Raw genomic sequence first — 60,948 nt, forward strand, 5'->3', positions numbered from 1 at the left:
CTGACCTTTACCTGCACCAGCGGGCAGTCAGCCTCCGTGCATCATTTAGCGACCTCCGACTGCCATAGCGACGAAAATGCAGATGCTGGTTTAAACCAAAGATAGACACAAAATGCCGGAGTAACTCAGCGGGACAGGCAGCGTCTCTGGGGACAACAGACAATAGACAATAGGTGCAGGAGTAGGCCATGTGGCCCTTCGAGCCAGCACCGCCATTCAATGTGATCATGGCTGATCATCCCCAATTCAGTATTTAAGAAGGAACTGCAGATGCTGGAAAATCGAAGGTAGACAAAAATGCTGGAGAAACTCAGCGGGTGCAGCAGCATCTATGGAGCGAAGGAAATAGGCAACGTTTCGGGACGAAACGTCGCCTATTTCCTTCGCTCCATAGATGCTGCTGCACCCGCTGAGTTTCTCCAGCATTTTTGTCTATCCCCAATCAGTACCCCGTTCCTGCCTTCTCCCCGTATCCCCTGACTCCGCTATCTTTAAGAGCCCTATCTAGCTCTCTCTTGAACGCATCCAGAGAACCGGCCTCCACCGCCCTCTGAGGCAGCGAATTCCACAGACTCGCCACTCTCTGTGTGAGAAAAAGTGTTTGCTCGTCTCCGTTCCAAATGGCTTACCCCTTATTCTTAAACTGTGTGTGGCCCCTGGTTCTGGACTCCCCACCCCCAACATCGGGAACAGGAGAGAAGGAGTGAATGAATGAATAAGTTCATTGGCCAAGTGTGTTCACATACAAGGAATTTGCCTTGGTGCTCCGCCCGCAAGTCACAACAAGACATACAGCAACAATTAAGAATGACGCATAAAACGTTAAATATTAACAATAAACACTAAACATTAATGGGTGACGTTTCGGGCCGAGAGCTTCAGAAGAAGGTTCTGAAGAAAATCCATCTGCCCGTTTAGTATAGTTTAGAGATAATAATAATAATAATGGATGGGATTTATATAGCGCCTTTCTAATACTCAAGGCGCATTACATCGCATTATTCATTCACTCCTCAGTCACACTCGGTGGTGGTAAGCTACTTCTGTAGCCACAGCTGCCCTGGGGCAGACTGACGGAAGCGTGGCTGCCAATCTGCGCCTACGGCCCCTCCGACCACCACCAATCACTCACACACATTCACACACATTCACACACAGGCAAAGGTGGGTGAAGTGTCTTGCCCAAGGACACAACGACAGTATGCACTCCAAGCGGGATTCGATACAGCGTGGAAACAGGCCCTTCGGCCCAGAGAGTCCATGCTGACCGTCGATCACCCCTTCACACGACTTCAATATGATCTACATTTTCTCATCCACACCCGACACACTGGCTGGCAATTTACAGAGTTCCCATTAACCTACAAACCCGCAAGTCTTTGAGATGTGGGAGCATGAGTGCGGGGGTCGGGGGTTATGGGGAGGTCAAGTCAAGTCACTTTTATTTCAATAGCACATTTAAAAAACAACTCTCGTTGGCCAAAGTGCTTTACATTGGTGGAGGTACTAATGTTATACAACAGTGGTTGATAGATTAAGTACATACATAAATACATACATGTAGCCCTCCCTCAGAGGACATCAAGAAAGGCTTGAGAGTAAAGATGAGTTTTAAGTCTCGACGGAGGAGTCGATGGAGGGGGCAGTTCTGGTGGGAAGGGGGATGCTGTTCCACAGTCTAGGAGCTGCAACCGCAAAGGTGTGGTCGCCCCTGAGCTTATGCCCAGACCGCGGGATATTCAGTAACCCCGAGAAGGCAGGGGAATGGGGTTGAGAGGGAGAGATATGATTGAATGGCGGAGTCGACTTGATGGGCCAAATGGCCCCTCTTCTGCTCCTGCCACTTGTGAACATATGCGAAACCGGAGCGCCCGGAGGAAACCCGCGCGGTCACAGGGAAGAACGTGCAAACTCCACACAGGCAGGATCGAACCTGGCGTCCTCTGGCGTTGTGAGGCAGCGGTTCTACCCGCTGCTCCGCCGCCCCCCCCCCCCCCCCCCGGCTTAATCTGTGAATGAAGGTGACTATGAGCGGCGGCAACTCTCTCGTACGTTCCCGTTACAGGTCGTCCGGTCGCGGGCATGAGTGTAACCGTGGCAACGCTCCTGGTAATGCTCTACCTCCATGGACAACTCGGGATTCCCGTGGAGGGGGTCCGGGGTGACAGCGGGAGAATCCGTGGCCCACTCTCTGCCGGTAAGGTGGTGTTAGGAGATCATAATTTGTATTCCACAGGGAAGGTTTACAAGGATGTTTGCTCCGTCACAGTCGCTAAACACTTTAACCCCCCCCCCTCCCATTCCCCTCCCCCCCCACCCCTTCCCATTCCCCCTCCCCCCCCCTCCCATTCCCACACTGACCTTTCTGTCCTGGGCCTCCTCCGTTGTCAGAGGGAGGCCCAGCACAAACTGGAGGAACAGCAGCTCATATTTCGCCTGGGCAGCTCGCACCCCAACAGTGTGAACATTAACTTCTCTAACTTCAAGTAACCCATGTATTAGTGTCGCCAACTCTCTCACTCCCAAATAAGGGACAAAAGGTCCAAGTAAGGGACAAATTCCCGGCAGCAATTCGTTGACCAACTCTGCCGTGGCTGGGTGAATGATGAGTTGGCCCCGGGTGCTGGACTGCACACAAAGCCCAGCCGGCGGGGCCAGTTGTGAGGAGTTTTGGCCCGGGCCGCGCGATGTTGCGCACAAAATCCGGCGCCCCGTCCAACTCATGAACCGATGATCGGCCGTGAGAAGGAGGGGTGGTGGTGGTGTCGGCGGTAAGCGAAGGTCGGACAGCTGGCCGGGCTGCCGACCGATCAACAGGACCACGGGCGAGGCTCTGCTGCTGCACTCCATGGGCTGCACTACGTCGGGACGGGTGAGACGGGGCCGGATGCGGCACTCCGACCCGAGCAGTAGCGGTCAAATACGGGACAAGGGCGGTCCCGTACGGGACGAACCAATTTAGCCCAATATACGGGATGTCCCGGCTAATAACCAACTCTACTCTCTCTGTTCCTCCCCCAACCTAGTCGTCATACTAGTTTCACTATCGGCTTGTTGAGTTTCTCTGTGTTTATAACTCATTATCACATACCCCACAACCAACAATGAACCATTGTGGGCTCCACATTCCCTTGATCAGCAGCTTGATGCACCTTTCATACATTTGTTCTGCAGTACCGTTCTATATCTCTCACTTCCCTTTCCCCCCCGACTCTCGCTCTGGAGAAGAGTCTCGACCCGAGACTTCACCTACTCCTTCTCTCCAGGGATGCTGCCTGACCCGCCTGTCTTCGGTGTAAACCCGCATCTGCAGTTCCTTCACAGACCATTTAAGCCCTCTTCTACATCTGCAGTCCCTCTCGTATCTCTTGTCCAGTTGAGACTAATGCTGTGTCGTGTCTTTCATTTCACCTACAAGCCTGTACGTCTTTGGAGTGCGGGTGGAAACCGAAGATCTCGGTGAAATCCCACGCAGGTCACGGGGAGAACGTGCAAACTCCGCACAGACAGCGCCCATGGTTGGCATTCGCTGTGAGGCAGCAACTCTACTGCTGGGCCGCCATGACTACTCTATTTGATAGACATTGGACAATAGGGGCAGGAGTAGGCCATTCAGCCCTTCGAGCCAGCACCGCCATTCAATGTGATCATGGCTGATCATCCCCAATCAGTGCCCCGTTCCTGCCTTCTCCCCATATCCCCTGACTCCGCTATTTTTAAGAGCCCTATCTAGCTCTCTCTTGACATATTTATCTATTTACAGGTGGCATCTACAAAGACTTGAACTCGGAGGTGTTTGTCAAGGAACCTGGGTCTCCCTGTCCAGGCTTGCACGGGAGCTTCCAACCGATGCAGGGAACGGGTCCCAAGAGACCTCTTCCCAGTCGCTTCCGAAGGCTGCTGGAGCCGGGCGTGGAGTTGTGCCGAACGAGGATCGGAGCAAGGAGGCTCCCGGTAGCGCTGGGGAAGAGAGAGGAGGATGCCACCTTGTTCAACTGGAATTCCTTTGGATTGAGATACGGCAAGAGGGTGTCGGAGAGCAAGAAGCCGTGAGAGTCTCCCACGCCAGAAATTAATTTACTCTGCAGAGCTGTAAACTTTCCCATCTGAGATTTAATTTAATTTTATCCGTCCCGCATCAGAACGCATGCTGATCATTTCCTCTGTATCTTGTCCAGTTTAACTCAATCTAAAATATTAAACAGATCTTGGCTTCCGAGTGTTGTACAGGCTCCTACTTCATCTTCTCCTTCTTCTTCTGAGGAAGGACATTCTTGCCATAGAGGGAGTACAGAGAAGGTTCACCAGACTGATTCCTGGGATGGCAGGACTTTCTTATGAAGAAAGACTGGATAGACTCGGCTTGTACTCGCTAGAATTTAGAAGATTGAGGGGGGGATCTTATAGAAACTTACAAAATTCTTAAGGGGTTGGACAGGCTAGATGCAGGAAGATTGTTCCCAATGTTGGGAAAGTCCAAAACAAGGGGTCGCAGTTTAAGGATAAGGGGGAAGTCTTTTAGGACCGAGATGAGAAAAACATTTTTCACACAGAGAGTGGTGAATCTGTGGAATTCTCTGCCACAGAAGGTAGTTGAGGCCAGTTCATTGGCTATATTTAAGAGGGAGTTAGATGTGGCCCTTGTGGCTAAAGGGATCAGGGGGTATGGAGAGAAGGCAGGTACGGGATACTGAGTTGGATGATCAGCCATGATCATATTGAATGGCGGTGCAGGCTTGAAGGGCCGAATGGCCTACTCCTGCACCTATTTTCTATGTTTCTATGTTTCTTCTTCTTCTTGCGAATGAAACATAAATAAACCAAAGGAATAGTTAGATCTCAAGCCGGGTGTTGAGCAGCCAGGTCGTTGTCTCTGTTGTCGTCAATGTCTGCCAGGCCCTGACACAGCTCGATTTGGTGGGTGGTAGAGCGGGCACCCAGAGATGACATGGTTGGCTGTCTGTTGTTCTGCTCCACATTCACAGGCTGGGCTCTGGCGGAGGGAGCCCTCCATCTCCACACGCTGGCGTTGAAACGCCCAACTCCAGTACCAAGTCTGTTGAGCTTCACCCCCCATCCAAGCTCCTCTGGGGAGGTCAGACCCTGGACAGCTTTTATCTGGTGAAGAGATGGAGCTGTGTAATGGAGATGAGGTTGCCTTCCACTCCTGCATCCAGTCTGCCTTCTCATTTTGTGCTAATCCCAGAAAACACAGCGGTAGAGTTGCTACCTCACAGCGCCAGAGACCCTGGTTCGATCCCGACTACGGGCGCTGCTTGTACGGAGTTTGTACGTTCTCCCCGTGACCTGCGTGGGTTTTCTCCGGGTGCTCCGGTTTCCTCCCACACTCCAAAGACGTGCGAGCATGTAGGATAATTGGCTAGGTATATGTGTAAATTGTCCCTAGTGTGTGTAGGATGACGTTAGTGTTCGGGGATCGCTGGGCGGAGCAGACTCGCTGGGCCGTAAGATATGTTTCCACGCCGAATCACTAAACTAAACTAGACTGGGGATCGGATGGCTAAGGTAACAAGCAGCCTTCCTCTGTGCCATCTTCCGTGCTTTAGAGATACAGCGTGGAAACAGTCCCTCGTGCCCACCGTATCCGCGCCGACCAGCGATCACCCGTACACCAGTTCTATCCTGACCGTAAGGGGAACAATTTTCAGAAGCCGATTAACCTACAAACCTGCACGTCTTTGGAGTGTGGGAGGAAACCGGAGCACCCGGAGAAAACCCACGCAGGTCAGGGGTAGAACGTACAAGACAAGCACCCGTCGTCAGGATCGAACCCGGGTCTCTGGCGCTGTGAGGCAGCAGCTCTACCCGCTGCGCCACCGAGCCGCACAATTATTCCAGCACCTTGTGTGGGTTGGTAAATAAAACATATTGTCCAAGATTTAATAGCAGCTTTCCAAAGCGTTCGTTAATGTTAATCAGGGCAACTAGTGGCACTTAGCTGATAGTCTCCTGAGATCCCATACATAGAACTGAATCAATGAGTGAGAGAGAGATTGATTTAAATTATAGTCTGATGAATGGATCTAATTTGTAATGATATACACTGTACCACTCAACATAGCAAAACAGCAGTGTAGGTGAAGTGAAGGCAGCAAAACACTTGTGTAAACCGAGTTATCTCACAGTGCCCTCCATAATGTTTGGGACAAAGACCCATCATTTATTTATTTGCCTCTGTGCTCCACAATTTGAGATTTGTAATAGAAAAAAAATCACATGTGGTTAAAGTGCACATTGTCAGATTTTATTAAAGGCCATTTTTATACATTTTGGTTTCACCATGTAGAAATTACAGCTGATTCCTGGGATGGCAGGACTTTCATATGAAGAAAGACTGGATAGACTCGGCTTGTACTCGCTGGAATTCAGAAGATTGAGGGGGGATCTTACAGAAACTTACAAAACTCTTAAGGGGTTGGACAGGCTAGATGCAGGAAGATTATTCCCGATGTTGGGGAAGTCCAGAACAAGGGGTCGCAGTTTAAGGATAAGGGGGTAGTCTTTTAGGACCGAGATGAGAAGATCATTTTTTACACAGAGAGTGGTGAATCTGTGGAATTCTCTGCCACAGAAGGTAGTTGAGGCCAGTTCATTGGCTATATTTAAGAGGGAGTTAGATGTGGCCCTTGTGGCTAATGGGATCAGGGGGTATGGAGAGAAGGCAGGGATGGGATACTGAGTTGGATGATCAGCCATGATCATATCGAATGGCGGTGCAGGCTCGAAGGGCTGAATGGCCTACTCCTGCACCTATTTTCTATGTTTCTATGATTATACATAGTCCCCCCCATTTCAGGGCACCATAATACTGGGACACATGGCTTCACAGGTGTTTGTAATTGCTCAGGTGTGCATAATTGCCTCCTTAATGCAGGTATAAGAGAGCTCTCAGCACCGAGTCTTTCCTCCAGTTTTTCCATCATTTTGGAAACTTTTATTGCTGTTTATCAACACGAGGACCAAAGTTGTGCCAATGAAAGTCAAAAAAGCCATTATGAGACTGAGAAACAAGAATACAACTGTTAGAGACATCAGCCAAACCTTAGGCTTACCAAAATCAACTGTTTGGAACATCATTAGGAAGAAAGAGAGCACTGGTGAGCTTACTAATCGCAAAGGGACTGGCAGGCCAAGGAAGATCTCCACAGCTGATGACTGAGGAATTCTCTCTATAATAGAGTAAAATCCCCAAACACCTGTCCGACAAATCAGAAACACTCTTCAGGAGTCAGATGTGGATTTGTCAATGACCACTGTCTGCAGAAGACTCCATGAACAGAAATACAGAGGCTACACTGCAAGATGCAAACCACTGGTTAGCTGCAAAAATAGGATGGTCAGGTTACAGTTTGCCAAGATAGGAACTATTTTGTTTCCATTGGTGACTTTGTATCAGAACCAACCAACGTGTGGAGTCCCGCAAGGTTCGATCTTAGGGCCCTCTTTATTCATCATCTACATGCTCCCACTAGGGCAAATCATGCGAAATAATAATATTGACCACCACTGCTATGCCGATGACACTCAAATCTATGTAGCGCTATCACCAAATGACTATCGCCCCATAGATCTGCTGTGCCAGTGCATTGAGCAAGTCAAAGACTGGATGTGCCAAAATTTTCTCCAACTAAATAAGGACAAAACAGAGATAATTGTTTTTGGTGCTAAAAAAGAAAGGCTTAAAGTAACCCAACACCTTCACTCTCTGTCCCTGAAAACTTCAAACAAAGCCAGAAATCTTGGGGTCATTATGGATTCAGATTTAAATTTCGACAGTCACATCAAATCAGTAACAAAATCGGCCTACTATCACCTCAAAAACATAGCAAGATTAAGAGGACTCATGTCAGCTTAAGACTTAGAAAAACTTGTACATGCCTTTATTACTAGTAGGCTAGATTATTGTAACGGTCTCCTTGCAGGTCTTCCAAAAAAAACTGTCAGGCAGCTACAGCTTGTTCAGAACGCTGTTGCTAGAGTTCTAACAAAGACCAAAACATTTGAACACATTACACCAATTCTTAAATCCTTACATTGGCTCCCTGTATGTCAGAGAATTAATTTTAAAATCCTGCTGCTCACCTATAAATCACTACATGGTTTAGGACCAAAGTATATCACTGACATGCTTCCACTATATAAGCCTTCTAGACCGCTAAGATCTTCTGAAACCAATCTGTTAGTGATTCCCAGAGTAAATACAAAACATGGGAAAGCAGGATTTAGTTACTATGCAACAAATAGCTGGAATAAACTTCCTGAAGATTTAAGACTTGCCTCAACTTTGACCACTTTTAAAACAAGACTGAAAACTTTTATGTTTACTTTAGCCTTCAGCTAAATCTTAACTACATTGCACTTTTAACTTTTGCACTTTTTATAATGCATTTTTAATTTTGCTTTTCTTTTCTTTTAGTTCTATTTTATTTCATTTTATTATTTCATTTTATTGTATGACATGTTTTTATGTGAAGCACTTTGAGTCTGCCTCGTGTATGAAATGTGCTATATAAATAAAGTTGCCTTGCCTTGCCTTGCCTTGCCTTGCCTTGCCTTGCCTTGCCTTGCCTTGCCTTGCCTTGCCTTGCCTTGCCTTGCCTTGCCTTGCCTTGCCTTGCCTTGCCTTGCCTTGCCTTGCCTTGCCTTGCCTTGCCTTGCCTTGCCTTGCCTTGCCTTGCCTTGCCAAGCCAAGCCAAGCCAAGCCAAGCCAAGCCAAGCCAAGCCAAGCCAAGCCAAGCCAAGCCAAGCCAAGCCAAGCCAAGCCAAGCCAAGCCAAGCCAAGCCAAGCCAAGCCAAGCCAAGCCAAGCCAAGCCAAGCCAAGCCAAGCCAAGCCAAGCCAAGCCAAGCCAAGCCAAGCCAAGCCAAGCCAAGCCAAGCCAAGCCAAGCCAAGCCAAGCCAAGCCAAGCCAAGCCAAGCCAAGCCAAGCCAAGCCAAGCCAAGCCAAGCCAAGCCAAGCCAAGCCAAGCCAAGCCAAGCCAAGCCAAGCCAAGCCAAGCCAAGCCAAGCCAAGCCAAGCCAAGCCAAGCCAAGCCAAGCCAAGCCAAGCCAAGCCAAGCCAAGCCAAGCCAAGCCAAGCCAAGCCAAGCCAAGCCAAGCCAAGCCAAGCCAAGCCAAGCCGTACTTCAAAGAGCAACCACTGTTCTGGAAAAAGGTCTTGTGGACAGATGGGATGAAGATTAACTTGTATCAGAGTGATGGCAAGAGCAAAGTATGGAGGAGAAAAGGAACTGCCCAAGATCCAAAGCATACCACCTCATCTGTGAAACACGGTGGTGGGGGTGTAATGTCCTGGGCATGTATGGCTGCTGAAGGTACTGGCTCACTTATCTTCATTGATGATACAACTGCTGATGGTAGTAGCATAATGAATTCTGAAATGTATAGACACATCCCATCTGCTCAAGTTCAAACAAATGCCTCAAAACGCATTGGCCGGCAGTTCATTCTACAGCAAGACAATGATCCCAAACATGCTGCTAAAGCAACAAAGGAGTTTTTCAAAGCTACAAAATGGCCAATTCTTGAGTGGCCAAGTCAATCACCCGATCTGAACCCAATTGTGCATGCCGTTTATATGCTGAAGAGAAAACTGAAGGGGACTAGCCCCCAAAACAAGCATAAGCTAAAGATGGCTGCAATACAGGCCTGGCAGAGCATCACCAGAGAAGACACCCACTCCCCGTGACCTGGGTGGGTTTTTCCCAAGATCTTTGGTTTCCTCCCACACTCCAAAGACGTACAGGTTTGTAGGTTAATTGTAATGGGTATAAGTGTTAAATTGTCCCTAGTGTGTGTGTGGGATAGTGTTAACGTGCGGGGATCGCTGGGCGGTGTGGACCCGATGGGCCGAAGGGCCTGTTTCCGAGCTGTATCTCTGAACTAAACTAATCTAAACCAGGTAACGAGGTTCTCATCTCAGCCGGAAGAATCAAAGGAAATTTCCTTGTGTAAAATGCAGGGAAAATTCGAGTGGGGGTGAAGTCACACTGACTATGGTTGGCAGAAGATTTCATACTTGAATAATTTCAATACAGTAGCTGGCAGAATAATTTGGTGAAGAGCAATTAATCTGCCCACTTGCTGACAGGAAATTGTGCTTTATTAATCTGCTGTCATCCCATTGTGATTGAAAGACTCTTGTAACAGCTACACACATGCGAGAAATGTTATTTTAATCAGATACTTTGGGCATAGAAGTAGAATAAAAACAGGATTTTTTTCTGTAAGTGGACTCCGGTTGAATTCAAAGCTTGTGAGTGTCAGGGGAGTGATATTGTTGCTACTGAGGGTATTAGACAAGGAATGTCTATCCTTTGAGAGTGCAGCGTAGGTTTACAAGGTTAATTCCCGGGATAGTGGGACTGATATATGCTGAGAGAATGGAGCAGCTGGGCTTTAGACGGATGAGAGGGTATCTCATTGAAACATATAAGATTGTTAAGGGTTTGGACACACTAGAGGCAGGAAACATGTTCCCGATGTTGGGGGAGTCCAGAACCAGGGGCCACACAGTTTAAGAATAAGGAGTAAGCCATTTAGAACGGAGACGAGGAAACACTTTTTCTCACAGAAAGTGGTGAGTCTGTGGAATTCTCTGCCTCAGAGGGCGGTGGAGGCGGGTTCTCTGGATGCTTTCAAGAGAGAGCTCGATAGGGCTCTTAAAAATAGCGGAGTCAGGGGATATGGGGAGAAGGCAGGAACGGGGTACTGATTGGGGATGATCAGCCATGATCACATTGAATGGCGGTGCTGGCTCGAAGGGCCGAATGGCCTACTCCTGCACCTATTGTCTATTGTCTAATAATGAATAGTGAGTTTCGAAGCATTTTTGAGAGGTACTGCAATTCCTGCGGTTCCTCCTCTGAATAATTAATTGTTCATTCATCTACTGCCCTGCAATTCCCTGCAATTATTACCAGAGGCGCTTCATATTTAATTGAAGTCCAACTGAGCTCTTTGTGGTGACTTGATAATGGGCTGTGGAAACAGAGAATGACTCCACCTGAGATGCATCTAGCTGTTCCTGAAGTCCTGAATCAAAGCTTGCAGGTTTGTGAGTTAGCAACGCGCATGCTGTAAGGGGTGTAAGCTGCTGCCTCACAGCGCCAGGGAGCCGGGTTCGATCCTGACCTTCGGGTGCTGTCTGTGTGGAGTTCGCACGTTCTCCCTGTGGCCCTTTTTTTTCCACCACGCTTTCCTCACACACTTCAAAGACGCGCAGGTTTGTAGGTTAATTGGCCAGCTTGCCTGGCCTAGGTGCCACATTTACGGGGGGACTTCCAAGGGGGTTGGGGGGATTTTTTCTGGCTTAAAGGAGGTGCCGGCACACCAGCTGGTTAATATCAGTGGAGGACCTGCACTAGTTTGGCAGGTTGGGTCCTAAATGGGCCAAGTTAGTCGTGTCTCTTTATTCACTCTCAGGATCACTTGAAGTGGGATCAACGTTCTAAATACATCTTGTGGGAAACTAAACCACAGCATCCAAATAAGATAGTTATTACAGTAATCTGATATAACTTATTGGCAGAAGGAATATGGAGTAAAAAAATTCCCAAACCCTTGTACCCATTTTTAAGAAATGTTATAAGATAATGGTATTTTTGAAGATCATAAAAATCTCTTGCCAAGTACACTGGTCCCGACCTGAAACGCCACCCATTCCTTCTCTCCAGAGATGCTGTCTGACCCGCTGAGTTACTCCATCTTTGTGTGTCTATCTTTGGTTTAAACCAGCATCTGCAGTTCCTTCCTACACATAATTGCTTACGGTATTGGTCTAATGTAAAGAGAGAGACCCTTCTCTCAGTCAGTCCCAGCTCAGCACTAAGTCTTTCAATCACTGCAATCATTGAATGAATAACTTGAACTGAGAGCTCTGTATTCTGCTCCCATTATATCCCTTTCTCTACTTTGATGAGGGCTTTAAATCAAAAATCAGTGAGGCAAAATTTCTAGCCCATTGAGTCTTGTATGAAAGAAAAAATTTGCTTCAGTTTAACGTCTCATCTGTAAAATACAAAACTGATTCAGAGAAACTTCCATATTAAAAATGCTTTATAAAGGGCCACCTAGTTTAGTTTAGTTTTGAGACAGGCCCTTCGGCCCGCCGGGTCCGTGCCGACCAGCGATCACCCCGTATACTAGCACACTATCCTACACACACTTGGGATCATTTACAATTCTTACCAAAGCTGATTAACCATCAAACCTGCACGTCTTTGGAGTGTGGGAGGAAACCGGAGCACTCTGGTCACGGGGAGAACGTACAGACAGCGCCCGTGGTCAGGATCGAACCTGGGTCTCTGGAGCTGTAAAGCAGCAACTCTGCCGCTGCGCCACCGTGCCGGGCTGTGTATACATGTGTATTGTTAATTACTGTTTTATTATTAATGTTTAATGTTTTATGTGTCATTCCGAACTGTCACTATGTCATGTTGTCACTTGTGGGCGGAGCACCAAGGCAAATTCCTTGTATGTGAATACTTGGCCGATAGACTTATTCATTCATTCATTCATTGGGAAAAAAGGACACAAAGTGCTGGAGTAACTCAGCGGGTCAGGCAGTGTCCCTAGAGAGCCAGAGATGATCCACTCTCCCTGACCTGCCGAGTTACTCCAGCACCGTGCGTAGTTGGGCGGCGCGGTGGCGCAGCGGTAGAGTTGCTGCCTTACAGCGCCAGAGACCCGGGGTTCGATCCTGTCTACAGGTGCTGCCTGTGCGGAGTTTGTACGTTCTCCCCGTGGGTTTTCTCCGGGAGCTCCGGTTTCCTCCCGCACTACAAAGACGTGCAGGTTCGTAGGTGAATTGGCTTCTGTAAATTGTCCCTATGTGTAGGATAGAACGAATGTGCCGGTGATCGCTGGTCAGCGCAAACTCTGTGGGCTGAAGGGCCTGTTTCTACGCTATACCTCTAAACTAAAACACTTTGTGCCCTTTTGTGTAAACCAGCATCTGCAGTTCCTTGTTTCTACATTTATATAGCATCTATCTCATCCTCACTGGCATTGACCTTAAATAAAGTTGTATCCAAATATATGTTGTCAAGCTGGAAAGGGTACAGAGAAGATTTACAAAGATGTTGCCGGGACTCGAGGGTCTGAGCTACAGGGAGAGGTTGAGTAGGCTGGGACTCTATTCCTTGGAGCGCAGGAGGATGAGGGGGTGATCTTAGAGAGGTGTATAAAATCATGAGAGGAATAGATCGGGTAGATGCACAGAGCCTCTTGCCCAACGTAGGGGAATCGAGGACCAGAGGACATAGGTTTAAGGTGAAGGGGAAAAGATTTAATAGGAATCTGAGGGGTAACTTTTGAACACAAAGAGTGGTGGGTGTATGGAACGAGCTGCCAGAGGAGGTAGTTGAGGCTGGGACTATCGCAACGTTTAAGAAACAGTTAGACAGGTACATGGATAGGACGGGTTTGGAGGGATATGGACCAAGCACAGGCAGGTGGGACTAGTGTAGCTGGGACATGTTGGCCAGTGTGGGCAAGTTGGGCCGAAGGGCCTGTTTCCACACTGTATCACTCTAGGTGATACAGTGTCATTTCTACAAGTGCTTTTTCATTTATTTAAAATATATATACATTTTTACAACACATTTTAAAAATGATTTAATATTTAGAAACATTGCCACAGCTCTTTGGGTAATTGAGCAGCTGAGGCGATTTGTTTGAAGTGTCAATCATAATTTGTAGTGTTATTTATATATTTATTTGTATTTATTAGATTTACTTCTCTGTTAAGTGTAATCTTTCAATGATACTTCATTGCCGCATGTATCTACTGCAGGTACAGAGAAATTCCTTCCCTGCATTGAGTTTAGATTATAAACATAGAAACATAGAAAATAGGTGCAGGAGTAGGCCATTCGGCCCTTCGAGCCTGCACCACCATTCAATATGATCATGGTTGATCATCCAACTCAGTATCCTATACCTGCCTTCTCTCCATACCCCCTGATCCCTTTAGCCACAAGGGCCACATCTAACTCCCTCTTAAATATAGCCAATGACCTGGCCTCAACTACCTTCTGTGGCAGAGAATTCCAGAGATTCACCACTCTCTGTGTGAAAAATGTTTTTCTCATCTCGGTCCTAAAATATTTCCCCCTTATCCTTAAACTGTGACCCCTTGTTCTGGACTTCCCCAACATCGGGAACAATCTTCCTGCATCTAGCCTGTCCAACCCCTTAAGAATTTTGTAAGTTTCTATAAGATCCCCCCTCAGAATCAACAGAATAAACAGAATCAAGTCAAGTCAAGAGAGTTTATTGTCATGTGTCCCAGATAGGACAATGAAATTCTTGCTTTGCTTCAGCACAACAGAACATAGTAGACATGAATACAGAACAGATCAGTGTGTCCATATACCATTATATAAATATATACACACGTCAATAAATAAGCAGATAAAGTGCAAATAAACAGATAATGGTTTATTAATGTTCAGAGATTTGTTTCAGTTAAGTTTAATAACCTGATGGCTGTGGGGAAGTAGCTATTCCTGAACCTCCTGTACAGGAGTACAGGCTCAGGCTCCTGTACCTTCTACCTGAAGGTAGCGGGGAGATGAGTGTGTGGCCAGGATGGTGTGGGTCCTTGATGATACTGCCAGCCTTTTTGAGGCAGCGACTGCGATAGATCCCCTCGATGGTAGGGAGGCCAGAGCTGATGATGGACTGGGCGGTGTTTACTACTTTTTGTTGTCTTTTCCGCTCCAGGGCGCTCAAGTTGCCGAACCAAGCCATGACGCAACCGGTCAGCATGCTCTCTACTGTGCACCTGTAGAAGTTAGAGTGAGTCCTCCTTGACATACCGACTCTCCGTAATCTCCTCAGGAAGTAGAGGCGCTGATGTGCTTTCTTAATAATAGCATCCATATTCTCGGACCACGGAATTACAAGAGTGTAGGAGGAGTAGGTTACACTGAGCGGCACGGTGGCGCAGCGGTAGAGTTGCTGCCTCACAGCGCCAGAGACCCGAGCTCGATCCTGACCATTGATGCTGCCTGTACGGTATTTGTACGTTTTCTCCCTGTGACCTGCGTGGGTTTTCTCCGGGTGCTCTGGTTTCCTCCCGCACTCCAAAGACATGCAGGTTTGTCGTTTAATTGGCTTGGATCAAATTGTAAATTGGCCCAAGTGCGGGTGTAGGGTAGTGTTAATGTGCGGGGGATCTCTGGTCAGTGCTGGCTGGGCGGGCCGAAGGGCCTGTTTCCGCGCTATATCTCCAAAGTAACGTCCAAAACATTTGTTGCCTTTTAAGGAAGCCAATCGTTCCATCTTGTTCGGTGTCTGCAAACTGCCAACATGTTCCTTGAGTGTCTGTTCACATGCATCCTCGCTCCTGTGTTACGTTGGTCTGGCAACGTGGGAAAATAAATGTTCCCGAGGGTCGACCACGGATGTGCTGGCGCCGATTGTAAATCAATCAACCCTGCCTCGCTGAGACCACTGCCAAGATCTTCTCTCTGGCCTCTGTGCCATGCATGGGTGAAAGAAAACAGACTCTGAGATGCAACTGTTAATTCCGGATCTAATACTCTCTCCCTAGTCTGCTTCCAGTAAACCACTGAGTCAAACACTGTATACAGCACCGCGGGGCCAGCCTCCGACATTTAAAAGACACTTGGACAGGTACATGGATAGGACATGTTTAGAAGGAAATGGGCCAAATGCAGGCAGAACAGAAGGATAAACAGCGGACCCCCCCCCCCCCCACCCCGTCCCAACAAAATTATCATCCCTTTATACCCTAATACAGTGGCGGGAAACTAACAGCTCGAAGGTACAATAGACAATAGGTGCAGGAGTAGGCCATTCGGCCCTTCGAGCCAGCACCGCCATCCAATGTGATCATGGCTGATCATCCACAATCAGTACCCCGTTCCTGCCTTCTCCCCAAATCCCCTGACTCCGCTATCTTTAAGAGCCCTATCGAGCTCTCTTGAAAGTATCCAGAGAACCAGCCTCCACCGCCCTCTGAGGCAGAGAATTCCACAGACTCACAACTCTCTGTGTGAAAAAGTGTTTCTTCATCTCCGTTCTAAATGGATTACCCCTTATTCTTAAACTGTGACCCTGGTTCTGGACTCCCCCAACATTGGGAACATGTTTCCTGCCTCTAGCGTGTCCAAACCCTTAATAATCTTATATGTTTCAATAAGAACCCCCTCATCCTTCTAAACTCCAGAGTATACAAGCCCATCCGCTCCAATCTATCAGCATATGATGGTCCCGCCATCCCGGGATACTCTGTCCCTAGTCTGCTTCCGTAAGCCACTGAACAGAACAGCAGGAAAGACAATCGACCCCCCCACCCCAATGAAACGATCACCCCTTTTATACCCTATACAGTGGGGGGAAACTAACGGGGCGAAAGTACAGGGGGAGGCGACCCCTTTAGCCCAATCACGGCACCTATTCAGCAGAACAAAGTAGAAACAGACGGAGGAAGGCAACCTCTCCGGACCAATCACGGGCGCCGGCTGGGAGATAGAGAAACAAAGTAGAAACATAAAACTCCCCTAAACCAATCGCAGACACGGAACAAGCGTCAGTGTATTGAAACGTAACAAAAACCTCTTTATGAGGCCCAGAGTTAGTGGCCACAGGTGGGTCACTTGGGCAGAAGCTTCCTGGAGCTTCTCTGCAGGTCCTGAGTTAGTGGTAACATGTGGGTCACTTGGGCAGAAGCTTCCTGGAACTTCTCCACAGGTCCAGAGTTAGTGGCAACATGTGGGTCACTTGGGCAGAAGCTTCCTGGAGCTTCTCCGCAGGTCCAGACTTAGTGGCCACAGGTGGGTCACATGGGCAGAAGCTTCCTGGAGCTTCTCCACAGGTCCAGACTTAGTGGCACCATGTGGGTCACATGGGTCTCCAGCGCCTTGCAACGTATTGTCAGCATCAGTGAAGCCCAGTCTCTCACGGACACCCGCCATTTCCCAAGGTACCCAGATCCCTCCATATTCACGTTACTGGGAAGGCAGAAGCTGAGGGGATTAACCCAGTGCGGTGGTGCAGCGGGTAGTGTTGCTGCCTCTCAGCATTACAGAGGACATCGAGTTGAGGCGCGAGGGAACCTGAGGGGCAACTTTTTTCCACACAAAAGGCAGGTGGGTATTTGCGTTCAGTTCTGGGCACCATGTCATAGGATTTACAAGGATGTCGCCAGGACTCGAGAAGACTGAGCTACAGGGAGAATGTTGAGCAGGCTGGGACTATTCGGAGCGCAGGAGGATGAGGGGAAGGATCTTCTAGAGGTGTACAGAATCATGAGAGGAATAGATCAGGTAGACACTCAGTGTCTCTTGCCCAGAGTAGGGGAATCGAGAGCCAGAGGACATGGGTTTAAGGTGAGGAGGGGGAAAGATTTAATAGTAACCCCAGGAGTCATTTTTTTTTACACACAAAGGGTGGTGGGTGAATGGAACGAGCTGCCGGAGGAGGCCGTTGAGGCCGGGACTATCGCAACATTTAAAAGACATTTGGACAGGTACATGGATAGGACATGTTTAGAAGGAAATGGACCAAATGCAGGCAGGTGGGACTAGTGTGCTTGGGGCATCTACCGTACTTTGGAAATTCATAGGAATTCTGTGGAATTCATTGCCACAGACGGCTGTGGAGGCCAAGGCAAAGGCTATATTTAAGGCGGAGATTGACAGATTACGGGTGTAAGGGGTTATGGGGAGAAGGCAGGAGAATGGGGTTGAGATGCGGAGATAGATCGGCCATGATTGAATGGCATCGTAGACTCGATGAGTTGAATGGCCTAATTCTGCTCCAATCACTAAATAACTTAATGGAGCGGCTTTTCACCTTGCACTCTGACCTGTAAACTTCTCTTGAGCCTCATCAGCTAATTTGAAAGAAACAGGCATTACCAATTTTTAAAAAATAATAACTTTAAATAACAGGGTTACAAAGATGCAAATCGTTTAGTTCAGTTTAGAGATACAGCGCGAAAACAGGCCCTTCAGCCCACCGCGTCCGTGCCGACCCGCGACCCCCACACACAAACTATCCCACACACACTTGTGCCAATTGACATTTATACCAAGCCAGTTAACCTACAAACCTGTACGTCTTTGGAGTGTGGGAGGAAACCGAAGATCTCGGGGGTGGGGAAAAAAGCCACGCGGGTGACGGGGAGAAGGTACAGCCAAGCCCCCATAGTCAGGATCAAACCCGGGTCTCAGGCGATGGGCCGAAAGGCCTTATTCTACTCCTAGAACTTATGAACTGATGGTCGGTGTGGGTAAGGGCCATTTTCCATGCTGTACAACTCAATAATTCTATTGCTGGGCATTTTAAAAATTCCATACTGCTCCCTGGATCCTTCTTGCGAATGCAGGGAGCTGTGCTGAATGTTTAATGGATAAAGTGATTCTATGGCCTTGGGCCAAGATGTTTAATGTGCAAAAAACCTTGTTCCTCACTGCATCTTCTGGTGACTGCTCACACAGCCTTTAAATCATTGAAGTTAGACACAAAACGCTGGAGTAACTCAGCGGGACGGGCAGCGTCTCTGGAGAGAAGGAATGGGTGACGTTTCGGGTCGAGACCCTTCTTCAGACTTCCGCCAGTCTGCCTTCCACGGCCTCCGACCTTGTCGTTTTACCTTCTCCCCAGAATCCACAAACACAACTTCGCTGGCATGTCGTGTTCGCCTTTAAATAATTCACTGACAAGCCAACTCCTCACGCACGAGGTGGTTACTGGACTCGTCCCCTGCCTGTAAATCATCCTCTCTACCCTCCAGGACAAAAGACGCCCGCAATATTAGAAGTGAGATTTAATCTATCAGAGAGTGGTGGACATTGCCCAGTCCATCGCGGGCTCTCACCTCCCCACCATCGAAGGGATCTACTGGAGTCTCTGCCTCACAAAGACAGCCAGCAACGTCACAGACCCACCCACAACACCCTGGCCACGCTCACATTTCAAAGTAAGCATGCAGGTACAGCAGGCAGTGAAGAAAGCGAATGGCATGTTGGCCTTCATATCAAGAGGAGTTCCGTACAGGAGCAAAAAGGTCGTTCTGCAGTTGTACAGGGCCCTAGTGAGACCACACCTGGAGTATTGTGTGCAGTTTTGGTCCCCTAATTTGAGGAAGGACATCCTTGCTATTGAGGGAGTGCAGCGTAGGTTTACAAGGTTAATTCCCGGGATGGCGGGACTGTCGTATGCTGAGAGAATGGAGCGGCTGGGCTTGTACACTCTGGAGTTTAGAAGGATGAGAGGTATCTTATTGAAATATATAAGATTATTAAGGTACACAAAAATGCTGGAGAAACTCAGCGAGTGCAGCAGCATCTATGGAGCGAAGGAAATAGGCGACGTTTCGGGCCGAAACCCTTCTTCAGACCCTCTCATCCTTCTAAACTCCAGAGTGTACAAGCCCAGCCGCTCCATTCTCTCAGCATACGACAGTCCCGCCATCCCGGGAATTAACCTTGTAAACCTACGCTGCACTCCCTCAATAGCAAGGATGTCCTTCCTCAAATTAGGGGACCAAAACTGCACACAATAATCCAGGTGTGGTCTCACTAGGGCTCTGTACAACTGCAGAACGACCTTTTTGCTCCTGTACGGAACTCCTCTTGATATGAAGGCCAACATGCCATTCGCTTTCTTCACTGCCTGCTGTACCTGCATGCTTACTTTGAAATGTGAGCGTGGCCAGGGTGTTGTGGGTGGGTCTGTGACGTTGCTGGCTGCCTTTGTTAGGCAGCGACACCAGTAGATCCCTTCGATGGTGGGGAGGTGAGAGAACGCGATGGACTGGGCAATGTCCACCACTCTCTGATAGATTAATTCTCACTTCTAATATTGCGGGCGTCTTTTGTCCTGGACAGTAGGGAGGATGATTTACAGGCAGGGGACGAGTCCAGTAACCACCTCGTGCGTGAGGAGTTGGCTTGTCAGTGAATTATTTAAAGGCGAAGATGGCATGCCAGCGAAGTTGTGTTTGTGGATTCTGGGGAGAAGGTAAAACCGGCCCGCACAGGGGCTGGGAAACAAGGCCGTGGAAGGCAGACTGGCGGAAGTCTGAAGAAGGGTCTCGACCCGAAACGTCACCCATTCCTTCTCTCCAGAGACGCTGCCCGTCCCGCTGAGTTACTCCAGCGTTTTGTGTCTAACTTCAATTATTTAAAGGCTGTGTGAGCAGTCACCAGAAGATGCAGTGAGGAATTATTAAGGGTTTGGACTCGCTAGAGGCAGGAAACATGTTCCCGATATTGGGGGAGTCCAGAACCAGGGGCCACAGTTTAGGAATAAGGGGTAAGCCACTTTGAACGGAGACGAGGAAACACTGTTTCTCACAGAGAGTGGCGAGTTCTCACACTTTTTCTCACAGAGAGTGGAATTCTCTGCCTCAGAGGGCGGTGGAGGCAAGTTCTCTGGATGCTTTCAAAAGGGAGCTGGATAGGGCTCTTAAAAATAGCGGAGTCAGGGGATATGGGGAGAAGGCAGGAACGGGGTACTGATTGTGGATGATCAGCCATGATCACATTGAATGGCGGTGCTGGCTCGAAGGGCCGAATGGCCTACTCCTGCACCTATTGTCTATTGTCTATTGTCTATTGCCACCCCTGCCATCGGGAAGAAGGTGCAGGAGCCTGAAAACTGTAAAGTCCAGTTTTAAGAACAGCTTCTTCCCCACAGCCATCAGGTTGGAGGTCGGAGGTCGGAGGTCGGAGGTCGGAGGTTGTAGCGAGTTCCAGGAGACCACTACGGTCGCCAACTTCCTCACTCCCAAATAAGGGACAAAATGTCAAAATATGGGATAAATTCCCGAGGGCAATTCCTTGACCCACTCGGCCGTGGCTGGATGAATGATGAGTTGGCCCCGGGTGCTGGACTGCACACAAAGCCCAGCCGGCGGGGCCAGTTGTGAGGAGTTTTGGCCCGGGCCAAATGTCCGCCACCCCATTCAACTCATGAACCGATGATCGGCCGTCAGAAGGAGGGGTGGTGGGGGGTGTTGGCGGTAAGCGAAGGTCCGAAGGTCGAACAGCTGGCCGGGCTGCCGACCGACGGGGCCACGGGCGAGGCGTTGCTGCTGCTGCTGCACTCCATGGGCTGCACTACGTCGGGACGGGTGAGGCGGGGCCGGACACGGCGCTCCGACCCGACAGTCCCCTCGACCCGAGTAGTAGCGGTCAAATACGGGACAAGGGCGGTCCCGTACGGGAAGAAGCAATTTAGCCCAATATACGGGATGTCCCGGCTAATACGGGACAGTTGGCAAACCCTACTCACCACCCTCTGTTAGTAAAAAAAAACAAAAAACTAGCCCCGCACTTTTTAAAACGTTTCCCCTCTCACCTCGGTCGTGGGCGCCTGGAACGCACTGCCGGGGGTGTGGTGAGGGCAGATGCAATAGGTGCGTTTAAAAGGGTTTTAGATAGGCATCTGGAAGTGCAGGGAATGGGGGGGTATTGGTCATGTACAGGCAGAGGAGATCAGTTCAGCGAGGCATCATGTTCAGCATAGACATTGTGGGCAGAAGGGCCTGTCCTGTCCTGTCCTGCACTGATCTGTTCTGTTCTCTTCTGTTCTATTGCAAAGAAAGACATTCATCATCGACATGTTTCATGTTTCATCACAATCTTTATGGTGGAGATAATGGATAGAGTGGATGTGGAGAGGACGTTTCCACTAGTGAGAGAGTCTAGGACCAGAGGGCACAGCCTCAGAATAAAAGGACGTTCCTTTAGAAAGATGAGGAGGAATTTCTGTAGTCACAGGGTGGTGAATCTGTGGAATTCATTGCCAAAGAAGGCCGTGGAGGCCAAGTCAAAAGGTATTTTTAAGGCAGAGATAGATAGATTCTTGATTAGTGCGGGTGTCAGGGGTTATGGGGAGACGGCAGGTGAATGGGGTTGAGAGGGAAAGATAGATCAGCCATGACTGAATGGCGGAGTAGACCTGATGGGCCGAATGGCCTAAAGGGGCTGTCCCACTTGGGCGACCTCTAGCGCGAGTTCTGACGAGTTTGCCCTCGACTCATACTCGCATCATGGTCGACACAAGGTCGTAGGAGGTCTTCGTAACTCTCCTCCGTGCTCGAGAGTGGTCTCCGCGTACTCGAGGCCTCAGCTAGGTCGCGGCGTTTTTTTCAATATGTTAAAAAATGCCCGCGAGTAAAAAAAGGTCGCCATGGAAAAAATCGATACTTTTTTTTACTCGTAGGCTTAGTTGTAGTAGGTCGGCATGTTAGTGGTAGGTAATCGAGGGTAGTCGAAGGTAGTCTGAGATAGTCTTCATCAGAGTCGAAAGAGATCGAAGGAGGTCGTCTTCACTCCACTATTCGGTGTCCAATTTTCCCAAAGCTAGTTGTCACTAGTTGAAGCTGGTCTTCAACATAGTCGAAGGAGGTCTTCAACATGACATTTTTTCAAACTCTCCTAAGTTCTTCTAAACTCGCCAATTAGGTCGCCCAAGTGGGGCAGCCCCTTAATTCTGCTCTTAGAACTTATGAACTTATACAAGGAACGGCAGATGCTGGTTTACAACAACAAAAAAAGACAAAGTGCTGGAGTAATGCAGCAGATTAATCCTCACATTAATCTTTGTGGTGATCTGTATCTTTTCAATGTTATTGTAGTAAATCAATGCGGTACGTTAGTGAAGTACTCTGTTGATGGTTATTTTGAGACGATTTAAGTCTCTTTCCCGTATTCCCTTAATTCCCCTCTTTCGGGCTTCTGGCCAACGGATGGCAAGACTTTCTTTGGCAGGGTAATGAGCCTGGAGTAAAACTGTGGGGGAAAGTCTGTTTGTGTCCAGCAGTTTTGTTTTCTTATTTACATTGAGGAAGTTGAGGAGACGAGCTGTGAATCTGATGCAAAGGAGAGCCCCACCTCCCTCTGCTGGTGCTTGAAAGAACTGCAGCACCACCTTCAACTCATGGAGGCTCAAGATAGTGTACAGGGTCTCGACCTGAAATGTCACCCATTCCTTCTCTCCAGAGATGCTGCCTGTCCCGCTGAGTTACTCCAGCTTTTTGTGTCTATATTCGGTTTAAACCAGCATCTGCAGTTCCTTCTTCCATTGTGTATGTTTTTTCGTTTCGTTTACATAGAAACATAGAAAATAGGTTCAGGAGTAGGCCATTCGGCCCTTCGAGCCTGCACCGCCATTCAATATGATCATGGCTGATCATCCAACTCAGTATCCTGTACCTGCCTTCTCTCCATACCCCCTGATCCCTTTAGCCACAAGGGCTACATCTAACTCCCTCTTAAATATAGCCAATGAACTGGCTCGCAAAGTTTAATTTTGGATTAGCATTTAGATTAGCTTTTCGTTTAGCTTAGTTTAGTTCAGAGGTACAGCGTGGAAACAGGCCCTTCGGCCCACCGAGTCCGCTCCGACCAGCGATCCCCGCAAGTTCTAGACACACTAGGGCCAATTTACAATTTTACTGAAGCATTTAACCTACAAACCTGTACGTCTTTGGAGTGTGGGAGTAAACCGGAGAAAGCCCACGCAGGTCACGGGGAGAACGTGCAAACTCCGTACAGACAGCACCCGTAGTTGGAATCGAACTCGGGTCTCTGGCGCTGTGAGGCAGCAGTTCTACCGCCGCACCACCGTGCCGCACATGCTGCTGTTTCACTTTAGTTGTACTTCGGTTTTGGGTTTAAGTAGTTTCGTATTAATTCAGTGGTACTGTGTGGAAACAGGCCTTTCAGCCCATCGAGTCCATTCTGGCCATCGACCACGCATACACTAGTTCTACATTATACCACTTCTAACATCCTTCCCAGTGCGAGTAATTTACAGAAGGCAATTAACTTACAACCCCTCATGTCTTTGAAGCGTGGGAGGAAACCGGAGCACCTGGAGAAAACCCTCGCGGTCACATGGAGAAGGTGCAAACTCCGCACAGTCAGCATCGGTAGTCAGGATCGAACCCGGGTCTCTGGCCCTGTAAGGCAGCCTTACAGGGCCAGAAACCCGGGTTCGATCCTAACTACCGGTGCTGTCTGTGCGGAGTTTGCACGTTCTCCCCGTGGGAATTTCCCCCCGGTACTCCAATCAAGAGCTGAATGTAAATTTGTCTGAAGAAGGGTCTCGACCCTTCGGAATAGAATCATCTATTCCGTTTCTCCAGAGATGTTGCCTGGTCTGCTGAGTTACTCCAGCATTTTGTGTCTATCTTTGGCGAAAGCCAGCATCTGGTGAATGTAACATTGTCCCGAGTGTGCGTGGGACAGTGTTGGTGTGCGGGGGTGTCGTTGGTCGGTACGGACCTGGTGGGCCGAAGGGCCTGTTTCCCTGTTGTATTTCTCAACTAAACCACACTACGCATCCGTCCCCTGTAGTCCATTTGCAGAAGAGCTTGAAGGGGCAGGACAATGATCGGCAGGGATGAGAGGGAGCCAATGGCAAGATGGATCGTGAAGTAGCGAGCGTTGGCAAGGGACCATATAAAAATCAGTGGAGCAACATACTTCACCCTGAGGACAGTTTCTAACGTGAGGGAACAAGGAGAGAGAAGCCTGCAACATGAACCTAGTCATGAAGTGGCTGATGCTACTCTGTGGCATCTGCATCTCACCAACGATCACATTGAAAAGGTAGGAGGCTGCACAGAAGCCCACTGTGTGGGAAGGAACTGCAGATGCTGGTTTACACCAAAGACAGGCACAAAATGCCGGAGTAACTCAGCGGGACAGGCAGCATCTCCTGAGAAGAGGAATAGGTGATGTTTCGGCTCGAGACCCTTCCTCAGACCAGTGGTTCTTCAGTCTGTTGAATTCTCTACCTCAGAGGGCAGTGGAGGCAGGTTATCTGGATGCTTTCAAGAGAGAGCTAGATAGGGCTCTTAAAGATAGCGGAGTCAGGGGATATGGGGAGAAGGCAGGAACGGGGTACTGATTGGGGATGATCAGCCATGATCACATTGAATGGCGGTGCTGGCTCGAAGGGCCGAATGGCCTACTCCTGCACCTATTGTCTAATGTCTATAGTAGTCCGAAGAAGGGTCTCGACCCGAAACGTCACCTGTTCCTGTAGGGAAGGAACTGCAGATGCAGGTTTACTCCGAAGATAAGAAGCAAAGTGCTGGAGTAACTCAGCGGCTCAGGCAGCATCTCCGGAGAGAAAGAGGAAAGGCGAGGTTTCAGATCGAGACCTTTCTTCAGACCGGGAGAAGAGTCTCGACCCACACCGTCAGAGATGCTGCCTGACCCGCTGAGCTACTGAAGCCTACACACTTGGGAATGCTAACTGGTTGGTGACATGAAGTGAGACAAATATAGACAGCGATTACTATTATACCAACAATCGGAGACAGACATAAAATGCTGGAGTAACTCAGCGGCTCAGTCAGCATCTCTGGAGAAAAGGAATAGGTGACGTTTTGTGTCGGGACCTTTCTTCAGACGGAGAGATCGAGAAGTGCAGAACAGGGGGCCGATGACAGATTAAATCAGCATTTTGTGTCTATCTTCGGTATAAACTAACATCTGCGGTTAATTCCCACATATCTTTAATCCAACTTCATTGAACTTTATATAGGTATAGATAGCGATGGAGTCATTGATAAATGTATCACCCTCAACACTATTCCCTTTATCCTGTATCTCTACACTGTGGAAGGCTTGACTGTAAGCACGTATAGTCTCTTCACTGGCCGGATATCATGGTACATGTGACAAACTTAAATTCAACTAAATTAATTATTTAGGTATTCTTCTAATTATTATGAATGTACTTAACATAAAGCAACGCAGTGGTGCAGCGGGTAGAGCTGCTGCCTCACAGCGCCGGGTTCGATCCTGACCTCGGGCGCTGTCCATGTGGAGTTTGCACGTTCCCCCCCCCCCCGCGACCACGTGGGTTTCCTCCGGGTGCTCCGGTTTCCTCCCACACTCCAAAGACGTGCAGGTTTGTAGGTTAATTGGCTTGGTATAAATGTAGAAACTTGTCCCTGGTGCGTGTCGGATAGTGTTAAGGTGCGGGGATCGCAGGTCGGCGCGGACTCGGTGGGCCGAAGGGCCTGTTTCTGCGTTGTATCTCTAAACTAAACTAAGCTTTGCAGCCAAATCATACTATACGTGAGTATAATAAAACATAAACAAGTACGAGTAGATAAAAGAGAACATTACCAGAGTGCAGAGTGAAGTGTCAGCGTGATAGTGTTCCAGTTGCAGATAAAGTGCAGATTTTTTTTTTTAAAGCGCAAGGCCCACAATGAGGTAGGTTGGAAGATCGGGTCTGCACTGTAGCTTATGAGAGGACTGTTCTGTAATCTGATAAGAGTGGGGATGAAGCTGTTCCTGAATCTGGTGGGTCCTGCTTTCAAGCCTTGTTATCTGTTGCTCGATGAGAGAAGAGGGAATGACCCGGGTGAATTTGGTCCTAGATTATGTTGGCTGAGACGGCATGAAGTGTAGATGAGAAATATATTTCATTGTCACAATGAGTTTAGTCTAATTGTACCAACTCACTTTAGAGGTACAGAAAGAGAATGGGGTTAGGAGGGAGAGATAGACCAGCCATGATTGAATGGCGGCGTAGACTTGATGGGCCGAATGGCCTAATTCCGCTCCTACCACTTCCGAACTTATGAGAAGTTAACAGGTTTGTCGGTCAATTGACAGTAGGAGGCCACAGTGGTGCAGCGGTAGAGCTCCTGCCTTGCTAGCGCTTGCAGCACCGGAGACCCGGGTTCGATCCTGACTGCGGGTGCTGTCTGTACGTAGTTTGTACGTTCTCCCCGTGACCTGCGTGGGTTTTCACCGAAACCTTTGGTTTCCTCCCACACTCCAAAGATGTACAGGTAAGTAGGTAAATTGTGTAGGTAAATTGGCTTTGTAATGGTAATAAAAAAGTTGTCCCTAGTGTGTGTAGGATAGTGTTAATATTCGGTCGGCACAGACCCGATGGGCCGAACGGCCTGTTTCAGCGTTGTATCTCTAAACTAAACTAAACTTTGGTAAAATTATACATTGACCCTGGTGTGGTAAGACAGTAGACAATGGGTGCAGGAATAGGCCATTCAGCCCTTCGGGCCAGTACCGCCATTCACTGTGATCATGGCTGATCATCCCCAATCAGTACCCCGTTCCTGCCTTCTCCCCATATCCCCTGACTCCGCTAACTTTAAGAGCTCTATCTGACTATCTCTTGAAAGTATCCAGAGAATCGGCCTCCACTGCCTTCTGCGGCAGAGAATTCCACAGATTCACAACTCTCTGGGTGGAAAAGTGTTTCCTCGTCTCCGTTCTAAATTGCTTACCCCTTATTCTTAAACTGTGGCCCCTGGTTCTGGACTCCCACAACATCGGGAACATGCTTTACTGCCTCTAGCGTATCCAAACACTTATATGTTTCAATAAGATACCCTCTCATCCTCCTAAATTCCAGAGTGTACAAGCCCAGCCGTTCCATTCTAGTGCTAGTGTACGGGGTGATCTGTGGTCGGCACGGACTCGGTGGGCCAAAGGGCCTGTTTCCGTGCTGTATCTCTTGGGTCCAAGGTCTGCCAGGATGTCTGAAGAAGGGTTTCTGCCCGAAACGTTGCCTATTTCCTTCGCTCCATAGATGCTGCTGCGCCCGCTGAGATTCTCCAGCATTTTTGTCTACCTTTGATTTTCCAGCATCTGCAGTTCCTTCTTAAACAGCCTGCCAGGATCACTCAGTTCCCCACTCCCACCAATCTGTGGCTGAGAGGAATCATCAGAGCGTAAGAGCTACTTTCACCCCTTCGGGTGCGTGGGAGAATTTGAAGTGGTTTTCCCCGATGCTGGCTATTTCTGGATGCCACTCTGTTACTGGGAGGAGTGAGTGCTATTTCTGACCGGGTCTATGTCACTCACTTCACCATCTGGATGACTACTTGGTCACATCCCACTTTCTCAGCCACCAGAGCGCTCGTAACACGAGTCCATCCAACGTGCACTTTATTGCATGGCTGCCAAGTTTCACTGTGCTATAATCCCACCCCCCAGCCACCCTATCACAGTCATAGAGTGATACAGCGTGGAAACAGGCCCTTCGGACCAACTCGCCCACACTGGCCAACATGTCCCAACTTCTCTAGTCCCACCTGCCTGCCTTTGGCCCACATACCTGCAAACCTGTCCTATCCATGTACTTGTCTAAAAAGGAACTGCAAATGCTGGAAAATCGAAGGTAGACAAAAGTGCTTTAGTAACTCAGTGGGTGCAGCAGCATCTATGGAGCGAAGGAAATGGGCAACGTTTCGGGCCGAAACCCTTCTTCAGACTGATGTTGCAGGTGTTATGAGAATACGGGGTGCTGAATGTGGATGATCAGCCATGATCACATTGAATGGCGGTGCTGGCTCGAAAAGCCGAATGGCCTACTCCTGCACCTATTGTCTGTTGCAACTCTCAGTTTGAAGGAGGGTCTCGACCCTAAACGTCACCCATTCCTTCTCTCCATAGATACTGTCCGTCCCGCTGAGTCACTCCAGCATTTTGAGTCTGTCTTCGGCTTAACGCTCTCTCTTGGCCACCGCTTGCCCCTCGTTATTCATTCGTAGATTTTGCTATCTTGTTTTTGTTATCAGGCTTCATCTCCATAAAATGCCATCCATTCGCCAAACCCTGCACCAGATGGGACTGAATCCGACCGCTGTCTTTGGGGAGTCTAACAAGATGAATATACACAACGGCACATCTCCGACAATGCTGACCAACTACCTGGACGTAAGTATAGCCGCCTTAAACCCTGCCCCAGCGGGCATCTTCCTCTTCATCGGTGAACATGGGTGTTACTGGCAAGGCTGACCGTCGATGCCCATCCCCCAGTGCCCATGAGATGAGGCGGTTGTCACGGTGGCGCAGCGGTAGAGTCGCTGCCTTACAACGCCAGAGACCCGGGTTCGATCCTGACCACGGGTGCTGTCTGTACGGAGTTTGTACGTTCTCCCCCGTGACCTGCGTGGGTTTTCTCCGGGAGCTCCGGCTTCCTCCCACACTCCAAAGACGTACGGATACGGGTACGCAACAAAAGCTTTTCACTGTACCTCAGTACACATGGCGATAAACTAAACTGAACTGGGGTGTTTGTAGGTTAAATGGCTTAGTATAATTGTTAATTGTCCCTACTGTGTGTGTGTGTGTGTGTGTGGGATAGCGTTGGTGTGCGGGGATCGCTGGGCAGCACGGACTCAGTGGGCCGAAGGGCCTGTTTCAAGTCAAGTCAAGTTTATTCGTCACATACACATACGAGATGCGCAGTGAAATGAAAAGTGGCAATGCTTGCGAATTGTGCAAAAAAAAAACCCAAACTACTAACAGAATGGAACAGAATCACATATTCACATGTCACAGATTTGTGGGTGGGAAGAAAAAGGAAGAGAAAAAAAAGAAAAACAGCAATTTTAAAAAGACATCACACAACAGTAACATGGTTTCAGTAAAGTTAGTCCCTGGAGAGATAGGAGGTTACAGTCCTAATGGCCTCTGGGAAGAAACTCCTTCTCATCCTCTCCGTTCTCACAGCATGGCAACGGGTGCGTTTGTCCACGTTTTATCTCTAAACTAAAGATGGTTGCGGCGAGTAAACACCTTGGATTGTCTTCCTCGATGGTGAAGAGTTCATCGCAAATGGATCTAATGTTAAAACACAAAGTGTTTGTGCTCTAATGCCAAGATCAGCGCTCAGCCAAGTAAACCCAATGCCCAATGTCAAAGTAATAATAATGGATGGGATTTATATAGCGCCTTTCTAATACTCAAGGCGCTTTACATCGCATTATTCATTCACTCCTCAGTCACACTCGGTGGTGGTAAGCTACTTCTGTAGCCACAGCTGCCCTGGGGCAGACTGACGGAAGCGTGGCTGCCAATCTGCGCCTACGGCCCCTCCGACCACCACCAATCACTCACACACATTCACACACAGGCAAAGGTGGGTGAAGTGTCTTGCCCAAGGACACAACGACAGTATGCACTCCAAGCGGGATTCGAACCGGCTACCTTTCCGGTCGCCAGCCGAACACTTAGCCCATTGTGCCATCTGTCGTCCCTCAATTAGTATCTAAACTAAACATGGTGAGTCCAGGTAGTGTCCTGGTGAATCTATACTGCACCCTTCCCAACTTAATGACATCCATCTTTTAGCTGGGATACCAGAGCTGGAGAAGAAGTGTCCGGGACAGGTTTGGAGGGACATGGACCAAAAACAGGTAGGCGGGGCTAGTGTAGATGGGATATAATAATAATAATAATAATAATAATATTTATTGTCATTGCATATCAGTGCAACGAGATTTGGTATGCAGCTTCCAACCGATGTCAAAAAAATAAATAAATAAACCGTGCGATGTGACCATCTGAGGGAGACAGTCCAGGGGGGGGTGGGGGGCACTCAACAGGGCCGGTTCAGAGCCGCTATAGCCCTGGGAATGAAGCTGTTTCTGAGTCTGGAGGTTCGGGCGTAGAAGGCCTTGTAACGTCTGCCGGAGGGAAGTAGTTCGAACAGTCCGTTACAAGGGTGTGAGGAGTCTTTATGGATGCAGATGCTGACGGCCTTCCTGAGGCACCGTGTGTGGTAGATGCCCTCCAAGGCTGTCCCAATAATCCTCTGCGCTCTGTGGACGACGCGCTGAAGAGCTCTCCTCTCCGCCTCCGTGTAGCTGGGATACCACACAGAGATGCCATACGTTAATATGCTCTCTGTGGTGCAGCGGTAGAAGGTTGTCAGCAGCTGTTGGGGCAGACCAGTCTTGTTTAACGTCCTCAGGAAGAACAGTCGTTGCTGTGCCTTCTTGACCAGCGCAGCGGTGTTGGTGGACCATGTGAGGTCTTCTGAAATGTGAGTGCCCAGAAACTTAAAGCTGGAAACTCTCTCCACACTTTCCCCGTAAATGGAGATTGGGGCGTATTCTCCATTATGGGACCTCCTGAAGTCAATAATCAGCTCCTTGGTCTTGGAGGTGTTTAGTGACAAGTTGTTACGTGTGCACCAGTCCGCCAGGTTCTGCACCTCCGCTGTTGGTCGGCATGGGCAAGTTGGGCCGAAGGGCCTGTTTCCACGCTGTATGACTCTCTTCCTGTCGTGAGGGCGATCAGAACTACACACAGTGCTCCAAATGTGGCCTGACCAACGATAAAATGTTGCTTGTAAATTGATTCCTACTTTGCCAATGTTTCTCATTGGCTGTGATATTTAGTTTCTGTTTGGTTTATTGTCTCGTGTACCGAGGTACAGTGAAAAGATTTTGTTGCGTGCTATCCAACCAGCGGAAAGACAATACGTGATTACAATCGAGCCGTCCACAGTGTACAGATACACGATAAGGGAATAACGTTTAGTCCAATGTAAAGCCAGCAAAGTCCGATCGAGAATAGTCTGAGGGTCACCAATAAGGTAGATAGTCACGGTGGCGCAGCGGTAGAGTTGCTGCCTCACAGCGTATGCAGCGCCGGGTTCGATCCCGACTACGGGTGTTATCTGTACGGATTTTGTACGGTCTCCCCATGACCTGCGTGGGTTTTCTCCGAGATCTTCGATTTCCTCCCACACTCCAAAGACGTACTGGTTTGTAGGTTAATTGGCTTGGTAAATGTAAAAATTGTCCCTAGTGGGTGTTGGATAGTGTTGGTGTGCACGGATTGCTGGTCGGCGCGGACCCGGTGGGCCGAAGGGCCTGTATCTCTAAACTAAACTAAAAAAAGTAGTTCAGGACCGCTCTCTGGTTGTGGTGGGATGGTTCGTTGTCTGATAACAGCAGGGAGGAAACTGCCCCTGAATCTGGAGGTGTGCGTTTTCACACTTCTGTAACTATTGCCTGATGGGAGAGGGGAGAAGAGGGAGTGGCCTGGGTGCGAGTCATCCTTGATTGTGCTGCTGGCCTTGCCGAGGCAGCGTGAGATGTGGATGGAGTCAATGGAATGGAGGTCGTTTTGTGTGACGGTCTGGGCTGCGATTTCTTGTGGTCTTGGCCTGAGCTGTTCCCAGACCAAGCAGTGATGCATCCTGCTGGATGCTGTATATAAATGCAAGGCTTAGTCTGTTCTTGTGTCTCTTGCCTTTCAGACCCAATACTTTGGGGAGATCAGCATTGGGACCCCACCACAGACCTTCAAAGTAATCTTTGACACGGGATCTGCCAATCTCTGGATACCCTCTGCCAGATGCTCATCCAGCTATGCCGTCTGTGGTAAGTGCAACGTTAAGGGCAGTGATGTTGGCCATCACTGTGGTTCAATGGGAAGGTCCCAACGGAATCGAGGGATATGGTGAGAAAGCAGGAACAGGGTACTAATTTTGGATGATCAGCCATGATCACATTGAATGGCGGTGCAGGCTCGAAGTGGCAGAATGGCCTACTCCTGCACTTATTTTCTATGTTTCTATGCAAGTCACCAGAGTCATCCCGTTTTCACAGCAAGTCTGGAGAGATGAGTCTGGCGTGTCCAAACCCTTAATAATCTTGTATGTTTCAATAAGACCCCCTATCATAGAATCATAGAAACATAGAAAATAGGTGCAGGAGTAGGCCATTCGGCCCTTCGAGCCTGCACCGCCATTCAATATGATCATGGCTGATCATCCAACTCAGTATCCTGTACCTGCCTTTTCTCCATACCCCCTGATCCCTTTAGCCACAAGGGCCACATCTAACTCCCTCTTAAATATAGCCAATTAACTGGCCTCAACTACCTTCTGCGGGAGAGAATACCACAGATTCACCACTCTCTGTGTGAAAAAATTTTCCTCATCTCGGTCCTAAAAGATTTCCCCTTTATCCTTAAACTGTGACCCCTTGTTCTGGACTTCCCCAACATCGGGAATAATCTTCCTGCATCTAGCCTGTCCAACCCCTTAAGAATTTTGTACATTTCTATAAGATCCCCCCTCAATCTTCTAAATTCTAGCGAGTACAAGCCGAGTCTATCCAGTCTTTCTTCATATGAAAGTCCTGACATCCCAGGAATCAGTCTGGTGAACCTTCTCTGTACTCCCTCTATGGCAAGAATGTCTTTCCTCAGATTAGGAGACCAAAACTGTACGCAATACTCCAGGTGTGGTCTCACCAAGACCCTGTACAACTGCAGTAGAACCTCCCTGCTCCTATACTCAAATCCTTTTGCTATGAATCCTATACTCAAATCCTTTCTAAATTCCAGTGTATATCAGTGTGAGAAGATGGCTAGGTGACCCTTACTGACTTGAAATGTCGCCCATCCATGTTCTCCGGGGATGCTGCCTGACTCGCTGAGTTACTCCAGCACTCTGTGTCTCAATCCAATTGTTTTGTTCGGTTCAGCACCATTCAGCCAATGGATGGCGCTACCCACCAGTCGTAGGATTAGATCGACCACAAATGTTTCCAAGTTTCCTTGCTTCTTCTGTGCAGAAGTATTAGTTTAGTTTAGAGATACAGCGTGGAAACGGGGCCATCGGTCCACCCATGCCGACCAGCGATCACCCGTACACTAGTTTTATCCTTCACACTAGGGTCAATTTACCAAAGCCAATTGACCTACAAACCTGTATGTCTTTGGAGTGTGGGAGGAAACCGAAGATCTTGGAGAAAACCCAACGCAGGTCACAGGGAGAACATGCAAACTCCGTACAGACAGCACCCGTAGTCGGGATCGAACCCGGGTCACTGGCGCTGTAAGGCAGCAACTCTACCGCTGCGCCACCGTTCCACCCAGCTGGAGTACAGTCCTGACCTCCCATCTACCTCGTCAATGCCCTTTGAACTATCCTCAATCGGACTTCAGTGTTGTATCGTGCACTGAATGCTGTGCCCGTGATCAGTTACCTGTGTACTGTGGATGGCTTGATTGTATGTGCAGTCTTTTCACTGACTCAATAGCACACAAACACAAGCTTTTCACTGCACCTTGGTACACATGATATCATAACCTCCACTAAAGAAGGGCCCCCGACCCGAAATGTCGCCCTTCCATGTTCTCCAGATATGCTGCTTGACCTGCTGAGTTTAGTTTGGTTTAGGTTAGAGACACAGCACGAAAACAGGCCCTTCAGCCCATCGAATCCATGCCGACCAACAATCCCCGCACCCTAACACTATCCCGCACACACCAGGGACAATTTGTAATTTCACCGAAGCCAATTAGCTGACAAACCTGTACGTCTGTGGAGTGTGGGAGGAAACCGGAGATCCCGGACAAAACCCACGCAGGTCAAGGGGGGGGGGGGGTGGGGACGTACAAACTCCGTACAGACAGCACCCGTACTCGGGATCGAACCAGAGTATCTGGCGCTGTAAGGCAGCAACTCTACCGCTGCGCCACCGTGCCAACGTTACTCCAGCACTTTCTGTCCTTTTTTTACTTGAAAGCACTTTGTGTTATTTTTGTTTCTGTAGAATCCCATGACAGATATGACTCCTCCATTTCAACAACCTATGAAGCCAATGGAAAAGGATTTGCTATTCATTACGGAGCTGGCAGTGTGAGGGGCGTTCTCAGTCAAGATATAGTGATGGTGAGAAGCAAGCAGCCGATCATACACATCTTTCAGTGTAAAGGAAAAAGCTTATAGATGCCTTTTATTTAAGATTGTTTTGTTTAGTTTAGAGATACAGCGCGGCCCTTCGACGATCCGAGTCTGCGCCGACCAGCGATCCCCGCGCACTAACACTATCCTAAACGCACTTGGGACAATTTAATTCTTAACCAATTTAACGAGCCAATTAACTTACAAACCTGCACGTCTTTGGAGTGTGGGAGGAAACTGATGATGTGGGAGAAAACCCACGCACGTCACGGGGAGAACGTGCAAACTCCGTAAAGACAGCACCCGTAGTCAGGATCGAACCTGGGTCTCCGGCGCTGTGAGGCAGCAACTCTACCGCTGCGCCACCGTGCCGCCAATAGTTTCAGCAAGATCACCCCTTGTTCTTCTATATCTAAGTTTTTAAGGCAGAGAATGATAGATTGTTGATTAGTACAGGTGTCTGGGGTTATGGGGAGAAGGCAGGAGAATGGGGTTAGGAGGGAGAGATAGATCAGCCGTGATTGAATGGGCGAGTAGATTACGTCTAATTGGAATGTCCTAATTCTGCTCCTATCACTTATGAACGTCTGAGGAAGGGTCTCGACCCGAAACATCACCAATTCCTTCTCTCCGGAGATGCTGCCCGTCCCGTTGAATTACTCCAGATTTTTGTGTCGATCCTTCGGTTTAAACCAGCACTTGCAGTTCCTTCCTATTTAACGAGATGGGCAGGTCGAGTTAAATAATTGTTATTGGCAAACAAACGGTGATTAAACTCAGTGCACGCGTGCCTGGCTATCTAACACTAGAATAGCTCCTGTTTCTTGGTTTCTTGGTCCTCCAAAATGTTCCAACTGTAATTTCAACTGGAGGTGGTTGCTGGGAGGATCGCTGACGACTGGCTGGAAAGCGCGCAAAACAAACCCCCGCGGTCACGTGATCGAGCCAACCGATGACGAGGGTTCGAACTTCTCCAAACCACCACTGGGTGCCGTTTCTACACCGACACTAATGAACACATGGCTTCTTGTTCGGCAGGTGGCCGATCTTCCGGTTATCCAGGTCTTTGCTGAAGCCACCTCGTTACCTACCAACCCGTTCATCTTCGCCAAGTTCGATGGGGTGCTCGGGATGGGGTTCCAGAGCATTTCTATCGACAACATCAAACCCGTGTTTGAACAGATCCTGGACCAACATGTCCTCAGTGAAGATGTCTTCTCAGTCTACTACAACAGGTAAGTCATAAGATACGGAACAGTGAAAACCCTGGATCGGGCGGATCTGGAGAGGATGTTTCCACTGGTGGGAGAGTCTGGGACCGGAGTTACATGGCCTTAGCTTAGATGAAGAGGAATTTATTTAGTCAGAGGGTGGTGAATCTGTGGAACTCTTTGCCACAGACGGCAGAGACTGGCACATTCTTGCCAAGTACCAATCGAGAATCTCAGCGGGTGAGGCAGCATCTATGGGGCAAAGGTGACGTTTCGGGTCGAGACCCTTCTTCAGAGACCCTTCTTCTGACTGATGAATTCCCCCACCTCCACATCATTCTGAAGAAGGGTCTCGACCTGGAACGTCACCTATTCCTTCGCTCCATAGATGCTGCCTCACCCACTGAGATTCTCCAGCATTTTGGTTCACCTTCCAGCATCAGCAGTTCTTTATTAAACGTCTTAACCAATCAAGAATCTATCTATCTCTGCCTGGAAAAATGTCCATTGACTTGGCCTCAACAAGTGGCAATGAATTCCACAGGTGGAGGTTCACCACCAAAGAAATTCCACCTCGTCTCCTTCCTAAAGGAACATCCTTTAATTCTGAGGCCTTAACCTTGTGTTCTTGATTCCCGTAGGGATTCGCACCAGACACCGGGTGGTGAACTCATCCTAGGCGGCACCGACCCGTCTTACTACACCGGAGAATTCCACTACCAGAAACTGGTCAAGAAAGGCTTCTGGCAAATCGGCATGAAGGGGTGAGCGTGGTTCTGTTGTTCTGTAGAGATTCCCTAATCATTCCAGAGTTTGTTCATTCATTCATTCATTCATTCATTGGTTTAGTTAAGATACACTCATCTTTTCTGTAAATGCATATCTAACTCAAGCCTATCTTTGAGTGACTGCACTCACACCTTTAGTATAAATTAGACACAAAATGCTGGAGTAACTCAGCGGGACAGGCAGCATCTATGGAGAGAAGGAATGGGTGACGTTTCGGGTCCAGACCCTTCTTCAGTTTAGTTTAGTTCAGGGATGTGGTGCGGAAACAGGCCCTTCGGCCCACGGACAAGCGATCCCCGCCAGCTAACTCTAGTCCTAAGCCCTGGGGTCAATTTACAATCTTTACCGAAGCCAATTAAGTTTAGTTTAGTTCAGAGATATGGCGCGGAAACAGGCCCTTGGGCCCACCGAGTCCGCACCGACCAGCGGTCCCCGCACACTAACGCTATCCTACATAGAAACATAGAAACATAGAAAATAGGTGCAGGAGTAGGCCATTCGGCTCTTCAAGCCTGCACTGCCATTCAATATGATCATGGCTGATCATCCAACTCAGTATCCTGTACCTGCCTTCTCTCCATACCCCCTGATCCCTTTAGCCACAAGGGCCACATCTAACTCCCTCTTAAATATAGCCAATGAACTGGCCTCAACGACCTCAACTACACGCACTAGGGAAAATTTACAATCACACCCGGCCAATTAACCTGCAAACCTTCACGTCGTTGGAGTGTGGGAGGAAACCGGAGCACCCGGAGAAAACCCACGCAGGTCACGGGGAGAACGTGCAAACTCTGCATGGACAGCACCCGTAGTCAGGATTGAACCTGGGTCTCTGGCACTGTGAGGCAGCAACTCTACTGCCCGCAGCCAGGCTTTGTTTACCAATCGAAAGATCAGTTCTCTCAAAGGAAAGATGGTTTATGTTTAACTGTTCTATTCAACCAACCGTATCGGTTAATTGACATCGATCGTGTGCTTCAGAAGGCTTTATGTTTATTTTAATAATTATAAACATACTGTACTTATCCAGAACAGGAATAACAAAATGGTAAGGTCACACGGGGTTGGTCTTCATAGGTTTTGGTTCTAGCTTCATAGAATTAGGCCATTCGGCCCATCAAGTCTACTCTGCCATTCAATCATGGCTGATCTATCTTTCCCTCTCAATCCCATTCTCCTACCTTCTCCCCATAACCCCTGATGCCCGCACTAATCAAGAATCTGTCAATCTCCACCTTAAACATATTCATTGACTTGGCCTCCACAGCCGTCTGTGGCAATGAGTTCCACAGATTCACCACCCTCAAATGTGCCTCATTTGTTTTGCCTGATGTACATAATCAGTGACCTTGATGTTTTTCTACTGATTCATAGAAACATAGAAACATAGAAAATAGGTGCAGGAGTAGGCCATTCGGCCCTTCGAGCCTGCACCGCCATTCAATATGATCGTGGCTGATCATCCAACTCAGTATCCTGTACCTGCCTTCTCTCCATAACCCCTGATCCCTTTAGCCACAAGGGCCACATCTAACCCTCTTAAATATAGCCAATTCAAATTAGGTCATAAGGTCATTAGTGATAGGAGTAGAAATAGGCCATTCGGCCCATCAAGTCTACTCTGCCATTCAATCATGGCTGATCTATCTCTCCCTCCTAACCCCATTCTCCTGCCTTCTCCCCATAACCTCTGACGCCGTACTAATCAAGAATCTATCTATCTCTGCCTTAAAAATATTCATTGACTTGGCCTCCACAGCCGTCTGTGGCGATGAGTTCCACAGATTCACCACCCTCTGACAGTAATCATTAACTGGTGGGCACTGGTTGTAATAAATCGTCCGTGTAGGTAGGAACTGCAGACACTGGTTTAAACCGAAGACAGCCCGCAAAAAGCCGGGAGTAACTCGGGCTGGGTTGGGCAGCCTAGCCTCCCTGGAGAACAGGAATCGGCGACGTTTCGGGTCGGGGACCCAAGGTCAGACTGAGGGTCAGGGGAAAGGAGAACGAGAGACGTATTCTGTGCTTGGGTCAAATGGATGGAAGATATGGCAAAAAGCGACGACGATCGACAAAATGTGGAGCCCACAATGGTCCATTGTTGGCTGTGGGACCGGTGATAACGAGCGTACAGACAGTGGAACTCCACAAATAAATCACCTCTTACTTCGAACACCAATGAGGCGTGGCCTTTGTATCTTGTTCCTCCAGCACCAAACAATCAAAGTCTCAAATAATTTGCATTTATATATCTACATAATCTAGTAAAACCCTTGACGTTGCCACCAATGCAATCCATTGAATTGATGATAACTTCCAGTGGACAATTGGCTGCTGTTCTCAGGGTCCGCTGGTAATTTATTTAAGCAATTTTACTATTCATGAGGAAAAAACATTGGAAAGTGTGAAGATGAGCTTGCTTCAATGATCCTTCTTGTCGTCAGTTAAACAAGCGGTTTGTTTTGGAGTCCAAGCCGCAATCTGAAGAGGTCAGAAGAAGAGTCCCGGCCCATATTGTCACCTGTCGCCTGTCCATGTCCTCCAGAGATGCTGCCTGATCCGCTGAGTTACTCCAGCACTTTGTGTCTATCGTTGATGCCTATGAGGGATGGTGTCGGTGTGGGACAAAGGTTGGAGATCCTCTGCCAAAACCTTTAGAAACATAGAAAATAGGTGCAGGAGTACCTTCGAGCCAGCACCGCCATTCAATATAATCATGGCTGATCATCCAAAATTAGTACCCTGTTCCTGCTTTCTCCGCATATCTCTTCATTCCGTTAGCCCTAAGAGTTAAATCCAACTCTCTCTTGAAAACATCCAGTGAATTGGCCTCCACTGCCTTCTGTGGCGGAGAATTCCACAGATTCACAACTCTCTGGGTGAAAGGTTATGTCTTATGTTAGAGTCGTGTTGAACCTTTGCTGCACCAATCAACATATCTATTGCATGCATGAGATGTCCTTTTAGTTTAGTTTAGAGATACACCGCGGAAACAGGCCCTTCGGCCCACCGAGTCCGCACCGACCCGATAGATCCCCACACATTAACACTACCCTACACTCTCTAGGGATGATTTACACATAGCAAGTCAATTAACCTACAAACCTGTACGTCTTTGGAGTGTGGGAGGAAACCGAAGATCTCGGAGAAAACCCACGCAGGTCACGGGGAGAACGTGCAAACTCCGCACAGACAGCGCACGTAGTCGGGATCGAACCCGGGTCTTTGGCGCTGTGAGGCAGCAACTCTACCGCTGCGCCACTGTGCTGCCCTAAATCTTGTGGGGTAACGAGTCAAGAGCAAGGGAATGTATCTAGCTTAGATGGGGCCATCTTAAATTCAAGATTCAACAGAGTTTATCGTCATGTGTCCCAGATAGGACAATGAAATTCTTGCTTTGCTTCAGCACAACAGAATATAGTAGGCATTGACTACAGAACAGATCAGTGTGTCCATATACCATTATATAAATATATACACACATGAATAAATAAACAGAAAAAGTGCAACTAAACAGATAATGGTCTATTAATGTTCAGAGTTTTGTTTCAGTTGAGTTTAATAGCCTGATGGATGTGGGGAAGTAGCTATTCCTGAACCTGGACGTTGCAGTCTTCAGGCTCATGTACCTTCTACCTGAAGGTAGCAGGATATCTTAGCATGGAAGAGATGGGCCAAAGGGCCTGTTGCTGTGCTGTATGACTGTCTCCATCAAGCGATATTGTGAAACTTGATCTTGGACCGCTCAATCATTGCTGGTCCAGTCAATGACTAACTAGGTGGCTGTACAATATATGATAGGGTACTGTAGTACATTGAATGTGAATCGATTCATACAACATGAAAACATGTCCTTCCTCTCATGTGCATCAAGATGCCCCATCAAACCTCGTACCATTTGCCTGTTTGAAGAAGGGTCTCGACCCGAAACGTCACCCATTCCTTCTCTCCAGAGATGCTGCCTGTCCCGCTGAGTTTCTCCAGCATTTTCTGTCTACCTCCCATTTGCCTGTGTTTGGCCCAAATCCCTCTAAATCTTTCCTATCACTGTAGGTCTCGGCAAGGCCACCAACATAATCGAGGACGAATCTCACCTCCCTCACTCCCTCTTCTCTCCTCTCCCATCAGGCAAGAGGTACAGAATTGTCAAAACGCACACCTCCAGATTCGGGGACAGTTTCTTCCCGGATGTTATCAGGCAGCTGAACCTTCCTATCACAAACTAGAGAGCGGACCTGACCTACCATCTACCCCATTGAAACATAAAAACATAAAAAATAGGTGCAGGAGTAGTCCATTCGGCCCTTCGAGCCAGCACCACCATTCAATATGATCATCCAAAATCAGTACCCCATTCTGGCTTTTCCCCCATATCCCTTGATTCCTTTAGCCCAAAGAGCTAGATCTAACTTTCCCTTGAAAACATCCAGTGAATTGGCATCCACTGCCTTCTGTGGCAGTGAATTCCACAGATTCACAACTCTCTGGGTGAAAAGGTTTTTCCTAAATGGCCCACCCCTTATTTTTAAACTGTGACCCCTGGTTCTGGACTCTCCCAACATTGGAAACATTTTTCCTGCATCTACCCTGTCCAAACCTCTAAGAATTTTATATGTTTCTATAAGATGCCCTCTCATCCTTCTAAATTCCAGTGAATGCAAGCCCAGTCGACCCATTCTTTCTTCATATGTCAGACCTGCCATCCCAGGAATTAACCTGGTGAACCTATGCTGCACTCCCTCAATAGCAAGAATGTCCTTCCTCAAATTAGGAGACCAAAATTGCACACAATACCCCAGGTGTGGTCTCACTAGGGCACTGTACAACTGCAGTAGGACCTCCTTGCTCCTAAACTCAAATCCTCTCGCAATGAAGGTCAACATGCCATTAGCTTACTTCACTGCCTGCTGTACCTGCATGCTTAGTTTCAGTGACTGATGTACAAGCACACCCAGGTCTCGATGCACCTCCTCTTCTCCTATCTGACACCATTCCGATAATAATCTGCCGTCCTGTTCTTGCCACCAAAGTGGATAACCTCACATTTATCCACATTATACTGTATCTGCCATGCATCTGCCCACTCACCCAACCTGTCCAAGTCACCCTGCAGCCTCATGGCATCCTCATCGCAGCTCACACTGCCACCCAGCTTTGTGTCATCCGCAAACTTAGAGATGTTACATTTAATTCTCTCGTCTAAATCGTTAATATACTGTATATTGTAAACAACTGGGGTCCCGGCACCGAGCCTTGCGGCACCCCACTAGTCACTGCCTGCCATTCTGAAATGGACCCATTATTACCTACTCTTTGCTTCCTGTCTGCCAGCCAGTTCTCTATCCAAGTCAATACCCTACCCCAAATATCCTGTGCTCTTATTTTGCACACTAATCTCTTGTGTGGGATCTAGTTAAAGGCTTTTTGAAAGTCCATATACACCACATCCACTGGCTCTCCCTTATCCATTCTACTTGTTACATCCTCAAAAAATTCCAAAAGATTAGTCAAGAATGATTTCCCCTTCATAAATCCATGCTGACTTTGACCGATCCCGTCACTGCTTGCTATAAATGCACTGCTATAACATCTTTCATAATCAATTCCAGCATCTTCCCCACTACCCATGTAAGATTAACTGGTCTATAATTCCCCGTTTTCTCTCTCCCTCCTTCCTTAAAAAGTGGAGTTACATTGGCTACCCTCCAGCCCACAGGAACTGATCCAGAGTTGTGAGAACATTCAGGCCCTGGGGATTTATCTGCCTTCAGTCCCAACAATTTGCCTAACACCATTTCCTGACTAGTGTGGATTCCCTTCAGTTCCTCCCTCCCACTAGATCCTCGGTCCCCTAGTATTTCCGGGAGATTGTTTGTGTCTTCCTCGGTGAAGACAGAAGCAAAGTACTCGTTTAACTGTTCTGTCATTCCCTTGTTTCCCATTATAAATCCACCTGTCTCTGACTGTAAGGGACCTACATTCGTCTTCACTAATCTTTTCCTTTTTACATACCTAAAGAAACTTTGACAGTCAGTTTTTATATTCCCCGCAAGCTTTCTTTCATGCTTCCCCCCCCCCCCCCCCCCCCCTACCTCTTAATTAACCCCTTTGTCTTCCTCTGTTGAGTCCTAGATGTTACTGATTTGGTTGGCCCAATCTATATGTAGATTGAAGACCTTTGGACAATCTTTGATTGGTCTTTGAGCTTGTTCTTGCACTAAATGTTATTCCCTTTGTCCTGGATGGATTGACTGCAATCGTGTATAGTGGGGTGGAACAGCGGTAGAGTTGCTGCCTCGTATAGCCAGAGGCCCGGGTTCGAACCTGACCATGGGTGCAGTCTGTACAGAGTTTGTACGTTCTCCCTGTGACTGCGTGGGTTTTCTCCGGGTGCTCCAGTTTCATCTATGCCCTTGGGTCCTAGCTTCCTACTCAAGTTCAAGTTCAAGTTCACGTTTATTGCCACGTGCACCAATAGGTACACAGTGAGATTTGAGTTACCATGCACCCATACGAATAATAAGAATACAATACACAATAGAGTTTGACATGAACATTCACCACAGCGGAATCAACGTTCCCACACTGTAATGGAAGGCATTGAAGTCCAGTCATCTTCCTCTTTGTCCACCCGTGGTCAGGGCCATTGAACCCTCCGCAGTCGCCGTTACGGACGGCCCGATGTACAAGCCCTCTCGCCGGGATGATCGGAACTCCGACGTCGAGATGGAGGAACACACTCTGCGGCTTGGAGTTCCCGAATCGGGAGTCAGAGGTTATGGGGAGAAGGCAGTAGAATGTGGTTAGCAGGGAGAGATAAATCAGCCATGATTGAATGGCGGAGTAGTCTTGATAACAATGGACAATAGGTGCAGGAGTAGGCCATTCGGCCCTTCGAGCCAGCACTGCCATTCAATGATATCATGGCCGATCATCCACAATCAGTATCCCGTTCCTGCCTTCTCCCCATATCCCCTGACTCCGCTATTTTTAAGAGCCCTATCTAGCTCTCACTTGAAAGTATCCAGAGAACCTGCCTCCACCGCCCTCTGAGGCAGAGAATTCCACAGACTCAACGCTCTCTGTGAGAAAAAGTGTTTCCTCGTCTCCGTTCTAAATGGCTTACTCCTTATTCTTAAACTGTGGCCCCTGGTTCTGGACTCCCCCAACATCAGGAACATGTTTCCTGCCTCTAGCATGTCCAAGCCCTTAACAATCTTACATGTTTCAATGAGATACCCTCTCATCCTTCTAAACTCCAGAGTGTACAAGCCATGATGGGCCGAATAGCCTAATTCTACTCCTATCCCTGATGACCTTATGCCCTTAACTTAGACCGAGATTCCTAACTTTGATTTCATCATTGCTGGTGGAAGGGAATCTGCCTTGCATTAATTTCTGTTTTCCTTTCTTGCCTCCAGAATTTCCATCGATGGGGAACTAACTCTGTGCACTAATGGGTGTGCTGCCATTGTAGACACAGGTTCATCCTACATCAATGGGCCGGCTGCAGATATCTTGACCATAGTCAATGCCATCGGGGCCAAGCCACTGGCAGAGGGACCGGTAAGGCTTCCATCGGGCACTGGTAGTTCGTTCGGCATGGTTCTCTGCATGAAAGTGGCAATCCAAGTGGTTGGTGTGGTGTCGAAGGCATTTGGCGCGCTTGCCTTCATTGGGAAAGATATTGAGTATAAAAAAATATTTTTCTTATCGAGTCCACACACAAGATTAGATGTTGCTCAGCCAGAGCTAAACACACTTCTCAGCATCTGCATACAATGGTGTCTGTCTTGTCACTTCTTATGCATCTTGTGCGTGGTAGTAGAAAGATTGGTGGAAACAGGGCCGTGATGTGAATGCTCTTTCCTTGACCCCAGAATAAAAAATTGGGACATCATGATCCAGCTAGTACAAGTCGTTTGTTAGACCACACCATGGGTATGCGGACACCATATGAGTGCTCATCGAGTCGTAGAGTGATACAGTGTGGAAACAGGCCCTTCGACCTAACTTGCCCACGCCGGCCAACAAGTCCCATCTACACTAGACCCACACAGCCTGTGTTTGGCCCATATCCCTCTAAACCCATCCTGGACAGTTTCCCCATCCACTTCTGCTTCCCCAGCTACAAGACGGATGTCATTAAGTTGGAAAGGGTACACCAGGGTGATTCACCAGGATGCCACCTGGATTTACCGGGTTGAGTTTAGTTACCGTGCCACCACCACCCCTGGCAATGTGTTCCAGCCCCCCGCCACTCTCTGCCCCACACATCTCCATTAAACTTCTCCCTCCACTCCAGCACTTTGTGCCTTGTTTTGTAAACCAGCATCTGCAGTTCCCTGTATCTAGACAATAGACAATAGGTGCAGGAGTAGGCCATTCGGCCCTTCGAGCCAGCACTAGTAAGTGTTATATTTGTTTCAGCTCTCACGGCAGAGGTTGACTAGGGGCGGCACGGTGGCTCAGCGATAGAGTTGCTGCCTTACAGTAACAGGGACCCAGGTTCGATCCTGACTACGGGCGCTGTCTGTACGGAGTTTGTGTGCGTTCTCCCCGTGATCTGCGTGGGTTTTCTCCAGGATCTCAGGTTTCCTCCCACCACTCTAAGGATGTCCATGTTTGTAGGTTAATTGTCTTGGTACAATTGTGAATTATCCTGTGTGTGTGTGTAGGATAGCGTAAGTGTGCGGGGACCTTTGATCAGTGGGACGAAAGGCCTGTTTCCACGTTGTATCTTTAAACTAAATTAACTTAATCTAAACTAAACCAAACTAAAGGTGTGAAAGCAATAACGCTTGAGTTAGATAGCTATTTACAAAAAAGAGGAGTATATATTGTAGATAGACACAAAATGCTGGAGTTTGAGGAATTCTTGAGGAATTTGAGGAAGGACATTCGTGCTATTGAGGGAGTGCAGCGTAGGTTTACAAGGTTAATTCCCGGGATGGCGTGACTGTCATATGCTGAGAGAATGGAGCGGCTGGGTTTGTACACTCTGGAGTTTAGAAGGATGAGAGGGAATCTCATTGAAACATATAAGATTGTTAAGGGCTTGGACACGCTAGAGGCAGGAAACATGTTCCCGATGTTGGGGGAGTCCAGAACCAGGGGCCACAGTTTAAGAATAAGGAGTAAGCCATTTAGAACGGAGACAAGGAAACATTTTTTCTCACAGAGAGTGGTGAGTCTGTGGAATTCTCTGCCTCAGAGGGCCTCTGGATTCTTTCAAGAGAGAGCTAGATAGAGCTCTTAAAAATAGTGGTATGGGGATATGGGGAGAAGGCAGGAACGGGGTACTGATTGGGGATGATCAGCCATGATCACATTGAATGGCGGTGCTGGCACGGAGGGCCAAATGGCCTACTCCTGCACCTGTTGTCTATTGTCTATTGTCTAACTCAGCGGGACAGGCAGCATCTCCGGAGAGGAGGAAGACGTTTCTGGTCGAGCCTCAGACTGTCTGAAGAAGGGTCTCGACCCGAAACGTCTCCCATTCCTTCCCTCCAGAGATGCTGCCTGCCCCGCTGAGCCACTCCAGCATTTTGCGTCTGTCTTCAGAGTAAACCGGCATCTGCAGTTCCTTCCTACACATTGCGTATACTTTATTATCAATGAAACTTTAAAAGATGCCGACCAAGAAGCAAAGTAATCACGATGACCAAAATAAAAACGAGGTTGCTGTTTTTCCTCTTGCTAACAAACATGCGAGAAAAGTTAACATTTACCACATCTGCCATCTATAATTGATATTTTAACTCACATGATCAGCAACTGTGTCTGTGACAGATTTTTATTCATTAATCAGAAATGCAGTTCCTTTCATCTGGATTCCAAATTTGCCACATGTGAGTGCATCAGACAATGCAGTTCTATATTCCCCACATGATCAAGACCAATGAGCATATTTCCTTGTAGTCAGGCAGGCAAGCAAGCACCATTTGCTTTATTTATTTGTCCATTCAGTTTGCGGTGTCCAAGTGTCGCCAATCCCCAAATTGCTCTTCAGCGGTCACCCTTTTATGCCCCTGTCCCACTTAGGCAACCTGAACGGAAACCTCTGGAGACTTTGCACCCCACCCAAGGTTTCCGTGCGGTTCCCGGAGGTTGCAGGTGGTTGCCGGAGGGTTGCAGGTAGTGGAAGCAGGTAGGGAGACTGACAAAGACCTCCGGGAACCGCACGGAAACCTTGGGTGGGGCGCAAAGTAACAGAGGTTTCTGTTCAGGTTTCCTAAGTGGGACAGGGGCATAACTCTACATCTATCCTACACGCAGGCAGCGACTCTACCATTGAGCCACTGAGCACCTATTTCTACCTTGGGGGGGGGGAATGGTTCTGACTGTCTACCCTAGTGGAGTAAAGGGATATGGGGAGAAGGCAGACACGGGTTATTGATAGGGGACGATCTGCCATGATCACAATGAATGGCGGTGCTGGCTCGAAGGGCCGAATGGCCTCCTCCTGCACCTTTTTTCTATGTTATGCCTCTCATAATTTTATATACCCTCCTCAACCTCTGCGCTTCATAGAAAACAAGTTTGTCCAACCTCTTCTGATAGCTCGTTCCTTCTGATCCAAGCAGTATTTTGCTAAACCTCTTCTGCACCTTCTTCAAAGCCTCCACATCTTTCTTGTAATGGGGCGACCATTATGGGGCCTAACCAAAGACCTACAAAACTACAACTACTCTGGAATTTAGAAGGATGAGAGGGGATCTTCTCGAAACATATATGATTATTAAGGGTTTGGACACGATCGAGGCAGGAAACATGTTCCTGGTGTTGGGGGAGTCCAGAACCAGGGGTCACGGTTTAAGAATAAGGGGTAGGCCATTTAGAACGGAGACGAGGAAACACTTTTTCACACAGAGAGTGGTGAGTCTGTGGAATTCTCTGCCTCAGAGGGCGGTGGAGGCAGGTTCTCTGGATGCTTTCAAGAGAGAGCTAGATAGGGCTCTTAAAGATAATGGAGTCGGGGGATATGGGGAGAAGGCAGGAACGGGGTACTGATTGGGGATGATCAGCCATGATCACATTGAATGGCGGTGCTGGCTCAAAGGGCCGAATGGCCTACTCCTGCACCTAATGTCAATTGTCTATTGAGATGCTGCCTGGCCCGCTGAGTTCCTTCAGCATTTTGTGTGTATCTTGGGTTTGTAGGTTGTTGTTGTCTGTAAACTGCCCCTACTGTGCAGAGTGGACAGTAGATGAGAAGGTGGGTTGACGTCAACTATTCGGACCAGGTAATCGATGGGCGGGCAGGGACCCGGTGGGCCGAAGGGCCTGTTTGCACACTGTATCTCTCAATGAATCAATCAAAACTCTGTCCTAATCATTCCAGGAAACAGAAGCTAGCAAAAGTCAAACTGAAACAAAAAACTGGACGTTGGAAAAGGGAAGTAAAATGAGATAATGCTGGAGGTTCTACTGACTGAAGGGGAAAAAATACCCAGAAACTATAAAAGATAGAAGACTGAATGAATAAAATAAAAAAATGACCATGAAAATCCACTGAAGAAGGGTTTCGACCCGAAACGTCGCCTATTTCCTTCGCTCCATAGATGCTGCCTCACCCGCAGAGTTTCTCCAGCATTTTTGTCTACCTATTAAAATCTAAGCTCTTCCCATCTCCCCACTCTAACCGGTGCAGCGGTAGAGTTGCTGCCTCACAGCGCCATAGACCCAGGTTCGTTCCTGACCACAGGTGCTGCCTGTACGGAGTTTGCAGGTTCTCCTCGTGACCTGCGTGGGTTTTCTTCATGGGCTCAGTTTTTTTTCTTCCCCCGCACTCCAAAGATCTGCAGGTTTGTAGATTAGCCGGCTTCAGTAAAAAATCGTAAATTGTCCCTGCTAGTGTATGGGGCGGCAGCTGGTTGGCATGGAGTCGGTGGGCCGAATGGCCTGTTTCCGGCGTTGTTTCTCTCTAAAGTCTAAAGTAAAGTCTAAAGTTGAAGCATTTGAAATTGAAAAATACCTATTCCTTAATTGATGGAGAGGGGAGGAAGCACATTGTGTTGGAAGGAGCTGCGGACGCTGGTTTAAACCGAAGATAGACACAAAATGCTGGAGTAACTCAGCGGGTCAGGAGAAACGGGAACAGGTGACGTTTTCGGATCGCGGCCATTCTTTAGACTGAGAGTCAAGGGAACGAGAGATATCGATGGTACTTGGGGCGAATGAAAGGAGAGTCGGGGGGAAGAGCGAGAATGGATTGATGCACAGCAGGAGGAAGATGGAAATGGAAGAAAGGTCATGTTAAGGTGTTGCATATCTAACCTGGATGTTCCACTCTTCATTTCATGTGCAGTTTATCGTTGACTGCGACCAAATCCATACCTTGCCTCACATCTCGTTCAACCTAGGAGGAAAGAATTACCTGATGAAGGGGGAGGACTACATTATGAAGGTGAGTTCCCAATTATGTGTGGATGCGATGTTGAGGTGATGGATGCGGTTGTTTGTGCCAGGAACCTGCGGCGCCATCTTGTTGCAACGCAGGGCATGTGTTTAGAGACACAGCGTGGAAACGATCCCATCCGAACCCTGACCGTTCTCTCAGAGGGGGGGTGGGTGTATGCAACAAACTTCTTCTTCTGTCTGTGGAATTCTCTGCCTCAGAGGGCGGTGGAGGCAGGTTCTCTGGATGCTTTCATGAGCTAGATAGGGTTCTTAAAAATAGCGGAGTGAGGGGATATGGGGAGAAGGCAGGAACGGGGTACTGATTGGGGATGATCAGCCATGATCACATTGAATGGCGGTGCTGGCTCGAAGGGCCAAATGACCTACTCCTGCACCTATTGTCTATTGTCTATTTTCGAGTCCATCTTCCATGTTACAAATGTTGACCTCGCTGTCATCGTCCGTCCTGAAAAGGGCGCGAGCTTCCGGCGACAATCAGTGGGAGCCGTCACTTGTCGCAATAGATGATGGTGGTGGCGGAATTAGCTCGGGATACTTCCAGCTTCCAGCCCCGCGATGTGAACGCTTCTGCTACGGGGCCTGCAACGAACAGCCAGAGGCGGTAGTTGAGATTTGTGGGTAGATTGGCTCAGTATTATTGTAAATTGTCCCGAGTGCGTGCAGGGTAGTGTTAGCGTGCGGGGATCGCTGGTCGGCGTGGACTCGGTGGGCCTAAGGACCTGTTTCCGCCTGACGGAAACGCTTTCTTTAGACATTCGAGATACAGTGTGGAAACCAACCCTTCGGCCCACTGAGTCCACGCCGACCAGCGATCCCCGTACACTAGCACCATCCCACACACTAGGGTCAACTTCCAATTCCCAGAAACCAATTAACCTGCAAACCTGTACGTCTTGGGAGTGTGGGAGGAAACCGGAGCACCCGGAGAGAACCCACGCGGTCACGGGGAGAACGTACAAACTCCGTACAGACAGCGCCCATGGTCAGGATTGAACCTGGTTTCGTGATTAGTTCGCGTGTCGGGGGTTACGGGGAGAAACGCAGGAGAATGGGGTTAGGAGGGAGAGATAGATCAGCCATGATTGAATGGCGGAGTAGATTTGATGGGCCGAATGGCCTAATTCTGCTCCGATCACATGATCTTCTGGTCTCCGTCGCCTCATAGCGACTCTACTGCTGCACCACCGTGCCGCGCAGCGAGGAGGATCTAGGTTTGGGAAGATTGTGCCGCAAGTGGACTAACGGCGGCTCGTCCTTGTTTGCAGGAGTCTCAATACGGGGAGGAGGTGTGCACCGTTGCCTTTGAGGGGCTTGACATCGCTCCACCCACCGGGCCTCTGTGGGTCCTTGGTGCCAGCTTCATCAGCCGATACTACACCGAGTTCGACCACAAGAACCACAGAATAGGCTTTGCCCAGGCGGTTTAAACCAGGACGGGGCGAGGCCTCCCACGGCAAACCTCGGTGACGGTGCCATTCACTTTCACACGGTTCGTGCCGCGGCAGGTCAGCTTTCACGCCTGAAGCCGGCAACACAACGGCATGATCCAAATAAGGACGCAGGCATGAGACAAAGTGGTTTAGTTCCTTCCACTGTTCTTACACTTCACAATAATCGATATTGTTATATTATTAATGTTTTATGTGTCACTGTATGCCATGTTGTCACTTGCAGGTGGAGCACCAAGGCAAATTCCTTGTATGTGAATACTTGGCCAATAAACTTATTCATTCATTCATTCATTCAATGTATTTAATCACAAGTTCAGTTTAGTTTAGAAATACAGTGTGGAAACGAGCCCTTCGGCCCTCCGAGTCCGTGCCGACCAGCGATCCCCGCACTCTATCCTAAACACTATCCTACACACACTAGGAACAATTTACAATTTTAGTTCAAGTTCAAGTTTGTGTTTATTGTCACTTGGCCTATTACGGTCCAGTGAAATTTTAGTCACCATACAGCCATGCTAAGCGAAAAGCGACGATGCATACAGCACATAAAATAAAATTTAACATAAACATCCGCCACAGTGGAATCAACATTCCCCACTGTGATGGAAGGCAATAAAGTTCAGTCATCTTCCTCCTTGGTGATGGTCGGGGCCTTTGGTTTAGTTTAGAGATACAGCATGGAAACAGGCCCTTCGGCCCAACCGAGTCTTACACTCACTAGGGACAGTTTAATTTTATAGTTTAAGTTAAAATCATGAAGGGTTCAGGCAGATAGTAACTTTTGGGGGAAGGGGTCAAGGACAAAAAAATAAAAATAAAAAATAAAAAATTCAGGGTGATATTATTAGTTTTGCGTACTAGCCAGGGTATGCAAAGAAGGGCCACATAAAGGGCGTAGACTAAGTTACAAAGTATCCCACGCCGCCAGGTCCTCCTTTGTTCTTCCTCCCCCCCCACCCCACCCCCTCCCCCCTCACCATCCCTCCCCCTCACAGTGATTCCCCACCTGGGGAAGCTGTGGGTGAGTCTGGGTCTCGGAAGTTCCTCATCAGCCACAGCGGGAGATGCAACCACAGGCGAGACTTTCTCCTCTCCAAACAGGGTGCAGGTGGACGGATGCCAACTGGTGTCTGAGGACTGGAGATCTTCAGAGAATGTCCTCCTAACTTCTCCCCCGAACGGCTCAGCTCTGATTTAATGTTGGGGCCTCGTGCCAATTCCTTTCACAATCTCTTTTCAAATGAAAACTCTTCCAATAAAATCTCATTCCAAAGGGGAAAAAACAAAAATAAACTAAATATAAACAAATTTCTAAACATTTCCAAAGTCTAAAGACCACCGTGTTCCCTGGCACGAGTCGCTCCCTGGCCACTCCCTCTTCAAGTGTATTCTTCTAGTATTCAAGGGAGAGTTGGATTTAGCTCTTAGGGCTAACGGAATCAAGGGATATGGGGAGAAAGCAGGAACGGGGAACTGATTCTGGATGATCAGCCATGATCATATTGAATGGCAGTGCTGGCTCGAAGGGCTGAATGGCCTACTCCTGCACCTATTTTCTATGTTTCTTCTCCCCTCCCTTTTTCCAATGGGCAAATGGTACAGAAGTGTGAAAACGCACACCTCCAGATTCAGAGACTGTTTCTTCCCAGCTGTTATCAGGCAACTGAACCATCCTACCAACAACCAGGGAGCAGTGCTGAACTACTATCTACCTCTTTGGTGACCCTTGGACTTTCCTTGATCAGACTTTGCCTCTCATTAAACGTTATTCCCTTATCAGGAATCTTATCTACGCACTGTAAACGCCTCGATTGTAATCATGTGTTGTCTTTCCGCTAACCGGTTAGCACGCAAAAAAAATCTCTTCACTGTATTTCGGTACACGTGACAATAAGCTAAACTAAACCGAACTTCATTGAAAGTGAGCGCCCTTCTGCAAACACTTCCATAGTTGTGGTTGGAGGGATTTCAAGATGTTGATCTTATCCACATTGCATTCAACTCTGGAGAGTATCCATTTGTGTTCCTGCCAATGTCTGTCAAACAAAATCATACCTCATAGGTTATCAAAGATATTTTAATAGACCAGAAGCTAAATTTGCAAATTATATCACAGGATGGAATCTCAGTAGCGTACCAGCATTTTTAACATATTAACTTAATCCAGGACTAATCGTCCTGTTTTATGTGCTTGCTGGAGCTGGAGGCACTTGTTGGTAGCAAGAGTTTCTGCAGCGGTAGACACAGAGTGCTGGAGTAACTCAGCGGGCCAGGCAGCATCTCTGGAGACGTTACGGGTCGGGACCCTTCTTCAGACTGATTGTAGGGGAGGTGGGGGGGGGGGGGGGAACACGAAGCAAGAAAAGACTGGGACAACTCAAGGCCGGCAGCCTCAGTTGAACCTCAGTGAACCCCCCTGACCTCAGGCAGTGGGGGGTTCCCCGATAGGCCAATTGTTGGCTCGGGACAGAGTGGAGGGATGCATGGTTGAGATTAAGGTTTTATACAAGGCTGAGCCCCTTCTTGTTCCTCTCAACAACATGTCACAGGTTAGATTACACCTCAGTTCCTGAGTTAGTCATCAATGGCATGATACGGAATGATGCAGCACAGAAACAGGCCCTTCGGCCCGTCATGTTCATGATCATTTTCTCCATTCTCTTTCTCTCTGCCTCTATCTCTATCGCTGTCCCTCTGTTCCTGTCTCTCACTCTATCTCTCTCTGTGTGTCTCTCTGCCTCCCTCTCTGTGTCTCTGTCTCTGTCTCTCTGTCTCTCTCTCTCTCTCTCTCTCTCTCTCTCTCTCTCTCTCTCTCTCTGTATCTGTCTCTGTCTATCTCGCTTTCTCTCTGTGCCTCTCTTTCTGTCTGTCTCTCTCTCTTTCTGTCTCTGTGTCTCTCTCTGCCTCTCTCTCTCTCTCTCTCTCTCCACACCCTTACCCTTTCTCCTTTTCTCTCTTTTCTTCTGCATTCTCTCTTTCTTGTTCGCTCTCCCTTTTTATCTCTCTCTCTCTCTCTCTCTCCCTCTCTCCCTCCCTCTCTTCCTCCACCTCTTTCCCTTGCTCTCTCTCTCTCTCCCCCTCTCTCTATCTCCCTCTCTCTTCACTTCCTCCCTCCCTTTCTATTCCTCCCTCCCTCCCTCCATCACACTCTCTCCCTCTCTCTCCCTAACCTCTCTCTCCCTGCCCATGCCTCCTGCCTCCAGCCCCGTGCCCTTGTCAGCCTGGTGAGCTTAGCGTGGGAGAGAGTGGTATCGGCATCTCCCTGGGGCATGAGGGTGGGTGAGATGAGAGGGCAGAGCATTGTGATCCGAGGGCCACCTGCAGTGCCGGAGGGGTGGAATCTCGCTGAGATAAGACATCAAAGACCCGCTGAACCACACGATATTTTTCCCCAGGCTGTTGATGCAAACAGCGAGGGATCTTGTGTGTAATCTCTGAGCAATGGCATCTCCCTCAACCGTATTCCCACCACAAGCATACACTGCTGCTTGTGAAATGGACACAAAGTGCTGGAGTAACTCAGCGGGTCAGGCAGCATCTCTGGAGAAATAGAATGGGTGACGATTCGGGCCGAGACCCTTCTTCATTCTTCTTCTTCTTCTTCTTGCGTGTGGCGTGCACAGCCTAAAGTTGCAGGACAACTTGTTCTATTTGATCTTATTTGATTGTGCACGCCAGGTTGATTGCATTCGTCGAAACAGGGCGGACCACGTGAAGGTTGCAATCTTCCGCCCCTTCTTCAGATTTACGACCAGAAACCTCACCTATTCATGTTCTCCAGAGATGCTGCCTGACCCGCTGAGTTACTCCAGCACTTTGTGTCTACCTTCGGTGTAAACCAGCATGGGTAGCTCCTTACCACACATTTGGTAACCTCAACAATGTCTTTGGTTGGAAGACGACATCTTTTACTACGGTGTCAATCGTCAAATGGGCACAAAGAACTGGAGTACCTCCGGGGGTCAGGCAGCACCTCTGGAGAATAAAGGATGGGTGACGTTTCGGGCTGGGACCCTTCATCAGACTCCCGACCAGAAACCTCACCCATCCTATTTTCCCCAGAGATGCTGCCTGTCCAGCTGAGTTACTCCAGCACTTTGTGTCTATCTTCGGTGGGTGCCAGCATCTGCAGTTCCTGCCTCCACACTGCTGCTTTTAGACCTTGCAGCCCAAAGACAATGTTAACATTGCGAAGCTTTAGTTTAGACTTCGCCTAGTTTGCAGATACGGTGCGGAAACAGGTCGAGTCCGCACCGACCGCCGATGCCCGCATGCTAACACTATCCTGCACACACTAGGGACAATTGTGGCTTGACAATTTATACCAATGTGGTGGGCTGAGCCACTTTAATAATAATAATAATGCATGGGATTTATATAGCGCCTTTCTAATACTCAAGGCGCTTTACATCGCATTATTCATTCACTCCTCAGTCACACTTGGTGGTGGTAAGCTACTTCTGTAGCCACAGCTGCCCTGGGGCAGACTGACGGAAGCGTGGCTGCCAATCTGCGCCTACGGCCCCTCCGACCACCACCAATCACTCACACACATTCACACACAGGCAAAGGTGGGTGAAGTGTCTTGCCCAAGGACACAACGACAGTATGCACTCCAAGCGGGATTCGAACCGGCCACCTTCCGGTCGCCAGCCGAACACTTTGGTCTCGAACTTTCGATAGTTGAGCTGCAACACTTGCGTGATCTGGCCCGACCTTCGCTTCACAGTCAACGTGTTAACGCACACGCACCTTGCCCTTTAGCACTAATTGTTGAGCTGTATCCTTTAAATATTAAACCGAGTGTTTAGCTATTAAGTTGAGTGTTTATACAACACGGGAACCTCTTCACCCAGACAATTAACCTGCGAACCTGCACGTCTTTGAAGCGTGGGAGGAAGTCGAAAATCTCGGAGGAAACCCACGCAGGTCACGGGGGGGAGAAAGTACAAACTCCGTACAGACAGCGCCCGTGGTCAGGGTCGAACCCGGGCCTCTGGCGCTGAGAGGCAGCAACTCTACCGCTGCTCCCACCGTGCTTGTTAATCATTTGTCAACCTTTGTGATGGTTTGGGACATTCTGGAGTCTATTCAAGTGCCCATTGTCTCCCTGCTTTTGTTTTCTGGATACCGTGTCAAATAGTTTCTTGCACTTTTTAGTTCATCTAAAGCCGAGCTCGGAGCTTGAATAAAACAGCCGGCCACACGTGATAAATCCTCCTTTCTTCGCTCTCTGGGTTAAAGTTAGTTTGTTTTTCCTCACCGACAGAACACTCACGAGTTAGTACTAACCCCGGGCATCAAACCACCAGCCAGTTATTCAACAGAACCTATACCCTTCCTCATTTGTGTGTAGGCTTTCCTGCTACTGATTCCCGCTGTGATCCATGCTGGCCACAAGTACAACTAATAATAATAATAATAATAATAATAATATATTTTATTGTCATTGCACATAAGTGCAATGAGATTTGGGTTTACAGCTTCCATCCGATGTCATAACTTAAATAACTAATAAAATTTAGATTTAGATATCCCGAGAACATGGATTGTAAAAAGACAATTACAACTGTAAAACAGTTCAAACAGACTAAAGTGCAGATGTGTCTGTGTGACGTGACCATCCGAGGGAGACAGTCCATGGGGGGTGGGGGGGCACTCAGCAGGGCCGGTTCAGAGCCGCTATAGCTCTGGGAATGAAGCTGTTCCTGAGTCTGGAGGTTCGGGCGTGGAAGGCCTTGTAACGTCTGCCAATGTGAATGTACGAACTGAATGTACAAAAGAGATGGTGCCAGGCTTGGCACGGTGGGAGCAGCGGTAGAGTTGCTGCCTCGCAGCGCCAGAGGCCCAGGTTCGATCCCGACCTCGGGTGCTGTCTGTACGGAGTTTGCACGTTCTCCCACGTGACCAGTTTCTTCCCACACTCCAAAGCCGTGCAAGTTTGTAGGTTAATCGGCTTCGGTCAAGATTGTAAATTGTCCCCCACGCCTAGGATAGTGCTAGTGCGCGGGGTGATCGCTGGTCGGCGCGGGCTCGGTGGGCTGTAGGGCCTGTTTCTGCGCTGTATCTCTAAACTCTGAAGAGTATTTCTGAACTAAACTGAAATAAACAACGTTGAAAGAACCCATTCAGATCCATCGTGCAGGAAGGAACTGCAGGTGCTGGTTTATATCCGAAGATAGACACAAAATGCTGGAGTAACCCAGCGGGTCGGACAGCATAAGTGATAAGAGCAAAATTAGGCCATTCGGCCCATCAAGTCTACTCCGCCATTCAATCATGGCTGATCTATCTCTCCCTCCTAACCCCATTCTCCTGCCTTCTCCCCATAACCCCTGGCACCCGCACTAATCAAGAATCTACAGCATCTATCTCTGCCTTAAAAGTGCCCCTTGACTTGGCTTTTAGAATGAATTCCACAGATTCACCACCTGCAATGTCATTGTCACGACTATTTTTTAAGATCCACAGGCATTGAAGAGAAGCATTAAAGCCAAATCTTATTCTGTGCTTAAAGAAACAAGTGCGTGTTCCAACGATGATTAGTGCTGACCAGCAGTGGACCAGGAGTAAAGTTAACCAATTGGCAGGATGTGAGGAGTAGTTTTAGTTTTACTCTTTAGTTTTTAGTTTTAGCATCGCTGGAGAGAAGGAATGGGTCGAGACCCGGTTCTGAAGGAGGGTCTCGACCCATTCCTTCTCTCCAGAGATACTGCCTGTCCCGCTGAGTTACTCCAGTAGTTTGTGACTATCTCGAGAGCTCACTGATATCCTTTTGTCTCAGTTTGATCGATTAATGCAGGCTGCTCATGATCCTGCCAGCACCCACCCTCGAGTCGGTCTTCAACTCGAAGGTGGACAAAAGTGCTGGAGAAACTCAGCGGGTGCAGCAGCATCTATGGAGTGAAGGAAATAGGCAACGTTTCGTCCCGAAACGTTGCCTATTTCCTTCGCTCCATAGATGCTGCCGCACCCGCTGAGTTTCTCCAGCACTTTTGTCTACCTTCGATTTTCCAGCATCTGCAGTTCCTTCTTAAACACTCAGTCTTCACCTCACCCGACCAGCTACTGGTCATGGCTGTATGGGACTGTCAGCGTTTATGTTGCATGCATGAAACGTCGCACAAGCATTTGGAGACAGCTTGTGGTCGATATGACTGGCCACATCCAAAAGCAACGCTGCACATTATTCAGCACTTTCGACAGGAAGTGGCATGTGGCTAAGTTCCTTCTCTTCAGTTTTAAGTGCCATCCATTTTAAAAAGGCCAATGGAACGATGTCACCTGAGGGGGAATAGAAATGGTGAACGCACAGAGTCAATAGACAATAAACAATAGGTGCAGGAATAGGCCATTCGGCCCTTCGAGCCAGCGCCGCCATTTAAAGTGATCATGGCTGATCATCCCCAATCAGTACCCCGTTCCTGCCTTCTCCCCTGACTCCGCTATCTTTAAGAGCCCTATCTAGCTCCCTCTTGAAAATATCCAGAGAACAGGCCTCCACCGCCCTCTGAGGCAGAGAATTCCACAGACTCACAACTCTCTGTGAGAAAAAGTGTTTCCTCATCTCCGTTCTAAATGGCTTGCCCCTTATTCGCAATGGAAAGGAAGGACATTAGTTTGGAGGATGTGGAATCGGTATGGGTAGAGCTGCGAAACACTAAGGGGCAGAAAACGCTGGTGGGTGTTGTGTACAGGCCACCTAACAGTAGTAGTGAAGTTGGAGATGGTATCAAACAGGAAATTAGAAATGCGTGCGACAAAGGCAAAACCGTTATAATGGGTGACTTCAATCTACATATAGATTGGGTGAATCAAATTGGCAGGGGTGCTGAGGAAGAGGATTTATTGGAATGTATGCGGGATAGTTATCTAAATCAGCATGTAGAGGAAATAACGAGAGAGCAGGCTATTTTAGACTGGGTATTGAGTAATGAGGAAGGGTTAGTTAGCAGTCTTGTTGTACGTGCCCCCTTGGGCAAGAGTGACCATAGTATGGTTGAGTTCTTCATTAGGATGGAGAGTGATATTGTTAATTCAGAAACAATGGTTCTGAACTTAAAGAAAGGTAACTTTGAGGGTATGAGACGTGAATTGGCCAAGATTGACTGGCAATTAATTCTAAAAGGGTTGACGGTGGATATGCAATGGAAGACATTTAAAGACTGCATGGATGAACTACAAAAATTGTTCATCCCAGTTTGGCAAAAGAATAAATCAGGGAAGGTAGTACATCCGTGGATAACAAGGGAAATCAGGGATAGTATCAAAGCGAAGGATGATGCGTACAAATTAGCCAGAAAAAGCAGCATACCGGAGGACTGGGAGAAATTCAGAGACCAGCAGAGGAGGACAAAGGGCTTAATTGGGAAAGGAAAAATAGATTATGAAAGAAAACTGTCAGGGAACCTAAAAACTGACTGCAAAAGTTTTTATAGATATGTGAAAAGAAAGAGATTAGTTAAAACAAATGTAGGTCCCTTGCAGTCAGAAACAGGTGAGTTGATCATGGGGAACAAGGATATGGCGGACCAATTGAATAACTACTTTGGTTCCATCTTCACTAAGGAAGACATAAATAATCTGCCGGAAATAGCAGGGGACCGCGGGTCAAAGGAGTTGGAGGAATTGAGTGAAATCCAGGTTAGCCGGGAAGTGATGTTGGGTAAATTGAATGGATTAAAGGCCGATAAATCCCCAGGGCCAGATAGGCTGCATCCCAGAGTACTTAAGGAAGTAGCTCCAGAAATAGTGGATGCATTAGTAATAATCTTTCAAAACTCTTTAGATTCTGGAGTAGTTCCTGAGGATTGGCGGGTAGCAAACGTAACCCCACTTTTTAAGAAGGGAGGGAGAGAGAAAACGGGGAATTACAGACCAGTTAGTCTAACGTCGGTAGTGGGGAAACTGCTAGAGTCAGTTATTAAAGATGGGATAGCAGCACATTTGGAAAGTGGTGAAATCATTGGACAAAGTCAGCATGGATTTACAAAAGGTAAATCATGTCTGACGAATCTTATAGAATTTTTCGAGGATGTAACTAGTAGCGTGGATAGGGGAGAACCAGTAGATGTGGTGTATCTGGACTTCCAGAAGGCTTTCGACAAGGTCCCACATAAGAGATTAGTATACAAACTTAAAGCACACGGCATTGGGGGTTCAGTATTGATGTGGATAGAGAACTGGCTGGCAAACAGCAAGCAAAGAGTAGGAGTAAACGGGTCCTTTTCACAATGGCAGGCAGTGACTAGTGGGGTACCGCAAGGCTCAGTGCTGGGACCCCAGCTATTTACAATATATATTAATGATCTGGATGAGGGAATTGAAGGCAATATCTCCAAGTTTACGGATGACACTAAGCTGGGGGGCAGTGTTAGCTGTGAGGAGGATGCTAGGAGACTGCAAGGTGACTTGGATAGGCTGGGTGAGTGGGCAAATGTTTGGCAGATGCAGTATAATGTGGATAAATGTCAGGTTATCCATTTTGGTGGCAAAAACAGGAAAGCAGACTATTATCTAAATGGTGGCCGACTAGGAAAAGGGGAGATGCAGCGAGACCTGGGTGTCATGGTACACCAGTCATTGAAAGTAGGCTGCAGGTGCAGCAGGCAGTGAAGAAAGCGAATGGTATGTTGCTTTCATAGCAAAAGGATTTGAGTATAGGAGCAGGGAGGTTCTACTGCAGTTGTACAGGGTCTTGGTGAGACCACACCTGGAGTATTGCGTACAGTTTTGGTCTCCAAATCTGTAAGTGGGGACATTATTGCCATAGAGGGAGTGCAGAGAAGGTTCACCAGACTGATTCCTGGGATGTCAGGACTGTCTTATGAAGAAAGACTGGATAGACTTGGTTTATACTCTCTAGAATTTAGGAGATTGAGAGGGGATCTTATAGAAACTTATAAAATTCTTAAGGGGTTGGATAGGCTAGATGCAGGAAGATTGCTCCCGATGTTGGGGAAGTCCAGGACAAGGGGTCACAGCTTAAGGATAAGGGGGAAATCCTTTAAAACCGAGATGAGAAGAACTTTTTTCATACAGAGAGTGGTGAATCTCTTGAACTCTCTGCCACAGAGGCTAGTCGAGGCCAGTTCATTTGCTATATTTAAGAGGGAGTTAGATGTGGCCCTTGTGGCTAAGGGGATCAGAGGGTATGGAGAGAAGGCAGGTACGGGATACTGAGTTGGATGATCAGCCATGATCATATTGAATGGCGGTGCAGGCTCGAAGGGCCGAATGGCTTACTCCTGCACCTAATTTCTATGTTTCTATGTTTCTATTCTGAAACTGTGGCCCCTGGTTCTGGACTCCCCCAACATCGGGAACATGTTTCCTGCCTCTAGTGTGTCCAAGCCCTTAACAATCTTCTATGTTTCAATGAGATTCCCCCTCATCCTTCTAAACTCCAGAGTGTACAAGCCCAGCCGCTCCATTCTCTCAGCATATGACAGTCCCGCCATCCCGGGAATTAACCTTGTAAACCTACGCTGCACTCCCTCAATAGCAAGAATGTCCTTCCTCAAATTAGGGGGTCAAAACTGCACACAATAACTTTAACCAGTCTTTTAACCAGAG

General features: G+C 48.2%; 1 protein-coding gene across 1 annotated transcript; it reads left to right on the plus strand.

The window, feature by feature from the left end:
- Positions 1–24,514: 24,514 nt before the first annotated feature.
- Positions 24,515–50,548, plus strand: ren (renin). Its single transcript, XM_033042194.1, has 9 exons — positions 24,515–24,619; positions 28,582–28,720; positions 32,058–32,181; positions 34,366–34,484; positions 35,535–35,731; positions 36,349–36,471; positions 43,921–44,065; positions 48,810–48,908; positions 50,188–50,548. Exons 1-9 carry the CDS (start codon positions 24,549–24,551, stop codon positions 50,347–50,349), a joined length of 1,179 nt encoding a protein of 392 aa, XP_032898085.1. The 5' UTR covers positions 24,515–24,548; the 3' UTR covers positions 50,350–50,548.
- The last annotated feature ends 10,400 nt before the right edge of the window (positions 50,549–60,948 follow it).

Source organism: Amblyraja radiata, chromosome 24 (genome assembly GCF_010909765.2).
Source record: "Amblyraja radiata isolate CabotCenter1 chromosome 24, sAmbRad1.1.pri, whole genome shotgun sequence".
Classification (NCBI taxonomy): Eukaryota; Metazoa; Chordata; class Chondrichthyes; order Rajiformes; family Rajidae; genus Amblyraja; species Amblyraja radiata.

Excerpts from the sequence above, each read along its gene's own strand:
- ren (XM_033042194.1), top strand. The coding sequence starts at position 24,549 with ATGAACCTAGTCATGAAGTGGCTGATGCTACTCTGTGGCATCTGCATC. Across the intron at positions 32,182-34,365 it reads ATCCAGCTATGCCGTCTGTG|AATCCCATGACAGATATGAC; the intron begins GTAAGTGCAACG and ends TTGTTTCTGTAG. Across the intron at positions 36,472-43,920 it reads TGGCAAATCGGCATGAAGGG|AATTTCCATCGATGGGGAAC; the intron begins GTGAGCGTGGTT and ends TCTTGCCTCCAG.